This window comes from Grammomys surdaster, unplaced genomic scaffold (genome assembly GCF_004785775.1).
Source record: "Grammomys surdaster isolate TR1022 unplaced genomic scaffold, NIH_TR_1.0 313, whole genome shotgun sequence".
NCBI lineage: Eukaryota > Metazoa > Chordata > Mammalia > Rodentia > Muridae > Grammomys > Grammomys surdaster.
The window spans coordinates 2,236,525-2,308,613 of NW_021604732.1; the positions used below are offsets into that span (position 1 = coordinate 2,236,525).

Here is a 72,089-nt window from a genome sequence, read left to right on the forward strand (position 1 = left end):
ACGAGAGCTCTTGCTACATTTGATGTTTTGTTCTTCTGCCAGTATCACGGCTTTTTACTGTGACTGGACAAGACAGTGGAAGGTTCCTTAACCTTTCATTCTTGCTGAGGCCAGTTCAGATATAACTTTGAATCTGATCACCTTGATGGAGAATCCCATGGAAAACTACCCAATTCTATTCTAGGAAAGAAAGGTCAGGATATCCTAGCTCACTTATCTTTGCTTTTGTTAAAACTGCATATTTTTGTGGAACTCCCTTCAGTTAACTTCGTATCTTAGCTCCTGTTAAAACTGCTTGCTTTAAAATGCCTACTCTGCAAAGTCCCCTACTGACTCCCTGAAGCTGCCAGGTGAGATATCTGGATAAGATCTCTGCCTTTGGGCTACACTCAGGACTCCTGAACACTTGGGCATGATCCAGCAACTGGAAAAAAGATTGTCAGTTGGCTATACACTGTCTCTGACTGGTCTTCTGTGGTGAACTCTGGGAAAGCCAGTTGTGTTTTAAGTAGTAATTACTGTGCCTAATTGATCCATACAACAAAAATGCCTCTAACTGATAAGCCCCTTGCCCAAGGACAGATACTTCCTGAAATGTCAGAGTATATTGTTTATGGGAGATAACAGGCCACATGTTTCTGCTCCCCTAAACAAGTTTGTTTGACCCAACTGAACCAGATGTGCTTGATCTCATATAGACAGGTGGTACATAGGCAGGAAATACATCAGTATGTATGTTCCCCCAGATTGGACCTGGTGGGAAATACATAGCCTCATGGGTTTGCTTTCATACACCTCTAAAAACATAACTCATCACCATTTTCTGGGAAGCCTGGAATGGACCTACAAGAGTCCATCATCCTGCCCCTGACCAGTATTTAATTAAAGTTTGCTTCAAACTTGGCTCAAAACCGTGATAGTAGTCTTACTCTCACCTAGTGGGATTAACACTCCCTGTAACATTTTAATGTTTTGTTCCAAACTTATATTTTTAATTTTTTAAAAGATTTACTTTTATTTAATGTGTATAAGTGGTTTTTTTGCCTCATGTAGGTCTGACTATCATGTGTGCGGTGCACTCAGAGTCCAGAAGAGGGCGTTAGATCCTCTTGAAGTAGCATTACAGATGGTTGTGAGCCACAGTCTGGTTGCTGGGAACCAAACGCACTCTTTTTTTTTTTTTTTTGTTAAACATTTATTTATTATTTTAGGTATGTGAGTACACTGTTGCTCTCTTCAGACACACCAGAAAAGGGCATCGGATCCCATTACACATGCTTGTGAGCTGCCATATGGTTGCTGGGAATTGAACTCAGGACTTCTGGAAGAATAGTCAGTGCTCTTAACCTCTGAGCCATTTCTCCAGCCCAGCAATAAGCACTCTTAACCACCAAGCTATCTCTCTAGCCCTAACACTTCTATTTTAAAATGATTTTGTCCTTTGTAATAAAAAGAAAAATGAGGAAAATGTATTTACAAAGGAAGTAGGATATTTCTTCCTCTAAAACAGAAAAAAAAAAGTGAACTAAAAAAGGCTTAAAAACAGAAAACTATGTATCAGGTTACATGAGAGACACCAGACAAGCCATCCCCCAACCCAGAGCTGAGAAATTTTAAACCTCAGAGAGGACACTTCACAGATGGAAATCCCTGTCGGTCATTATAAAGTCGGGATGAGCTAGGGAACAACCCTTTTCAAAAACACACAGACTTAGAATTGGGGAACTGAACGTTCAGAGCAAAAGGAAAATTGAGATTAGAAAGAGTTCAAAAAGAGCATGTTCTCCTCCTGCTTCTGTACTATGGATAGGCTGCACCAATGGATATCTGAGCTTCCTTCAGATTCAAGACTGAAAATAATCTTCATCAAAATGGAAAATGCCAAGATAGAAAAATAGGAAAGCATGGGTTGATGTCCACTCACAGTATTCCTCTCCTATCATTTCTGCAGACAAAGAGATACCAAGCCCATCCATTCTTTAAGAGAACCGAAAGGGTGTTATGGTTTGGATCTGAGATATCACTCAATGGCAAAGTGCCATTGAGTCTGGGTGATCAGCCTACTGGGAAGTGGTGAAGATTTTAGGAGATGGGCCAAACAGAAGGAAGTTACATAATTGAGGCCATTCTCTTGGATGGAATATTAGCTTCTGGTCCCTTCCTAACTCTCTGTTGCTTCCTAGGGATCACTGTAAATATCTCTCCTCCACCCTCCACTCCACTCTGTGAAGTTCTCTCTCACCACAGATATATGCCAAAGAGATAAAGCCAATCAACCATTGATGCAAGGGTGTTTCCAGCAGCTCAGTGCTGGTTGCTCCCAGGTCTTTAGCCACAGTGACAGACAGATACATGACTGAATTTTGGGTTACTAAACTGGCTCTTGTCATCATTTCAGGCTCCTCTCTAATACCGAAGCTCTTTGCAACTGGGTCTGTGCATGTTCAGTGTTTTCTCGCTTAGAAGGAGAAGAGAAGTGAAACCCCAGGGCCACGTTGCTAAAGGGATGTTCACTTCTTCAGACAGTTGACTGCCAAATTGTCATTCACAGTTGCTCCTTTGTAACAAATCGGGGCAGGGTGGGGGGAATTTCCACATTCAAATAAAACACATTTGAGTTTGAGCTGAAATTCACAACTTTCCAATTGAATATCTTTTGTAATGGGCATGGCTCCTTACCTAAATGTGTTCCATTCCCCCATCAACACAGCATGTCCAGACCTCTCACCAGCATCTCCAGAGAACGTAATAAACTCTGCTTATGTTTTAGAAGATTGGCAAATCTTAAGATCAAGTGATTTTCTCAAAATGTAAAACAGTATATTAAAATAGGTGGAAATACAAAAAAATTATACACACACACTATACAATACTGATATCAAAAAGTAGAAAGCAAGCCAGGCGGTGGTGGCACACACCTTCAATCCCAGCCCTTGGGAGGCAGAGGCAGGTGGATTTCTGAGTTTGAGGCCAGCCTGGTCAACAGAGTGAGTTCCAGGACAGCCAGGGCTACACAGAGGAACCCTGTCTCAAAAAACCAAAAAAAAAAAAAAAATGTAGAAAGCAGCCTAAATGCATGCACATTAATATGAAGAGTCACACAGAGGCTTCAAATAAAGATTCGGCAACCATTGAAAAGGATGTTGTATGTTAGGGATGAAACCCAACGGCAAAGCGCTTGGCTAACATGCAAGGGAGACTGAATTGATCTACAACAGCACACACATACACACACACACACACACACACACAACTTGCACATCTATTAATATAAAAAGATCTTCCTAATCCACTTACGTAAGAAGGACATGTATGCACAGACACAGGCCTAGGTGGATATTCCATGTAAGGTTGTCCAAATTAGTAGTGAGTACCGGCAGCCCCACCAGTAAGAAAGCTGAAGCGGGAAGATCACTTAGCATTGTTGTCTATCCTGGGCAACATAGCAAGACCCTGTCTTAAACAACCTTATGTAACAACTCACTTATATTCTTGCATGAAACAAAAGTTTTAAAGGAGAGAAAAATGACAACCCAAAAGGGAAGTGAGCACTGGAGATCTGTGTCCCAGTCTTGGCATGTCCAGAGGTTATTAGTAGAAAAGTCTGAGTCAATCATCACATTTTCCTCGTGCTCCAGCTTTTCCATAAAGTAGGAACAGCGCCTTAGTCTGGCACAGACTTTTTAACAAAACACCCTCTCACCGTTTAGCCCAGTGCTGAGCCATTGCACTGTTTGGTATTTCCTTGAGAGAAATGAAAGCAGGCCACTCAGGACTTATATCTTATGATCATAGCAACATTGTTATTCTAAACTAGTCTTTAACTGGAAACGACACAAGTATCCATAGGATAATATGTCATTGAGCAATAAAATAAAACAAAATTCTGCTTATATGCCACAGCAATATTTCACATGGGTACACGTATGTTAATATATGCACACGCTATACGATTTTAACCCGCAGCACTGTATTAGCTAGGCACAGTGGCACATATCTGTAATCCCAGTGCTCTGGAAGTGGGAGCAAGGGGGTCAAAAGTTCAAGGTCATTATCAGCTATGCGATAAATATAAGGCCAGTCTGAACTATAGGGGACTCTGTGTCAAAAAATTAAGTAAGTGAATACATAAATAAATGAAATTTAGAATTTAAGGATGCACACACACACACACACATACACGTACACACATACACTATTCTTCTCTTAATACTGAGATAAAAGAGGATTGTCCATGAAAATATGTATTATATTTAACTACAAAATTCCATGTTACTGCAAAGCACAGGCTATATTGTAACTCATTCGGAATAATTGTTCCCTGTCCCTTTAACTTCTTTTAGCTATACTAAATATGACATAATATTCTAGGCTTGAAAAATATACATCTTCTAAATTACTTTTATACCCTTTTCTGCTAAATATTTGGTTGAAAAATAGAATGAGGAGGAGCAAAATAATTTTTCCAGTTTTAGCCTCAAATCCTGGTGACACAGCCATCAAATATTTAGAAATCCCTCAGGTTTATCCTTCACAGGACCAAGGATATTTTGGATAAAATGAATCGTGGGACTGTGGATGATGTGCCGGAGAATGTGTTCTGCAGTTGGCAGGGCCAGACCCTCCCTCTGACTCAGAAAGTATCTGCACAAAGTGCTACAGTACAAAGCTCCAGTGGGACAGTGAGAGAGATTGGAGGGGAAGTGCTTTAGAAATAAGAAGTGGGAAAGGTGTGGTGGCCACATAAGAAGGAACCCTGAGAAATGACAAGGTGCCAGAAGCCAGGTCTTCCTTTCCCATCTGTTGCCCAGCTGGCTTCTGATACTCCTCACCACAAACTGGGGGAGGGTGGCCACATGACATAGTCTGGACTGTGTCTAGGGTGACAGCCCAGTGTGTCTGTCATGAGATAGAAAATCTGAATGCTGGGGGCTTCCTGAATCTGACTCGTGTTGGGTGGAGCAGCAAGCAGCCTTGCTTTTTTTTTTTTTTTCATGGTCTTCTGAAACAGGGTTTCTCTGCATAGCCCTAGCTGTCCTGGACTCTCTCTATAGACCAGACTGGCTTCAAACTCAAAGATCTGCCTGCCTCTGCCTCCCAAGTGCTGGGATTAAAAGCATGTACCACCTCTGTCCAGATCCATGTGCTATTTCTAATTCGAAAGATTTATTTATTATGTATTTTATGTGTGTGAGTGCTCTGTCTGCATATACGCCTGCATGCCAGAAATGGCAGTCAGATCCCACTGTAGATAGTTTGTGAGTCACCATGTGATTGCAGGAATTTAAACTCAGGACCTCTGAAAGAGCACTCAGTGCTCTTAACCACTGTGCCATCTCTCCCGCCCCCTTCTATTTCTAATTCCTATGAGAGAGAGCACTGGCTTGCACCATCTCTGACAGTATGACTACTTAATTAATTAGTATAGTTAAGATTAGACACATTCAAAATGAAATTAGGATATAGAAGATGAATGTAATCACAGTAGTTGTAGAGGGAGCTGTAAAGTAACACAGAAAACAAATAGATATGAAAGAGTATTTACTGTATTCCCAAAAGAGAAAATCCTTAAAGTGATCCTCTTTGGAATTTTTTTTTTTTTTAGTAAGTTAAGTGACTGTCATATCAGTTAAGTGACTATCATGGATGTCTGGGCATATTAGAAGTCCTTAAGACTCAAATTCACATCACCACTACTGGTCTAGATGAATTTTTCCACACCTAGTAAGAGAAGCTACTCTGAAAAGGCAGTTTATAGTATGATCCAAGAAAGTAACATTCTAGAAAAATACATGGGACGGTAAAGGAACGAGGGGTCTGCATGTAATGAATGTCATTAAAGTAGTCTCAGCTTTAGTCAGAGAAGCACCACCCAGCAGTAGGCAAATAAGGCTGTTACATGCTCAGTCCTAAACAGGACATCTTGATCAGAAAAGACTAGTGTTTTAATGGAGAGGAATATGCAAGACTAGCCAAGGATGGTCTTGATCTCCTGATCCTCCTGCCTCTACCCCTCAAATGCATGGATAGCATGTGTGAGCAGACACATCTGTCAACACATCTGCTTTTAATCAGATATTTTTCATTTCCTGTACAAGAACTATTTTGATAATCCTAGAGTTTTAATTTAAACTTTTTTTTCTACTGAACACTTGATTGTCTTTATAGTTGGTTACACACTCTACTGGTGTGTGATGCTCTATTTAAATAAGTATGCTCAACTAGATAGATTTCTCTTGCAATTTTTCTACTATTAGAAGTTGTACTTTAATAATACCATTTATGAAGAATTCTCTACCTAACCATTAAAAGAGAATCTTATCAGGCATTCAGTTCTAACTTCTAGTTTATAGGAAATGAAACCTTCCAAAAACTCCACAGTGGGGAGTCATTTTAAGGAACTCATCTGGTTTCTTCAACAAGCTAGTAGCATGGAAAAATAGGGGTGTCATTGTTATAAATAAGAAGAAACATTTTTTTAAAAAACACCCTAATGCAAACTGTAGGTCTTGCCTACATGCATCAAGGAATGAATTATGAAAAGATGTCTGATGGGAAAATGGAGAGGGGAGGGAACTTAGGAAATTTCCATAAGGATCTGTATTGTGGGCCAGGGAGATGACATAGTGGGTAGATGCAGTAGAATTCTACCTGAGTTTAATCCCCAGAGCAACTCCGAAGAGTTGTTCTCTGACTTTCACATGTACACCATGTAATGCATGTACTTACAGTCACACGTAAACACACGCCATTCACACACAGCATAATAATAGTAACTCATGTTAAAGAGTTATCAAAAGAGGTGTAGCTCAGTGGACATACACAAGGTCATGAGATCCATCCTCAGCACCAAACACAGAACAATATTATCATTTTATGACCACTTGTCTGTGAAATGTAATGACAGTGGTTATGTATGTTCTAATATTTTAGAGATACACAACAAAACACTTCAAAAAGAGTCTTCACCTTAAAAAGTGTCCTAGTCCCTAAAAAGCATCTATGGCTTGCTTTTTCAATAATGCAGAAAAAAATGGAATCAAATGTAGTAAACTTTTTATAGTCAACCAAAATTTAAATGACAAATCTAGACAAGTATAGTATCATTTCAATGCCCTCTACTCCCTGGCCTGAAAAGATGAGTTAGATTATTATTTTTAAGTATTTATTTATTTATTTATTTATTTTATGTACATGAGTACACTATAGCTGTCTTCAGACATACCAGAAGAGGCCATAAGATCCCATTGCAGATGGTTGTGAGCTACCATGAGGTTGCTGGGAACTGAACTCAGGACCTTTGGAAGAGCAGTCAGTGCTCTTAACCACTGAGCCATCTCTCTAGCCCTAGATATATTTTTTTAACTTTAACTTTATTTCATTGTATGTGTGTACATATTTTTCCTTCACGTATTTCTGTGCACTATTGGAGTTTCTGGTGCCAGCAGAGGGCAGAAGGTGTTAGATGTCTTGGGACTGGAGCTACAGACAGGTGTGAGCCACCATGTAAATACTGGAATTGGAACCTATGTCCTCTAGAAGAGCAGCCAGTGCTCTAACTGCTCAACTGTCTTGCTAGCCCTTAATCTTCATTTAAAACCTTTGTATGTCTGTTTATCTATGACATATGTGTGTACATGCCTATGTACAGGCACACACAAACCACGGCATGCATGTAGAGATCAGACGACAATTTCAGGAGTCAGTCCTCCTTTCCACCATGTTTGAGACAGGATCTCATAATTTGCTGCTGTGCACCTCAGGCTAGCTAGTCCTTGAGCTTCCAGGAATTCTCTTGTCTCTGCCTCCCACATCACCCAAGGAATGCTAGGAATGCAGAGGCATTCTACTGCATATGGCTTTTAGGTAAGTTCTCGGGATGAAAATTCAGGTCCTCATGCTTATACAGCAAGCAATTTAACCGTTGAGCCACCTCCTACTTTTACTGTCTTTCCATCTTTGCCAAACAGTTATCACTACTTTGTATAAATTGCTACCCACTTTGTTTCACAGACTATCAAAACATCAGTACTGATATATATATATATATAATGCATGGTTTAATTTTCTTAAAATAAAACAAAATTATTTTAAACTTAAAAAAAAAATGAACCCAAACCGGGCAGTGGTGGTGCACGCCTTTAATCCCAGCACTTAGGAGGCAGAGGCAGGCAGATTTCTGAGTTCGAGGCCAGCCTGGTCTACAGAGTGAGTTCCGGGACAGCCAGGGCTATACAGAGAAACCCTGTCTCAAAAAAAAAAAAAAAAAAAAAAAAAAAAGAACCCAAGAAAAAGCATGCATACATAAAGTGTCTACAAAAAACTTTAATCCCAGCAACTGGGAGGAAGAGGCAGGCAGATCTCTGTGAGTTTGAGTCTAGCTAGTGTGTGCATTGAATTCCTGGGCAGTCAGGGTCACATAGTGAAAACCTATCTCAAACAAACAAACAGACAAACAAAGAAGCAACAAGAACCAATATGACCAAGGACACTCTCATTTATGATTGCAATTATTTACCTGTCAACACATATCTAGAAAAATCAGTTAGCCAAACAAACATCGGGCAATGGCAGGTATATACACAGCAAATTATTTTTAATCTTTTTCTATACTTCTATATTGTACAAACTTTTGTGATGAGTGTATATTAGTAGTGTACTAGTCAAAATAGTAAATCAAGATAGCACTTAAGTAACTAATTAGTTGACTATTATTGGAACAAACATCCTTCTTTCTAAACATGTACATGTGGTAGTTATGATTTGTCTTAAGATTATGCTCAGAGAGAAACTCACTGGTTTAGTGTTCAGCAATTCTTCAGAAGTCATCTCAGGTCATCCTTTCGAAATCTTGTTGACGAGAAAGATTGCTTCCCAAACTCTCTTAGGCCATATTTCTTTGACTCAAAATCTATTTTAAAGTTAGAATACTAAATAATACTCAGTTGTGAAACTTTTAGACACACCAACATGGTATAGACTCAATCCTACCAGAGCTTCTCCTGAAGCTAAAGACCTTAGTAGAGGTATTAGTTTGATATCCCACCACCACCACATTATCCTGTAGAATCAGGTGATATACCCAATACCCAGCAGAAGCACATGGTGGAAATTAGTGTCCTGATGAAGACATAGTCAAGCTGACCATCCATTCTCTACCCACTAGAAGCAGGAAGAGTTCCTGTTTTAGTTATTTTCTACTGCTGTGAAGAAACATAATGCCTTCACCAAGGCAACTTACTGAAAGGAGAGTTTATTGGAGCTTACAGTTTCAGAGGGTGAGTCCATGACCTTTCTGCCTGGGGACACGGTAGCAGGCAGACAGGCACGGCACTGACAAGGTAACTGAGAGCTTTCATCTGATCCACAGGCAGGAAACAGAAACAGGTAATTGAGATTAGCAAAGGGTTTTTTGAAACCTCCAAGATCACTGCTAATGACACACCTCCTCTAATGTAGGGTTAACTGGGGTCCCGCGTCCACTCTGTCACAGGGCTTGGCCTCTTGGGGAGGCAGGATGCAGGAAGTTGACTGTGCTTATCCCACGCTGTTGCTGGGCAGGTGTTGTGCCATGGGGCAGCCCCAGAACACAGCTGCAGAGGTGGAGAAGCACAGTCTGAGGTGCAGGACAGCTGAACCATCTGGTTCTCAGGCTCTCGGACACCCAGGTGTCACTAGATGCAGCAGAAGAGTTTAGAATGGAGTGGGGGCCCACAGGCTAGATCTAGCCCGGGCTGGTGGGAAAGATGGGTTGCTCCGTCTAGTGCCTGGGGGTGGGACTCTTGAGCTTGGCTTGGGCTTGGTGGCAGCCAGGGTTGGGAGCACAGAGAGGTCTTCTACAGGAGATTAGACAAAGGCTCTGTAGTGGAAGGCCTTCTTAGTGGCTTCCTATGGTAGGTCCGATGAAAAGAGGCAGTCCATGGTTTTAAGACATTTATCATCATGGCAGAAAGTGGATGAGTAAAACCACACCCCCACTTCTCAGGGTAGACCTGAGGTTAAATACCTTTTGCAGAGAGGAGTGTCTGGGAAAGAAAGCTTATTGGCTAAGTCCTCCAAGCCTTTAGGTATCTCGTTTAAAACGGAGATTTGTCTTGAGCCAGCTTGACTGCAAGTCGGCTATGGGGGGTGTGGGGGAGGGGGGCTGTAGCTATGTGACAGGGGCATGGTGCCCAGGAACAGGCAAAACACCTACTGTCCCTTCAGAGTCATGGGGTTTCTAGGCTTAGCTCAACAGGGAACCAAGATATCTTTCACAACCCACTGCCCCACACTCTAACAATGTCACAGATCCTCATTCTTCCCAAATAGTTCCACCAACTTAGGACAAAGGACTTAAATATATGAATCTATGGGGACCATTCTCCTTCAAACCATCGCAAATTCAATTGTCACTGGCATAAGGCTAGCAACCAGCAAACTCAAACCATCACAAAGCCCCAGTCAGGGAGGCTAGTTACCACTTATTTACATCACTTGCCCCCGTTCAGTGAAGCATAGAGAGTTCCTTAGCCTCTACCCTCATGGAGAACAAGGCAAGGGGAAGGAAGACTAGTCAGTAGTCACTATTCACCACCCCTCCCCCTCAAAGTTCCATGTGAACAGGGATAAGTGCCATTACAAGGCAGTGGAAGACATGACTATCAATGTACCCATTCTTCCTCCCCAATAACAACAAACCTCACAGCTTCTGAATATTCACTTATACGTACAGGATAGAGATGGTTAGACAAGATGTTAATTGGAACTTGCTTTTCGTCTCTCCTTATTCCCTGGTGCCTTGAAGGCCAGGCAGAGAGCTGACTCACACCCAAAAGGGCATAGAAATTATCCCACACCAATGCATGAAAAGAGCAGGGCAGCCGGGCAGTGGTGGCACACGCCTTTAATCCCAGCACTTGGGAGGCAGAGGCAGGCGGATTTCTGAGTTCGAGGTCACCCTGGACTACAGAGTGAGTTCCAGGACAGCTAGGGCTACACAGAGAAACCCTGTCTCGAAAAAAAAAAAACTAAGAAAGAAAGAAAGAAAGAAAGAAAGAAAGAAAGAAAGAAAGAAAGAAAGAAAGCAAGCAAAGAGCAGGGCACTGAGCTGACTTTACATCTATGCATTAAGGCAGAGGGGTAAGTAGCTGATTCTAGACCTATGAATGAAGGCAGAGGATCAGGAAGATGGTCTTATACTCATACATGACGTCATAGGAGCAGGGGGCTCTTCTAACACCTTTGTGTGAAGGAAGGCAAAGGGGGTAAGGAGCTGATCCGATAATCACACATGACGTCATAGGAATGGGGGGGGGCTCTTCCTAAACCCTTGCATGAAGGCCAAGGGGGGAACAGGGCTGATTCTATATTCACTCATTAAGTCATAGGAGCAGGGGGTTCTTCCTGTACCCTTGCATATAGTATGTCATCCCTGGAGACAGAGGAGAAGGGTTAGGTGGTAATGACACTCAACGTGGTCATTGTGGCTTATAGGAAAGCTAAACTTTTACCTTGCTGTCTCCAACATGGCAGAATGAGACACCGTGATCATCTGCACTTCCACCCTGTACTCTCTGCTTCACCAGAGACCTGTCATCCTGCTGGAAATCACTACGTAAATACAGAATCTCAGAATCTCAGATCCCATTTTTTTTTTCCTTTCAGGATTTACCACAACTCAGTCATCATAACAAAAATCAGGAGACTCACAATACAAGTTAAGGAGCATATGCAACAACTACTGATAAAGATGAATCAAATTCTGGAATCTTCTGGCAAAGATTTCACATCAGTCATCATTTAAAAGATAATGATTGAATAATTGCAAAATTAATAAAAAAAAAAGGTGTGCACCGATAACTTAAATTTCTCCTTCAGTTTCTTCAATGACTCAGTATTCACTCAAAAGCCTGTTGCTTACTTTCATGTATTTGTACAATTTGTAAGTTTAGTTTTATTGAAAAATTGCCAGAGGACACACATTCTGGGATTTTAGTTTTCTGTACATAGGGAAACTTGTTTTGTAACTTAATCCATGGACTATCCTGGAATCTGTTCCATTGGGGGATAGAAGAGTACACTGTTAGATACCAACTCCACTTGGTTGACAGTCAAGTTTGACTCTGATGTTCCTTTGTTGTTCCTTTGTTTTTTGTTTTGTTTTTGCAGGGGGCAGGGGCAGGTCTCAGGATGATGATATTTGTTCATTGATCAATGAATGCTGAAACCCCTCACAGCTGTATTGCAGCCTGTCTCTCTCAAAATTCTTCTCATTAAAATGGCTATCCTATCAAGGTGGTTCACAGATTTGATGTAATCTCATCAAAATTCTAATGTGCTCTTCTTGGAGCTATAAAAAGTCAAGTAGACAAACTTATAAGCTGTATGGAAGTACAAAGGATCTTGGGCAGACAAAGATGTCTTAATCAAAAAGGACAAAAGCTGGTTTTATCACTACACGTGATCACAAAGCATGCTACGGAGGTAACCAAGACTGTCAGTGTCAACCTAAAAACTAGTAAAAACCGAATGTAGTAGAGCTTCTAGAAATAAGTCCATGAACACACCTTGACAAAGGTGTCAAAAATCATATATGGAGAAAGACCACTGTCAGTACATTAGAACTGAGAAAATAGGATATCCATAAAAAGAAAAAGGAAAAAGGAAGACAGGGTCTCAAATAGACAAGGCTGGCCTCAGCTCCCTCTGCATCTGAAGATGAGCTCCTCCAACTGAATCTCCACTTCTGCAGTGCTGTGATTACCCATGAGGACCAGGACACCTTGCCTGAAAAACAAAACAAAAAACAAACAAACAAACACTTGTTCCTTGTGGTGTATTTAAAAACAGAAAGGAAAACAAACACCCTGAAAATGGATTCAACACCTCAATGTACATCATTAAACTACAAGAAGGCAGGAGAAACATTTCAACGTATTGGTATGTCTTGATATTTTTATTTAAATGAAAGAAGCATTCTTATATGGCACAGCAGTCACTCCTATTCACACTTCTACATGGCTCAGTAGTCACCCCTATTCACACTTCTGCTTGGTACAGTAGTCACCCCTATTCACAGTCCTGCATGGCACAGCAGTCACCCCTATTCACACTCCTGCATGGCACAGCAGTCACCCCTATTCACAGTCCTGCATGGCACAGCAGTCACCCCTTTTCACTCTCCTGCATGGCACAGCAGTCATCCCTATTCACAGTCCTGCATGGCACAGCAGTCACCCCTATTCACACTCCTGCATGGCACAGTAGTCACGCCTATTCAGTCTTACATGACAAAACAGTCACCCCTATTCTCAGGTCCCCTTTAATGGGTTCAATTTTTTAAAGTCAAACACAATTGAAAAACAAATGAAGGAGTCCATGATCAAAAGTTCATTAGCTTTTGCTTGTAAGCTGCTCTGAGTAGGGTGCCAGCATGTCATCCTATTCTGTACCTTCTCGTTGGAATGTGAGCCACCCCACTGCCCAGCATCATCATGATGTATGTGCTATATGGGATTTAAAAGGGACTACTGCAGCATTGTAGAACTTGTATGCACCAAGCAACATGACCCTGCATGTCAAGTGTCCACCAGCATTTCTAGAGGGTACACTCTCCAGAGGGAGGCTTCTGTATATTATTCATAAACGTGTTCATCCATTCAGTGTCTCTTTTCATTTTATTTACTTATTTGTTTGTTTATTCATTCATTTTTGTTCCTCTTTTAACATACTATTTCTTGTATTTCAAGTGATATATCTTTTAAATTTGTTCTTTGGTTATTTCATACATGAATACAATATATTTAGATCCTCTTTGCTTCCCTTCTTCCACCTTCTCTAAAACATCTCCCAAGTTCACATCTTTTGTTTGTTTGGTTTGGTTAGTTTTGGTTTTGTTTAGTTTGATCTTTTTCCTGTAACTGTTCCATAGATCAGGCCTCAAACTCAGATTCACACAATTTCTGGAACTAAAGCATGTGTCACCATACCATCTTCATGTATTTTTTTAATAATGCAGAGCCTAATTATTGTTGTCTATATGCACATGCATACAGAGCCATTCACCTGAGAATGGGCAACCTACTAGAAGCTACTTCACTGAAGAAAATTGACCTTCCCTCTCTAACAATCCCTCAAATGCTGGAAAACCCCTCCACTAGGCGTGGGCTTCAGGAGTCTCTCTCTAGCCATGCTGGCTTGATCTTATTCAGGTCTTGTCAGGAAACTACAGTTGCTATGAGTACATTAGTGAAACCCCTCTGTCATATTTAGAAGACACTGTTTTGCAGGAGTTTGCCCTAACCTCTGGTTCATACAGTTTTTCCGCCCCTTATTCCTTGGTGTTTCCCGAGTCTCAAGAAGAAGAAATGTGACGCAGATGTCTCTGTTGAGCCTGAGCACCCCAAGGACACTTGTTCACTCCACTTTAACCAGTTGTGGGTTTCTGTATCAACCACCACGCACTGCTTAAAAATTATTCTGTGATGGGGAGAAGGCTGCAGTAATCTACAGGTATAAGGAAAAATGTTTAGAAGACATCTTAATGCTAAGCCCCTTTGAAAGAATACTTGTAGATTCTCCCCAAGCACTGATGACCTCCCCAGCCATGGGTTCTTGGCAAGGTTTACAGTTTACAGGACCACCCTTTCCACTTTTTTTTTTTAAAAACTTTTTACTGACTCTTTGTGAGTTACATATCATACACCCCAGTGCTTCTCATCTCCCTGTTCCTTCATATCGGCCCTTCACCTTGCAACCTCCCCCACAAAATAAAACACACAAGTAAACAAACAACAACAACAAAAATCAAAGCAAAGAAAGCATTTTTCTTCATGGAAGTTGTAGTACGTCACAGTGTGTTCCACAGTATATACCTCTGTCCTCACATCTTCACTTGCAAATATTTATTGCAATAAGTCATTGGTCTGCTTCAAGATCTCTGGCTTCTGTGACATCATCAATATTGGATCCTCACCGGGACTCCTCCTATTGCTGCCCTGTGTCATAGAGAGTCTGAAGCGTTGGAACAACAGGACTGGCCTTTGATACATCCCAATCATTTGAAAATGATATAGATTTTCAGGTGGGCCAATTCAAAGTCCTGCATCTGGGCCTGGGTGGAAGTTGAGTTGGTCAGCCTGACAGCTCTCCCTTATCCTCATCACCAGCATGAGCTAAAAAGGACTGCTCTGGTTAGGCCACTCGATACTGCCATTGGCAAGAGGCAGAGTCAGCTCTTCTGTTCTCATGCCCTTAGAGTAAGCTCACTTGCACCTACACCTCCAGGGCCAGTTCTATTGTATAATAATATTATATGAAATTGTACAAATATGGATGAATTATTAAATTTAATCTTAAATGAAACATTTTATAGCCATAAGCTTATATTGGTAGAAATCTTTATATTTTGACATAGAAAAAAAAGTTACATTTTCTTACATGGGACTAGAATTTATATATGGATGCAGATTTAGGGTTTTCAATTGTATAAATTTTTGTATGTTGATACAAAATTTAAAATTAATTTTGTTACTCTTAGATAAGCTTTGTGCCTATGTAACTCATTTAAGAATACAAGGCTATGGCAGGAATCTGACATTGGCCAAGGACAAGGAAATGGACTGCAGGCAGGAATCTGACATTAGGCTAAAACAAAGAAGTAATTTCAGGCAGGAATCTAAGTCTTAGCCTAGAACAAAGAAGTAACTACAGGCAGGAATCTAAATTTTAAGCTAGAACAAAGAAGTAGGCTTCAGACATGAAATGACTTTGGGCTAGGACAGGGAAGAAGGCTCAGATATTTTGGTCATCCTGATAAGCCCTTAGAAACAGTGATCAAGGGACTTTGTTTATTGTCCTGCTTATTCTTTGACTATCTTGGTTTATTGTCTTGCTTGTTGCTTGACTATTTGTATCTATTGTATTTCTATTTCCTCAACCTAGAACTGACCTTAATACTTACACATAATTTAAATGGCATAGAAGCAAAAAAAAAAAAAAAAAAAAAGAGAAGGAAGAATGGGATAGGGGGTTAATGGGAGAGGAGAAAGGGGATAACATCTGAAGTGTAAATAAATAAAATATCAAATTAAAAAAAAAGAATACAAGGCTCAGACCTAATACTTTTAATAGATGTTATTACAAACTGTTTAGAATAATTAGGTAATACAAGTTATTAATCAGACAGTCAAACTCATGGTCATTTTAGATTCTAGTTTAGTTAATTATAATAAAATGTTTTCAAAGTTATTCAAATAGTAAATAACTAAAAATAATCAATGTTTAACAATTCACTTATGCTATATAAAGACAGATGGTCTTCAAAGGCATCACAGAATATGGTATTTAATGTTTTTTCATTATTAAAAGATCTTTTGACTATAAGACATGTCTGTTACTGACAATACCCACATTCTACTTCAAGGAAGGTGGTGATCATCAGTACCTCCACGTGGAGTTGCTTCAATTGTGGCAAGTTAGCCACTGAGCAAGAAATGCCCTAACTTGATCTGCAGATAGAAGGTTGTCCAAAGAACAAACAGAGGCAGGACAGTCAACTGCTAATCTCTGCCAAGACAGAATAAGCTAGTCCTTTATAATTCCTGCTTCACTTAAGGTCTGTTAAATGTTCTGAACCAGAAAGCTGAAGATAGATACTCCACCATTCTACGTAATGTTGATGACTGTCCAGGCAGTCCGCTGTCTCTACCAATTGTTTAAATTTTGGAAGCTATGTTCCTGCATACTCAAATATATATTTCTTCTTAAATCTCTGATGGGATTGAAGACTAGTTATAGTCTCAGAATTGAACTTAAGTTGTTTAGCTTTAAAGAAAGTGTTCTAGATTTAAAAGTAAATTCTAATAGCATAGAGGGTAGGCAGCTGTCCAACTCGTGTGCTGTGTGCTGTTTAAGGCTTATTGTAAATATAAAGGTTGTGTGTGTTTCATCCAGAAAGTAAACAGTCAAAGGTGGGGTAGAAACCTCATGCCAGAATTAAATTAATAATTTCTATAAAACCACTGTGCTGCCCCGTCAAAGCACAGCTCATTCTCCCAAAGTGCTGCAGCCTGTGAAGGACTGGGTCAGCGTTCTCTCTCACACTCGGGACTGGCTCACCCATGCCTTCTCCATCAGGGCCCACTCCACTGTATTGGCCAGTTGAGGTTCAGGGCCCCTTAATGCTATTGCAAGTGAGGGGGCATGGCAAGCTCTCCTGCACTCATGACCCCAGGGTCAGATCAACCGACTCCCTCAGGTAGTGAGGGTTGAGGGGGCAGAGGAAATGCCCAAGCCTCATGGCAGAAGAGTGGAGAGGCCAGCTCTTCAGCACTCTTGCCCTCAGGGCTGTCTTGCCTGTGCCTCTCCACCAGGGCCAGCTCTACTGTGCTGTCCAGGCAAAGCGTAGGGCCATCTCACCCACTGTCATGACCCTAGAGCCAGTTCACCCAAAGGCTGACGGTGGTGAGGGGCAGTGTGGGGAGGGCATCAAACATGCAGGCACCCGGACTACCTCACAGCAGATGAGTGTTGGGCCAGCTCTCCCTCTCTCTTTCCTCAGGTCTAATTAACCTGCACCCTGTAACTCTCCCCATATCCCCATCTGTCCACTACTTATCACTGCTACCCTGCCCCCACATTAGCTCTGTTGTGCTGTCATGACTAAGTACAGGGCCTGAGCTCCTGAGTGCTGCAGTTCATAAGGGATGAGATAGAGCTCTCCCAAACTCATGACCCTGTGGGCAGCTTTCCCAAAGGCTGAAGGTGGTAAGAGGTGTGGGGGTATCAGCCTGTGCCACCCCATGGCAAACAAGTAACAAAGTCAGCTCTCCCTCACTCAAGCCCTCAAGGCTAGCTCACCCACACCCCACACCCCCAGAACAAGCTCCACTCTGCTACCTGGGCAAGGTGCAGGGCCTTCTCTTCTGAATGCTGCAGCCAGTGAGAAATGGAGCCAGCTCTTACAAGCACAGCATTCAGTGAGTGGCAAGGTCAGTTATGCACAGGCCCTGGAAATCCACATTGTCACCTGTGGCTGCCCTGACCAGGGATATCCTCATGTTCTCTAGTGACAATATGAGCCACAGACATCAACACCAGCTCCTGTCTCAGCATAGCAAATGACTCGTACATGGCCCTCAGTGGCAACTTGGACTGGGACATCACCATGGCCCAAGGTAGTCACCATGGGGCTAACCACTCAAGGCTACTCCCCTCCACCCTCGAGTCTCCCGTTCCATCTCTCTTCATGATGCTCAAGCTGCTCCACTCTCTTTCTCTCCCGTCTGACCGCCACACCCTCACACATTGTGGTGGCTCTCACTGCAGGCTGGGCACATAGCTGATAGGCCCCTGGGCGACATCCTCTATCCATGCTGTGTGGAATGATGGCAAGCAGCTATCTGTGACCTACCTGTGCCATGCACTGTAGGGCAGGTCTGTGGATGGCATTGCAGTTGGCAAGTCTCTGTCTTCCTCCTGTACTGTGCTGCTGGATTTGATTTGATTTGATTTGATTTGATTTGATTTGATTTGATTTGATTTTTATGAGTCCTAGGAATAAGATAGCTTTGGCCATTAAGCAAGGCATCAAGCTAGGATGAACAAAGGACCGCCAACTGCTCTGTCCTTGACTGATACAAGAACAACAACAACAAGGTGCCTCATTGCCCAACTGTATTCTTGATAGCATCTTTTGACACAATAAGGTTTACATTTTGATAAAGTCTAACTATTATTTCAATTGCTCATGCTTCTAGTATTATAGTCAAGAACGACTTCCCAATGCAAGTTTTGAAATACATACTTAAGTTTGATCTTACTTAAAAATCTAAACTCTTCCTCGCCTGGCAAATAGAAAATAAATATCAAGAGAAAGCTGTAATAAATGCCATGCAAATATCAATCAGTGATGGCACAAAATAAATATTATTTTTTTTCTTAAAAAGCAGGAGTCTATGAAGGCCAGAAAGACCCTCAGTGTGGATATCATGTGAATCCCCAGAAGTTCCAAATTCCCAGACTTTACCACAATGAACAATAAATACCTCTAGGATTTGTTCCTCTTACTGGCTCAGGCTCAGAGACACAAACTCCAGTGATATTGATAGTTGATGAGGTCTGTCCTGACTCTGAAGGCAAGGCGAGGCTCTCTCCTCTACAGCCTCGTTCATCCCACAGCTCTATCTCTGGGCCTTCCCTCAGTGTAGACTGGAAAGCTAAACTGAGGCCTTGTTTCAAAATGGCTTCTGGGTGAAGCCTTTGAGTTGCAAGTAGGAAAATGGGACTCTTCTCTCACGCTGATCCATCTTCCAGAGGAATCAGCCCAATCCAAACACACACTGTGGATCTGTCCTGCGGTACGACTGCCCTTCCCTGCTCCTGCTCACCTTTGGGAGCCCTTTCTCCTCCCTCTGCTTCCTGGGAAACTGCAGGGAGGAGACTCAGGCTTCTGCTCACTTCTCTGATCACATGCCCTCTCTCCCCCTCCCAGGGATCTTTTCATTTCCTGCTGCACTTCTGAAGCTCTGTAATTCCTTCCTTCCAGCCTGTTTGTCTTATTCTAATCAACTCCTTCCCTGGCTCACAAGGAGGCAGACTCTGGTCTGCCATCTCACCTGGAAGTCCCTCCAGCCGGCTTGGTCTATGGAGTGAATTCCTGGACAGCCAGGACTACACAGAGAAATCATGACTTTAAAAATAAGAAGGAAGATGAAGAGGAGGAGGGGGAGAAGAAGGGGAATGGGAGGAGGAAGAGGAAGAGGAGGAGGAAGAGTAAGAGGAGGAAAAAAAAGAAAAAAGGAGGAGGAGGAGGAAGAGGAGGAAGAGGAGGAAGAGGAGGAAAAAAAGAAAAAAGAAGGAGGAGGAGGAGCAAATATAAAGCTACAAAGATGTCAAGATGACAGGGTTTAAGAGAGGGTAATGTCTGTATGGAACACACTATCTCCTGGCCTGTCACACACTATTCTCCACTAAGCAATAGTGGTGGATCCTTGTCATAATACATTTGTCAAAACTCAGAATGCACAAGAGCAAGAAAAATAGACTATGGACTTCAGTTGATAATTGTGCCAACATTGGTTCATCAGTCTTGACATCTGTGCTACAATGATGGGGAATGCTGATGCTGGCAAGGCTTCTCCCTCTTCCCTTCCTCTCCCCTCCTTGCTCTTCTTCTCTCCCTCCTCCCAGCTTCCCCCTCCTCCCCCTCTTCCTCTTCCTCTTCTTCTTCTTCCTCTTCCTCCTCCTCTTCATCCTTCTCCTTCTCCTCCTCCATCTCTCTCCCATTCTCCCTCTTGGTCTCTCTCATTCTCTCTCTCAATCAGAATGTGTATATGTCTGCATATGCGTTGAATACGGAAGGTGATTTTGCAGAAAATCTCTGTACTTTCCACTTAGTTTTGCTGTGAGCATTAAACTATTCTTGAAAAACAAAATCTGCTAAAAATGTGACTGGGTCATCATCAAAGTATTTTTAGGCTCCTGCAGGTGCAGAACTAGTACAGACAGACAGCCCATATCAGCATTCTACAGTGTGGAACAGGGGTCACCTTCGAGCATCTCCCACAGAGCAGTGGGGATTTTCTTTTTGCTTTTTTTGCTTTTTATAATTTTTTTTTTGTGTGTGATGAAACACTGAGTCCTGTGAAGGCCCAGGGACAGAGTCAGCTAACAGCTATGCACCAGCTTCCTGGGGAGCCTCACAGATGCATGGGAGCACTCAGACTTCTTGTTCCCAACACTACCTCCTGGAAGCCAGGCCTGGGGCAGACCTGCCCTTACTGACCTCACGCCCTGTCCATGACTTGGTTGTGTACCTGCCCTTGCCCATTGGTGGTATTGTCCTGTTCCATTTTGAGCATTTTATGTTCTGCCAGAGAATTTAACTTACACATCATAAAGGCATTCTGTCCTGTCCTCTCTCTTCCTAGTCTCCCTAGGTCTGTGGTTTTTAGTCTAAGCCACACACATAAATTGACCAGAGAAACTGAACACTCCAGACACCACCAGCAATTAATGGGCCAGTGGACAGTTTTTAGCTCTCCAGATGACTCAGCTGAGTGTCCAAAGTGACAAACTACAGGTCTTGATGAGCCTTTGACATTTCCCCAAACTTCAACACTCCCCTCCAGCTAATCACAAAGACAAAGTAAGATGACCATATCAAAGAGAGTCATAAGTATAAATGCATAAAAAAGTTAAACTTCAATACCATATTTAAAACCAAGCTGTAGATCATAACTCCTGTAATGTCTCCATCCCAAATCCAGAAGCTCCTGTTCAACCCAGAGTACTTAGGAGGAAGTTTCCAATCCTGCATGCCTTCTTCAGGCCTTTTCTTTTCTTTTTCTTTTCTTTCTTTTTTTTTTTTTGTTTTTTTTGTTTTGTTTTGTTTTTCGGGACAGGGTTTCTCTGTGTAGCCCTGGCTGTCCTGGAACTCACTCTGTAGACCAGGTTAGCCTCAAACTCTCGAACTCAGAAATCCACCTGCCTCTGCCTCCCAAGTGCTGGGATTAAAGGCGTGTGCCACCATCGCCCGGCTCTTCAGGCTTTTTCTTAGGCTTAGATGACCACAGACTCTGTAGATTACCCTTTCTCTACCTTCCTGTCTGAAAACCTGTTATAATCTCTAATACAAGAAGCTATGTAAATAATCTACCTTTCCCCTACTACCCTATTATCCACACCAAGCCAGCTAACTTAGAAACAGGCTGCTAAAGCAAATGCCTATATTCTAAAACAATACATACTAAGTAGTAGATATATCTTTAATATATTAAAATGTTGTGGTTCCTAAAAGGGAAGCTCCTCTTAAACAGATGTGCTCCTAGGTCCCTTGTTGTGGTGGCTACTCCCAGGCAACAACTTGATTATATCTGCAATGAACTACAATTCAGAAATGGGGGCACATTAGTGATTTCTATCATACTTGTCATCCAGCCCCTGTGAGACTCTGCTCACCTCGCCACTCCCACTCCTTCACATACTCCTCCCTCCCTTGATGGCAGCCAGACAGAAACTTTCATTCTGGGGACAGTTTCCTGCAATCCAGGGGCCTCTGTACTTAGTCAATGCATTTCAGGAGACATTCACTTTGCTACACATGTCTTTGGATTCATCTGGAATATTACTGTTTCTTAGAGACAGGCTATGTTCCTGCTGACAGAGAGGTTCTCTACAGCACTGTCACTCAGTAGACCTTCCCAGCAGCCACAACCACAGGGTATGGCTGGTTCACAGTGGGCAGACTAAAGATGCTCCTAAGTTCTCAATCCATCATCCATCATCCATGCCAGTTTCCTAGTTCCACGTGTCATGATTAGGAAGCCAAGTGCCATCAGAACATCTTCTTTTTTATTGGAATTAATCAGCAAACTAATGGGTCCCAAATGATGTCCTTTTAATTCCCTCCTAACCTGCAGCTTCTCAGGAGCTTATAGCTCAGAAATAGACTCTGTTCTGTCCCCAGCCCTGAAACAGGCACTTAGCACCTGCTTTAATCATGACAAATTTTAACCCAATTAATTTGCCCATGTCCTGTGAGCCTACACATAGTAAGGTGAAGATATCTGGTCCAAGTAAACTGGCAAACTTGTAAAAATAAATGACAAGTCAGTTTCCTGCATCCCAGCAATTGGGATGCAGAGGCAACAGGCAAAACCATGAAGGCAAGCCTGGTCTACAGAGGGAGGTTCAGGGAACCCGGTGCTACACAGGGAGACCCTGTCTAAGAAAACAAAAAGTATAATTGTTAAGTATTATAATGCACTATTCCACTGCCTATTATAGGTAACAGAATCAATGGTGTCTTGAAAGCTCAAGATTCAAAGAAAATTCAATACAATCAACAAGCCTGATGTATCTATGGGGATATTAACAAACTTCATCTACGATCTTTCTATCAATTATCTCAGTGGATGATTTTTTTTCCATAGTCTAACAAAATTACAAACACTAACTATATCAGAGGGAAACATGGTTATTTTAAAAACAGATCAGACAACATACAAAAACAGATTTGTGGTTGTAATAATATCAAAATCATTGACTCAGCTCCAAATCATCATCAGCTACCACTAGTAAATCTTCTAGAATGAGGACTTGCATTCTGGAATGTTTACCACTGCTCAAAGACTCCTCACAAGTAACCTTTTATTGCAATGACCACTATCTGCCAAGGTGAGGATGGAAATGATAACAGCAAACAAATGGGAAGCAGACGTAGAGAAGTTACTCTGTTGTTACTACTCACAGTATTGGAGCCCAATAGAAGACTTGCTTTCCACTGAGTCCCCTGCACTTTGTTTCACAAAATATCACTAGTCGCCATGTTCTTGAGTTCAAGCAAGTTTTGGAAATGCTATGTGGGACAGCCAGAGAGATTCCCAGGCCCTTTCACATCTATCATGCATCTCTAGGAAGCCTGAAGAACAGAGCAGATATCACAACCTCAGGCGGCAATGAGAAAGGAGGCAGGAAGGAGAGTGTGGGAGAGGATGGCGCCATCTAGTGGCCTCACCGATGTAGAACTCAGGCTGATCTTAACAATGTGTAGGAAAAGCTACAAATCAGGGATGTCATTGCTGAAGACTTGCTTTGATATATAATCGCTACAAATTAAGAAAAAAATACTGTAGTTTAAACACAAAACATTTTTTAGAGCAGATGAAAGAAGGTCCATTCGGCAAACCCAGAATGTAACTTTCTCTTGTCTGACTTTCCAAAAAAACAAAACAAAAACAAAAGAAAACCCACCCACCAACCAAACAACCAAACAAATAACCAAACAAAACCAAATCATACACATATTTATTTTTTGAGAACTCTATAGCACTGGGAATGTGCCAAGACCCAGAACCCTGCTCAGAATACCATGGCCTGAATGTCTCTGATCTGGTGTCAGGGATCACTCAGATTGAAATAGACATTAAAACATTCTAGCCAATCCGCTCTTTTCAACAACCAAATTGCAATGAAGATATCAATACAACAGTCTTTGCTAAATCTTAGCAAAACCAAATATTTTATTGATTGTGACAAACTGATTCATTATTAAATATATGCAGTCTTTCTGAAATAATTTTAAATATAAACATGGCCTGAAGATAACTTAGAAATTTAGACATCTAAAGAAAACCCGTGATAGTCCCAAACTCTGTCACAACTGGAATAGGACTTCTCTCAGCAGAGAGCCTGTGTCCTGTTCTCTCTCCTTTCTTTTCCCCTTCATTTCTGCATTGTTCCACCTAGCACCTAATTCAGAGCTCAGTGGGTCAGTATAGGATCAGTGAGCATCAAGACAGAAGTGGAGTAGAAATAGCACTAATGAACTGAATCCCTTGGCTCATTATTTTCTTCCCCTGATGTGAGCCTGGTCCATATTCACCATGGTAACCTCCCCTGACATGAAACACCCATTCTTATCCTAAGATGAACTGCATAATAAATGTGTCATATTTTCAGAGCTATGAGAAGTATAATCACCTATATTGGCGCCATTAGACTCTCTTCTATTTATCTATGAGGGTAATTAAAACCTCCATGTTCCCATGATTTTACCCCTTGGGAAGGGTAGAAATAACACTTCAAATTACAATAAAATGGATAAAACACAATCATGAAGTACTTCTAAATTCAGGAGGCCCCTCCCACAAAGCTTTTAATTCCTATTCCTCTCTTGTTAATGGTTTTAATAACCAAGATAGAATTTTTGTATTACCAATGATTACATTGACTAAAGGAAACACAAACTTCTAAAACGTTCACATTTGAGAGAATCGCTGCAGTGAGTGGAGACACTGAGGTGATGTTGATACAAGAGTTAGGAAGATGTTAACCTGAGTTTTGAGTATACACAGTAAAGGGTTACCCTCTCCACTACAGCCAAAAGAAACAACCCAGAAAATTGCCTTGGAGCTGTAATGGGTGTTTGACTCTGTGAAATCAGTGAGACTCCCCATAATCTCAGGCAGAAAGCCCCTCAGAGGGCCACTGGGGACTCATTCTGCACCTCAAGGTCTATCTTCAATAATATAGATGTTGTCTTCACCTCGGGGATGTACAACCACTGCGTTCTGCAAAGCTCCAATCTTAGAGAATCGGAAGGCAACCAAGCTGCAAAGAGAGAGAGAGAGATTGAAAGAACAAGAAGTCATCTTTAACATCTGAGTAGAACATTTATGATACATACTCAGGACTCCAGGAGCCCCAACAGCAAATACTATAACAACAAACAGTACCATGCAAGGCCTTGGTAGTAAGTCATAGAAGAGTTAAGTATCAGACTAACTAAGAATTATTTTTTAAATAAGCTCATATTGGACTTCTTCAAATTATTTATGTAATAGAACATGAAAGTGGAAGGTCTAAAAAGACAGGTAATCAATATATCTCATACTCTGAGACTGGGCTAAGAATCGGACTGTCACCCTTTAGTAAGGGTTAGGAGGGCTTGATGACCTAATAACTCTGAAGCTCATGAAAAGGTAGAAGGAAAGAACCAGCTTCATAGTGTTATTCTCTGACCTCCTCAGGTGACATGACATATAAGTACACACACACACACACACACACACACACACACACACACACATCATGCATAAAACAACACAAGGTTGATTTTTTTAAAGAAAGGGTTTGGAAACCCTGCATTGAGTCTAAATCTTCTGATATTAAGTATAAAGTAGGAACACATTTAAAACCACAAAACAGTCACTTTTCATGGGAGCTGGTGTCTGTGCCATAATTACAAAGACTACTTGTATGACACATATCTGTCTACATCATGTGAGCAAAAACATCACATATGGAACTGAAGGAAATTAATTTGGGGAGAGGACTGCTGGCTGACAGCTATGGGAGGTGCTTCACTTGGAGAGCTCATTCTCTATCCCTGTTAATCAGGGTAGTCTCAGTGGTCTGATACCTGAGCATCTAGAACTCCTGGAAGAGCAAATCAGAAAAGACAAGAGACTAGCTTTAACTGTCAGTGATGTCATGACCTAGTGGAGTTTTGTCATTTGTACACAATAGCCATCTCTTCTACAGAAATGTAGACCCAAAATGAAGATCTCTAGTCGGTCATGTAATGAACATCTGTACTGAGAATTACAAGGAAAAGGAGCAATCCAGCTTCGCTCTGCCAGGGACAGTCAGTCACACATGTGTGTGTGACTGTGTAGGGTCAAGACATTCAGGAGTCAGTGTGATAGATACAACTGAGGAAGCCTCCGAACGTCTTAAGTAGTGCTTAGTGTGGCTTCCTGGGTTTCTTTCTTGCTATTTATTTATTTATTTATTTATTATTCATTCATTCATCCATTCATTTGCTTGGTTTTGTCAGGGTCTTTCTAGGCTGCCCTGGCTATCCTGTAATTTCCTATAAAGAATAGGCTGGTCTCAAACTCACAGAGACCCACCTGCCTCAACCATCTGAGTGTTGGAATTAAAGGTGTTAGTCACCACTCCTGGTTTTATTTGTTTATTTTTACATAGGGTGTTTCTAGAAGTCTAGGCTGGCCTTAAACTTAAGAGTCCTCTTGCCTTAGCTTATTGAGTTCTGAGATAATAGGTGTGTGCCACCTCACCCATGTTATAACCCCTTTTTTCTAGTTATATTTTTCCCCAATATTTTCTTATAAATGAAGTGATTAACGTTGGGTCTGAACTGATGAATCAGCAGTTTAGCATTCTCGTTGCACAAACAGGACAAGCAGAGGCTGCTCACTGCCTTCCTCTGGTCTCCATGCATGTGTACCTGCACACCCTCATGCCTGCCCTCTCCCTGTCCTTGTCTCTCTCCCTGCCCCACCTCTACCTCCCTGCCTATCTCTACCCCATCTTTCTCTCTCACATACACAAATAATATAATTAAATTGAATATTTTTGAAAGATACCTTACCAACACAGGAACAAAAACTATGCACTAAACTGATGTTTTCTTTCAACTATGAGATTTATTTCCTGTCCATTTTCAGAAGCAATTAGTTCGATTTATATTATATTTCATTTAGCACTTAGACTTCTAAGCATGGGCTCTTGAGATTGAGACTTTGGATGCTTTTTTTCTGTTTGTGAACCTGTTTTCTAATCTGTAAGATGAGACCTTAAAGGTTTATTACTGTGAAGGGAAGGTATGACTGGAACTTAACAAGAGCTGACTGTATGAGCCACTGAGGATGGGCTGACACTGTTCAAGACACAGTCTATAAATGCGTCCTGTGATTGACAGAGACACAGGTGAAGCTATGGATGGCAGCCTGAAGGACATGGATTTTGACTGAAAGAAATGGCTGAAAGTACAGCCAATATTTAACCCAGTGAAAGAAACTAGATGGCTTTATACCAAGGAGGGAAGCCACGTGACACAGAGGAGGCACAGGGGACTTACACTAGAGATGACTAAAAGATTGTCTCAAGTACAGTAAACTGAAGAGTCTAGAAGGCAGACACTAGTGTAGTGAGTGAAGGGGCCTGGTGTGAGCTGTGGAAACACTGGCCATACCACAACACTCCTTACAGCCTCAGGCATTATCTTCCTCTAAATCTTCTGCTCCCTTTGGGCTCCCTCGAACAGTGGACCACTTAACCCTGTCATCCCCTACTTACTTGTCTGAAAGGACCTATCTTCTAGTTTCTATGCTCTGTGATATACTTCATCAGTTTTTAATCGAGTAGGTCTCAGTCGTGCCCTTCCCAGACTTGAGCAGTCTGAACAGACATTGCTTCCCACACAGGACCTTAACATCTAGGTGAATCCAGCTGCTTTGTTTACACTTGCAACTTCCTGTAAGAACTTTGAAGAGACTGCCTGCTGAGCCTGCTTTGCAGCTGAAGCAAAGGATGGGTTCTGTGGGCTTTCCCTGTATATACAAGTGCTGAAACTTCGAGCCTTGATCAGAAACTTTGTCTTGGCTCCTTGTTTCTCTCACTCTTCTTGTCTCCTTTTCATTCCCAGCCCCCCCTTTCAGATAAACCCAGTTCATCCATGGCCTCTGACGGCTACATTCAGTGAAAGAAAACACTGAATAAAGCAGGAGTGGATCAAAGCTACTCATTCAATATCAGCACCATGAGGCAAACCCTACAATGCGACATCTGCCTGTAAGAGATTTGAATTCTAATTCTAATCTCGAGGAGCTTTCTGTTTCTGTCCCACCATAAAGATAAACAAATACAAATGCAGAAAAATATCTCTGAGAAGTGAGAATAACAAGAAAGGGACCCATTAAACTACATTTTGGGATTGAAGGTGCAGGATAGGAGCTAAGCATTGGGAAACACCGATGCAATCTCAGTTTTAAAGAGACAGGAGGATTGTGAGTTCCAGCTTCTCCTAGGCTACATAGAAAGTTCCAGGCCAGTCTGAGCCACATAGTAAGACCCTGTCTCAAATCAACCAACAAAGCAAGCAATCAATCAGTGAAGAATAACTTGAGACTCTCAAAAATGCACAATCCATGCCAGCTTACCTTAGAGATGCCGACTTCCTTTTCATAAGTGTGTATCCTATATTGGGGTGGGACGTGATAAGAAAAGTTGAAAGGAGAATTGAACATGTCATCAGACACTCTCATGGTATTTTCTTCCAATCAAAGATATTGTTTCTGTTTTTAACTGATCCACCCCCTGGTAACTTTGGGTAATTCCTTCCTATGCTGCACAGGAAGGATCTTCTTATTCGCTGTGTGGTGTATTCACCCACGTAGCCTAAGTTGCTAGAACAACATTGTAAAGTATTGTTCACAGAAAGAAATCAAGAAGTGTAGGTTTTTCTAATGGGCTATTAGAGAACAAGTCCTTGTGGGAAGAATAAACAACTATGGACTGAGGATGGGAACACATTTGTGTTTGCTCAATTCTAAGTAATTCTCCCTACTAGATGCCATCTGATACATATCCCAGGCTACCTTCAGACTTGCAGAATATTGGAATTATACGTACATGCCACCTTAAATAATCATTTTGGATAAACATGTTTTAAATAATTAGAAAGATACATCTTGAAATCTGACAGGGATATTCTTATTTCTCATTGTTGCCAGTCATCTGAAATAACTCATTAATGAGCTCACGTGTGGTACCTCGTAAACTCAATGAAGTTCTTACATGGTAAATGAACTATGCAGTCAGGAGCACCTCATGCAATTCCACAAACCCTCCTGGAAAGGGCTATGCGGGCCTGGGTGTCACCTTCAAATAGTCTGTCCCAGTGTTAGTCAGGCGCCTTTCCCACCAACACTGATACTTTCTCTTCTACTAAATATGTTCAAAAACATTCAGCAGTATCATCATGGGAAAGAAAGTAGATCCCAAGGGTAAGAAGGGAGAGAACTCTTCGTAGGTCTTACAATAGCCTTAAAATCTCAAGCCTATACAAAATTTCTTGTGTAATAGTATTTGATTTCTTTTATAGAAAATGTAAATAATATTTCCCTTTTGATGGCATTAACTGAAAGACAAAGGACGGGGTGAAGAAACAGCAGTGTTGCCTAGCACTGCAGCTTATTCCTCTGAGCCCAAAACTAGGAAGGTGGAGACAGGCACATTCAGATGAAGGCCGCCATCCTTGACATTTCAGTGTCAGTCTGGCCTACATGAGGTCAAGTTGTATAATAACTAAAAACAAAACAAAAGAAAAGCATTAAAAAATTAAAAACAAACAAAACAAAAAAGTGGAATTAACTGAAAAAAAATCACTGATATTTCAACTCTGTGAGTTTTATAGACGAGGGTTCTTTGGAGACACAGTAGCAATATTTCAAGATACTGAGCATTCACCAAGTACCAGAAATTACCTACAGTGATTGTAGGTACTGACACATCCCTGGGGGAGTGGATGGCTTACTGAGTGTCTTGGATCTGGGCATATGGAAGTCATGGGACCTCAAAACCCCCGTGGCATATACACTTGTGTAAAGGCAGAAAGACTGAGGACTCTGGCTTCCCTTCCCTGGGGACAGTCATGAAATTACTTACTGGTGATAACCACAGTGCTCACAAGCAGCAGCAGCAGCAGCAGGGCTGCGATGCAGATGCTGACATAGAAGCCCTTAGTCAAGGTTTTCTGTGGCTTCCATGAAGGGATTACTTCCTAAGGAAACAATAAATAAAATAACAGTAGTGATAAATAAGCAATACAAACCAAAGGGGCACCAAGGGAGAGGAACAGAAAACACAAGTTAGACCTTCATCTTCACTGGCCTAAGGCTAGCCTGGAAAATGCAGCAAGACCCAAAGATCTGAGGCTGTAATGGTCAGTGGAACTTGAAGGCGTGCGAATTCAAAGTGTCTATGAAGATGATGGAAAGGTGCTCTGCAGCTCAAGTTGATGATGTGTTTATACCTCAGTCAAAGTTCTAACTTCATGCTTAATATGTGATGATATATCAGGTATTCAATTATGTCTGCTGCCCGACAGTGGTGGCGCACGCCTTTAATCCCAGCACTTGGGAGGCAGAGGCAGGCAGATTTCTAAGTTCAAGGCCAACCTGGTCTACAGAGTGAGTTCCAGGACAGCCAGGGCTACACAGGGAAACCCTGTCTCAAAAAACAAAACAAAAAATAAAAACAAAAAAAAAAACCTTAAAAAATTTATGTCTGCTTTATAGTCAGTAGTGTACTCCATAAATGAATCATCTTATGATAATAAAAGAGAAAAACATAACCCATCTCCAACTCTTCTTGTTCTCAGTGTACTCGGCTGCTGGTCCTGGTTTTTATCCCAGATCTTACTTATGAATGTGATTCAAGATTATACATCTTTATAAAATTCCAATTCCAAATGGTAGTTATGAAAACATATACACGGAAATAACAATATTCAGAATGGGCAGCTTATAGTTATGATTTTATATTATATTTTAAATATATGTAGTATATAATTTATATATAATACTATGTGTATATATGAACATATATCAATTAAAGAACTATAGACCATGAATCAAAAAGAAAGTAAGGGTGGTATATGGAAAGGTTTGAACCAGGAGAAGAAAGGGGGAAATGATGGAATTATAAAAATAAAACACTAAACACTATTTACTCATAGCTGCAGCCTGATTAACACCATGTGATCAGACACGTATGCAGAATCTCTTTCAGTGCCCTGGTAACCAGGTGCAGGTAACCAGGGACCACTACCTACTGGAATAAGCATGAGACTGGCTGGGCATCAGCTTAGGCCCATTCATAGCTCAGCACTGACCTGCTAGCCCTAAACAGAGCCTGAGAGATACAGGTTTAACTGCAGGAAGCAGACCAGGAGATCAGGTCTTTGCCCTTATATGAGCATCATCTCTGGATCACAACCCCAGCTCCTCTGCTTAGTCAGTGAGACCATGGGCACATTAGCTCAGCTCTGTGAGCTCTGTCTTTACAAATGACATGCTAAGTGGGGTTCTTGGATAAGGTACTCTCAGATGCTTCTTAACAAACACCCTGGAGCCAGTCGATGGTGGCGCACTCCTTTAATCCCAGCACTTGGGAGGCAGAGGCAGGCGGATTTCTCAGTTCGAGAGTTCGAGGCTAGCCTGGTCTACAGAGTGAGTTCCAGGACAGCCAGGGCTACACAGAGAAACCCTGTCTCGAAAAAAACCAACCAACCAAACAAACAAACACCCTGGAGAATATAAAAGAAAACAAGGTTTGTTTGTTATTCTGATAGAGTCTTCTGTATCTTAGGCTGGTCTGGAACTCACTAGTTGACAATGGTGTTGAACCTCTGATTCTTGTGCCTACACCTTCTGGGTGATCACAGCCCTGTCACCATGCCCACATGAACATCTAGTTCATAACATTTTCCTGATTATGAATGACAGCAAAGCATATCCTTTCTTATTCATCTTCACAAATTTCCTTTGATGTTTTCATGAGATAGAGGCCAGGACATTGATCTACTGAGTCCAGACCTATGCTGCTGTTGCTAGGCATGGGGGAGCACACCTTGTTCCCAGAACCTGAGAGGTGGAAGCAGGAGGGTTGGGAGGTAAAGATCCTTTCCAGGTACAGAGCAATTTCACAGCCAGCTTGAGCTACATGGGATTCTGTCTCAGATACCTAAACAAACACAGAAAACAATGCTGTGTGCTGCTGTGCATTGTTTTCAATGCACCAAGTGATAGTTTTACATCTTCAGAGTCCAGGTTCTTCTTCTTCTTTTTTTTTTTTTTTAAAGATTTATTTATTTATTTTATTTATGAGTACACTGTAGCTGTCTTCAGACACACCAGAAGAAGGCATCCAATCTCATTACGGATGGTTGTGAGCCACCATGTGGTTGCTGGGATTTGAACTCAGGACCTTTGGAAGAACTGTCAGTGCTCTTAACCGCTGAGCCATCTCTCCAGCCCCGAGTCCAGGTTCTTCTACTACTTGTTTTGAATATAACTCTACATTATTCCCACTCACTACTAACCATGACTGTTTCACAAGTGATTGAGGGAAAAAACAACTTCTGTATGCAGGTCTGTTTTGGTTTATACCTAACCATAGTCTGATCTCTTAGCAACATTGGCAAAATGGTTTCTGATATTTAATCAGAATATACAGATTATTCTTCTGTCTGCCAGACCACTGAGGACTAATATTAAATAAGTCATTACATTTTATTTTCTGTATCTGGCTGGGCCAGAAGGCACAGGCCTGTCATCTCAGTACTCAGTAGGCTGAGGCAGGAAGACTATGAGCTCCAGGTCAGCCTGAGCTACTAAATAAGGGGGGGGGGGCAGCTATGGTGGCATCCACAACTATCTATAATCTCAGTACTTGGAAGATAGAGGCAGCAGGATCAGGAGTTCAAAGCTATCATCAGCTCTGTAGCTCAGTGGGACTACATGAGACCCTGTCTCAAAAACCAAACAAAAGCATCTTACTATCAGTGTCCACTTATTATGTTCTCATTGTCCATAGGCAAGGCATATGGCCATTTGGTCCTGAATATATGTTTCTACCTCATCTTGAATGGTTTTTGTTGTTCTTTTCATTACTGTTATGTAGGTTCTGGCAGCTCAAACCCAAGGCCTTACACATCCCAGCAAGGGCTCTGCCATTTTCAATACTCAAATCATCCTCACACCTCAATATCTGGCTCTTTTCTTACCTCTATCCCCATTTCTCCTGCACTCCATATACACACTAAAACAAACCTTGTTTCTTCCTGGAGCTAAGAGAAAAACACTCCACTGGTAAATTTCTCTACACTTTCGGTAGAGATAGAACTCTGGCAAGAACTGGAGTGCCTTAGATTGTTCTCAAGCTTGGTATAGAGAGAGTCTAGAGAAAGTCATGCATATCTGAGAATCTAAGACCTTAATACTTTATGTGGAGATTTGTTTGTGGGAAAACAAAATCATCAGAGGACTCTATGGAGAGTGGTCAGTGAGTAGAAAAATATTAGGGGTTTCTAATAAACTTCGTGAATTCAAACATTTTTTGTAAGCGTCAACCTCATTTTAATTTCTTTATTCTTTATATATTTATTAATATATTTATCTACAATTTTTGAGACAGGTCTCACTATGTAGCACAAGTTGCCTACTGGTCCAGGTTGGCCTTAAACCTCTGATCTTGCCTTAATTTCCTGAGTCTTATTTATAAAAAATATACCATTATATCTGACTCTTTCTCTTCTTCTTCTTTTCTCATTCAAATGCCTGTGAACTAATTTGAAAGACAAAAATCTTTAAATACAAATTGATTCCTGAAAAATACACAAATAAACATGGCTAATAACTTAGGGAGGAATATACTTACAGTGTGATTATTCCAGACGTCCTCTGAGGATGTCACAGTATCATTCCAGTCTGCTCAAGAAAAAGGAAAATCAACTACAAATACAAAATATGGGTTTGTTTGTTGTTTTTACTATATCTGTAAATACTATCCACAAGGCCAATGTGTCTTACACCTTGTGTGGATTAAGATTTAATACTGCAGGAGAGTCAATGAGCATCAAGTTTTGAACATTTAGATAGATATTCAAATTATTTTTTGAAATGTCTATTTTGCAACAAGGAATACTGCGTTCCTTGTTTCTATGTGTCTATGAATGAAATACAGAATCCTGTTTCCACTGAGTATCTGGCAAATATAAGGATTATAACATTCTAACAAGAACTCCCTTAACTGTATTTACATATGAAGAAACAGACATCAGATGATTATATATTTCTAATTTTTACAAATGACAGACAACTCTGTTGGCAATACCCTCCCCTCGACACACACACTGTACCCATACAATGAGTGGAAATACTGCAGCTCTATGGAAGTTCCTAACAACTGCCAAAGCTGGCATTGCCCTTTGTATGACTCATAGCCCTCCTCCATTCACACATCCCAGTATTTACATTCTACTCCTTGGGAGAGCCCTTTCAAGGAGCCAAAGGCACTGACTAGGTTTAGGCAACATCTACAGTCTAGGCTTTGTTTGGCACTTAGGCCCTTAAGTAAGACCTTCCAAAAATCAGAGTAAGTGACTCAGTAGGGTGAAGTTGAATCAGACAAAATTTAAATTCAATGATGATCATGTTCTTTAGCAAAGTGACCTTCATCCTCAAGGTCCTGACAGAAGCACTTAAGAATATATGCTTAAGCCGGGCAGTGGTGGTGCACGCCTTTAATCCCAACACTTGGGAGGCAGAGGCAGGCGGATTTCTGAGTTCGAGGCCAGCCTGGTCTACAGAGTGAGTTCCAGAACAGCCAGGGTTGCACAGAGAAACCCTGTCTCGAAAAACAAACAAACAAACAAAAAAGAATGCATGCTTAAGCATTCAACACTGGCTGGGTTGGAAAACACAGATGATGTCATTTCATTATTGTTATGGGAAGAAAGAGCATCCAGGCAGTAGGTGAATACTGTGGAGTTTGCTTTAACAACATCATATGTGTAATGAAAAATGTTCAACAACTTGTCGAAAGAAAGGTATGTAGTATTGGTGGATAAATTAAAAGGTTTGTGTCTCCGAAGAAGAATTATAGAGTTTCCCCAGTTTGGCAATGACATAAATTACCATGAAATAATCCAATGAGGTGATGTATAGATTCCTGGCAGGCACAGCTATAAAGGCAGGTGGTGGGCCATGTCATTACCCAAATCCCTTTGAATCCTAATATTTCTTGGTTTTGGAAAATGAATACCATGAAATGAAGGGCTGACATTGGCACAGCATGGACTTAGGCCAGGAGCCTCAAGCAACAAACCACACTGCCAAAAGTCTCAACAACACCAGGAACATAATTGTTCCAAATGTCTGCTCCACTCTGGAAACTGCTTCTCTGAACAGGGTAAGGGAGTACATAGATTGTTTCCCACCCCCTACCCTCTTCCTTCTTCATCATTCAAGTATCAGAAAGCTGTTCCTGCACCCTTGTTTTTTTGTTTTAACTATTTTCATTTTGTTTTTGTCTGTCTGAAAACTGTCCACACTAAGGATTTTCCTTTTAAAAGCCAAGGTCGCTATTATCTAATCTTCCAGACTTTATGAGTTGACTGCATGTAACTAAATTAACAGGTGAGCAGAAAAGAAATGCTTAGGAAAAAGGTAGGTCACACTGGGTTGTGGAAACCACAGATAATCATCTCCTGAGAATATTGAGTTACAAATGTGCACATGCAGACACTTGGAAGGCCTGATCTTGTTTGGATGCTCCTCAAGGGCACATTACCCAGCTCTGAAACACAAAGATCAGCGAGGGACACTCTGTAAACTTATAACTATTGCTGGCTTAGAGCTAGCTGGGAAAGATGGGAGAGTTCAGCATTACCTTTGTTGACCAAGCAAAGTCATACCACCACTATAGGTTCAAAGAGAGGAGATAGTATAGGATCCACCCAGAGTGTGGACAATGAGACTAATGGTCAGAGTGAGAGTTAGGATCTCGGACTGCAAGTTTCTTTGGGTGCTGCTGTTGGTGTATTCCACCCACCTTAGTCCATTCAGGTTGCTATAACAAAATAGCTTAGAGTGAGTAAATTATAAAAAAGAAATGCATTGGTCATAGTTCTAAAGGCTTGGAGTCCCAGATCCAGATACAAGTTGACTGCATAGCTGGTGAATGTTCTTTCTTCGTAGCTGGTACTTTTTGTATAGCCTCAAGTGAAGGGAAAGGCAAACCAGCACCTTTAGCCCTCTTACAAAGGATCTAATACCATGCAAGAACATCTTCCTCCTAACCTAACGGTCTTCTAAATGCCTCCAGTTTGCTTGTTTGTTTGTTTGTTTTGGGGTTTTTTGTTTTTGTTTGTTTGTTTTGTTTTTTGTTTTATTTTGGTTTTTCGAGACAGGGTTTCTCTGTCTAGTCCTGGCTGTCCTGGAACTCACTCTGTAGACTAGCCTGGCCTCGAACTCGGAAATCCTCCTGCCTCTGCCTCCCAAGTGCTGGTATTCAATGCATGAGCCACCACTGCCCGGCATGCCTCCAGTTCTTAATCTACTGCACTGAGTATATCATTAACAAAGGAATTCATGGTAATACAAAAATATAAACCACAATGCAAGACCACAGATTTCCCATGCAAACACAGGATTGACAAAGCAGAGACAGAGATTCTTGGCTATATTAAAGGAAGTATTAGTGATAGCAAGGTTAGTATAGACACCAGAAGTTTGGGCTCACTGTTTTAAGGCCTAAAGGATCAAGCACAGTAATGCTCTTGGATGATTTGTTTGTAAAACAGGCATATGAACATAGATGTTCCTAAATCCTGTGTCAGTCGTCCAGAGCCCAGGCACTCTGAGTAATAGTGGTGGTTGTCATCATCTCTATTGATCAAACTCTTTGCAAACATGATTCAAGTACTTTATCACAGTTCATAGCCATTGTATTCTGTAAAATGTATTATAGTAAAGTAACTTTATATTTAAGAAAAAAAAAAAAAACCAGTGATGGCCGGGCAATGGTGGCACATGCCTTTAATCCCAGCACTTGGGAGGCAGAGGCAGGCAGATTTCTGAGTTCGAGGCCAGCCTGGTCTACAGAGTGAGTTCCAGGACAGCCAGGGCTATACAGAGAAACCCTGTCTCAAAAAAACAAAACAAAACAAAACAAAAAACCAAGCAAACAAACAAACAAACCAGTGACATTGTTAATTGGACAAACAATGGAACCCATTCAAGAGACTGACATTTCTATAAGTCACACAACACTTAGCCAAGACAGAGATCAATCAAGATAGAAAGACAGGAGTAATTAACGGGCCACTAGTAGTAGCCTGAGGTATGGAGAAGGAAAATTGGTTAAAAAAAATGGGAGGGTGGCTCCATTGCTTATTCTTTTGACAAAGGTGAGAAATTTCAAGAAACACTGATAGAAGGCAGACTTTCCTACTGAGGCAATCTATGCTATTGATAGACATCTAAACCAAGTTGGTGTAAGTAATAAACAAGTCACGCTTGATGTCAAATGATGTAGAACCTCCCATTTCTAGACCCTGTCGCCTATTCATGAATGTAATGAAATATCCCTCAGAAGTCTATATGACAACGTGATTTATGGAATAAAATTATTTAAATATATCATTGTTATAAAACTAACTCTTGGAGCTTTGTTTCTAAACAAATAGAAGTGGGAGGGTTGGGGTTGGGGGTTACTTCTTAGCACTTCAGAATTCAACTTGAGAGCCACAAACATTATATGTACTTAATGTAAAGAAACCTAATGTCTCCTTTAAGAAGATGTCCATATGTATTCCCCAGTATGTCCTATGCCTTTGCTAAACATCTCTCTTCCTAATAAACACCGTGCTTAGGAAATACGGTAAATATCCACTGATAAATCCTTAATTCTCCATCACATTTACTCTCCCTGACATCCTCTCCCTAAAAGAAGCCACACAGCCGAGTTTGACAGAAGGCAGATTCATTGTAGGGAAGGAGATTCTTCAGTCTGCTATTGGAAATAGAATAGAACTGTGCCTCTGTTACTGCCAGCACAAACAATGTCAGATTTGCTTTGTGTCAGAGGGTGTGGGTTATTCAAAATCAGCTTTATCAGTACTTGGCCCTTCCAAGAGGTTCAAGAAGGCAAATACAGTTACCTGCAGGAGTATAGGATGGGGTTTCTGTCACCTCAGCTGTTGTCTCATGGGGACAAAATGTAGTGGATTCTGGAAGAAGAACAATGCAAGAACTATTTCAGCTGTGAAGGAGGTTGTCACCAACCAAGGAAAATGAAAACTGAATTTAAGCCCAAACTTACCACCACCCTCCCACAGTGTCTCCCCAACCTTCTGAAGCAGGAAGGGCTCCTTCCTACCCACTTCTGCATCTGCTGACTCCTCTTAGAAATATATCCAAAGATGGCTACTGTCTGTAGTTGTTTCACTATCCTGAACAAGTGAGATCTAATAGTCTAGAAAACTTTATTAGTATTCAGAGTTATCTCACACTTTCCATTCTAGATGCATGAATACCTGTGGAACCTACAGTAAACACTAACACAAGGAGAATAGGACACTCAGTTAAGATCAGGATTAAGACAAACAGTGTTTCACTCTCTAGGAAAGGGCCTGAAGTTTCTCACTACCCTCTTCACTAAAGGCCTTACTCCAGGTCAAGATTATTCCTACTTCTTTGCAGGGACACATGCTCACTGAACTATGTGGAGTAGTTACACTGATCTGTCTCAGAGTCCTTCTCAAGGTAGCTGTTTCACTCTGATGATGATTCCTGTCCTGCAACCTGCCTTGACTTCTGGAATTCTCCTTTATCCTCTCTTTGTAAAAACAAACACGTCTTTACTGACTAGTTGGTTGAGTGAATGAGTGAGTGAGTGCTGACTGACTGAAGCACGCTCTCTGACCCTCCTCCCATTCCTTTTCTAAGAATACTTTCCCATTATCTGATTCATCATCCGTTTCTCCAAGGCTTTGGAGAGAGTTCCAAAGGCTTCCACATGGAACTCTCTAGTGCAGCCTGTATTTCCCTTTCTCTTCCTGGAGTCCCTACATTTATTTTCCCAACAATGACACAATTCGCATGAAGAGCAGAGCACTTGTCTCTCTGTAAGTCCAATAAATCTTCCCTTCTCAGAATGACTGAGGGTCTTAGAAGAAGTTGTACGAAGTCACACAGGAATTCCTACAGCTGAGCTTCTTCAGAAACCCTCAGTGGTCTTTCTGTACACCCTACCTCACTACAACCTGGTGCTCACATGTGAGCAACGCCCCCTGCTCTGTTCTCTTGTCTTGTTTTAACCTAACACTCAAGCATCAAAAAGGATGTGGCCATCCTTCTGAATTAAAAACGGGACAACACAGATGTTAGATGGTCACACACCAGCCATTTAGTTCTTGGTAAAAGGCATCGCGAGCTTAGCTTGTTTCCCCAGCCATGGTCACTTTTTCCACTTCTCTTACAACCTCACATCGCATATTCCATGAACAGAATTTAGTGTAGCTAGGATGAGCACAAGAAGTGGGTTTGAAGATGTTTGTCCTTTTCTTACAATAACCTGAATGTTTGCCTTCTCTCTGGGCTGCACAATTCAACCCGTGACTGCAATTCTTTAGGAAACTAACAATACAAAAACAAGATTACACTAATTCCACTCCCAAGAGGTCCTATGGACAGATGAGCCAACATTTCTCTTCTAAATCTCAGGTTTCAATAAAGTCAGAAACTTATCCATGTTCTCCAAATTCAGCCCAGGAGCTCATCCTCCAAAGCACCAAAAGCTAAGAACTGAAAAGTTCTGTCAATCCTGAGAGAGTCTCAGAGTTCTTAGTGTGTGCAGCTGCCTGGAACAAAGTGAGTTTTCCCACAAATCCTGTGCTCTAAAATCCTAGGTAAAGCCTAGGGGCCTCTGCAAGCTCGGCCTGTTGCCCAGTCCTTCAGAGCTCTGCTGCTTGGTATATGCAGGCCAAGAGAGGTGAGGGGAATCAGTACCTCCCATCAGTTTCCTCTATCACAAAGCTCTGAGGCTTCTCCTGCTGGTCAGAATGGAGACACACTTATGGGATGAACAGGTTTTAGGAATCTTTGAGAACCTCTCAAATAGTGATCATTTCACTCCTAGATGTAGAAGGTTTGTCCTAACCTTACCTTCAGGATGACAGGCTTTTTTCCCCATTCTAAGTCACATCACTACCCATTAATATTGAATCTGAACTAGGCAATTTGAAATATGAACTTCATAGCCTCACCCAAAAGTATGAGCAGGTTAAGGGATTTCCCAAAGCCTTCAATTTTGATGTGAGATTTTTCACCCCTACCAAGGATATATTTTACAATCTTCTTGCTACATGAATGAAAGAAAAGATCCGTAAAATCAATCCTTACAAGCCATCCACTACCTCTTTTTAAAGGGAGGTGTTCTGAAGCCATTTCCTGTAAGCATGTGAAAACAGAACAAAGTCTCCAAGTATCTGTGTCCACAGCAGGAGGCCTGGCCCTGGAGTTAGAAGAACCAGTTTCCAATTCAAGTGAACAGGGACAGAGTCTCAGCCACTTTCTAGCTTCATGACCTCCCCCAACTTTCTGACTCTGTGTCACTTCCTGTCACTATGCAATAGGGACAGACCACAGCTATATCAGACAGTTGTCTGAGAATGATACACTGATTCATAAAGCATAGAGTCTCCTGCCCAGTGCTCAGGAAACACTAACCATTAGCTTCACTGAACTATGGTCTTAGCTGGATGGGACAAGTTCAGAACGGACATAAAGGATCCAAAGTGACTCTAGTTCTTCTCCACCATTCCCTGTTTCTTCATCAGAAAGTTATACCCATCTGGACCAGATTCCCACCATCCTCATCACCTGTCCTAGATCAATGATCTACCTATATCTGGCTACTAGTGAATCCCCTGGGACTCTGATAAAGAGAGACCAGTGTACTCCGTCTTCAAGCCTGGAAAACTCATAAGTCTTGTGACTGTCATTTGGGAGAACTCTTCACCAATAATATGGCTCTTACTTGAGTCAACATCTGTGTGTCCTACTGTCCCTTATAAGAAGGACTCTAAGCCCTGATACACATTGGGTTTTACCTGGTTTGTGCGACTCTGTGTGTGCTGGTGTTGGAGGGGTAGAGGTAGAGATTCTGGTTGATGTTGGCACATGTGTGGATCTTGTTGAAATAGTTGTGGGTCTTCCTGTAGTTGTGGGTCTTGTTGGAGGACTTGTGGGAATTTCTGGATTTGAAAATCAAGATGAAAGCAAAGATCACTCAACCAAGAAGAGACACGAGCTTCTGTTGTAGCACCAGTGAGAAGCTCTCTCCAGGCAATAGCTCCTCTCTTGAACTTCTTATCAACTAGGATGTGGCAGGGTGTGGCAGTGGAGACAGGCTCACCAATAGGAGGCAGCTGCATGACAACATGGATGAGAACAGAGCCCATGTTCCCATGAAAACTATTTATGAATGACAGGTGTCAGATCCTCAGATTTCTAATTATCTCTGAACTGAGAAGATAGGAGGGCTGGGACTCTTTTCAGTGATGACTGACTTCACTCACAGTTTGCAGGCCCAACATGCTCATTTCAGTCAGTCCTTAGAGGACACACCATACAGCCCTGCATCTTAGCATGCAGATTCCACACAAGGCCCATCAAAAAGGGATTTGCACATTTGATAGAGAGTGACATTGTCTTAAACAGTTTCTTCCAATCTAAAGGAGACACATCGAATATCCCTTATCCTCCCCCCACAAAAAATGCTTGGGGTCAGGAGTGTTTCAAAATTAAAATCGTTCTTAACAATTTGGAATATTTGCATAAAGATATTACCTTATGGGTGGGGCACAAGTGTAAATGTGGATTGAGCTAGAATCCACATGCCTATGCTTTACATACATAGCTTAAGGTAAGGTTATAATCTGTGGGTAATTCTTAAGGTAAGGTTATAATCCGTGGATAACTCTGCACAGGATAAATCATGGTGTCGAATTTTGCAGGCACATTATCAACCCATGCTCAAAAAGTGTCAGATTTTGGAGCAGTGCAGACTGGGAGCTTTAGATTAGGCATGTTCAACCTGCAGCTCACAAACCAACAGCATCAGACTCGATGGTAGCATCCAAACAGCTACTGGTGGTCTCAGTGTGCAGAGATGGAGGAGAGGCAAAATGGTGCTGAAAGGAAACAGTCAGGGAAACACTCAGGCTCCTTTATGTCAGTAGACATGTGGTCTCTGTAAGTAACCTGCCTGTGTTCACTGCCCTACCTACAAACTAAAACCTCAGGAACAAGCAACAGTTGCTTTGAAACTCTTCTTTGTGGGGAATACACTGAAATCCCTTAATCCAGTGTGTTTTTACCTTGAAATAAAGAAAAAAACTATAGTGTTTCTACCATGTGTAGGGAAGTAGTGAGATTAGAGCCCTCCTCTTAATTTTAATGCATTTATTTAATGCACATATTTGTGTCTTTGTGTGATGGCAGATATATGGATTATCAGCAGATAAGTTTTCAGACTCTGTTCTCCTATCCCAGCATGTGGGCTCAGGGATTGAACTCAGGTCACCAAACTCAGCAGTGTGCACCAAGGAGACATCTCATCCTCAGGCCACTTTTCTGTAGAGGGTCCAATGGTGTTTTGGCTTCAGAAACCTAAATATAGGTATTCAGGGCAAGTACTGATTAAGCAGTTTGAAAGTCACTGCTGACAAAATAGCCAGCAGTGGGCGTGGCTGTGTGGCTATACATCTATTCATGGGTCTGTTAATAACCTGATCTGGTCCTAGGCTATTAGTCTATAAATTGTGTTCTCCTGACCCATTCCAATGTATGGACTGAAGCTTGAGAATAATACAAACCCTCCCTGGACAGTATAAATTTATAAAGAGGAGTAAAGGGAAGCCTGAAGAAAATCTAGTCAGATGATCACCATGAGAACAAAATGCAGGAAAGAAGCAACCAACACAGGAGCTTTTCTTTTCTTGCTCTGGGGCATTTTATCTCCCAGGTAGACGGGAAAGTACAGAGGAGCGGATGGGGGTCCTAGGAAAGCGGAGGAGGAAGCTCGGTGTGGTTAAACCATGAAAAAGTGTAGACTTGGTTGCTAAGATGAATCAGCTGCTGGCTCACTAATGGACTCACTGAGTGGTCAAGCAATGGTTTTGTAAGCACTGACATGTTAGGGAATTTTTAAGCTTTATCACACCGTCAATTAATTAACTGAAATTAATAATTGTATGCTATTAAGCATGATTGCAAGCCTGACCACCTGACGTAGAACCCTAGAACTCACATAAAGGCATAAAGAGATAGATACCAACTGCTCAATTTGCCCTCTGAAAAACTCATCATGATATACATACCAACCACAACACACATTATTCACATATATCGATACAATTTTAAAAATAAAATTAAACAGAAAAAGAAATGAATAGGATGATTGAATACCAAAGTCTAGAAGCTGAGAAACTACTGATTAATGATTTAATTAAAAAATACATAGAAAAGTTATTATTGGTGTCTATTGTAAACCCTTAGTAAACACAGATTAGGAACAGCACCAGAATCCAGAAATTCCACATGAATCCACTGTTTTAGTCAATGCAAGAAAACCAGGATATCCACAACAAAAAGCAAAATGTAAAGCTAGGAGGTAGTGTCTCCTGCCTTTAAGCTCCGCACTCAAGAGGTAGAGACAGGCAGATCTCTGTGAGTGTGAAGCCAGAGAGAACCCAATAATGTAATTAGTTCAGATTCAGGGTTTTCATGAACTTCTTATTGTTAGAGCATAGCTTGCACCTTTAGACCACATCCCAATCTGAAAAGATCAAGTCACACTTTTCTGTCGCTCTCTGAGACAGTTAAGAAGCTTTCTGTTATGTGTCCTAACTAACCGCAGCCCCTTACTTATGGACCTAACCAAGATCTGTACTCTGTCCCTTGTGCTATGGTGAACAAATCACATGACAGGACTCACTTCCATGACTAAATGGTTGTTTTGGGGTTTTTTTATTATTTATTTATTTATTTATTTATTTATTTAATGGTTGAATTCATTGTCACTGCTCTCAGACACACCAGAAGAGGGCATTAGATCCCATTATTGATGGTTGTGAGCCACCATGTGGTTGCTCGGAATTGAACTCAGGACCTCTGGAAGAGCAGTCAGTCAGTGCTCTTAACCGCTGAGCCATCTCTCCAACCCCAGAGAAAATATTTTTTTTTTAATTTATTTTATTTTTTTGTGTTTTTTCGAGACGGAGTTTCTCTGTGTAGCCCTGGCTGTCCCGGAACTCACTCTGTAGACCAGGCTGGCCTCAAACTCAGAAATCCACCTGTCTCTGCCTCCCAAGTGCTGGGATTAAAGGCATGAGCCACCACCGCCCGGCTGACTAAATGGTTATTAAACTCAGACTTGCCCTGCGCTCTGGGGACTGGGCTCAGATCCTCAGGAGGGCTGCTGAGAAGATCATTTTGAAGGCTGTTGTCTCAAGAGGATGCTCTGTCTGCCCTGCCTTTCCAGCCCTGGCAATGGTCACTCTCTCTTCCTCCCTGGTGCTCTCTCATTCTTGCTCTTAATGAAGCTTCTCTCCAGGGTTTGCAGAGAAGCCGCCCCTTCCCCCTCAGCCTCTTCATACCCCTTCGAGATATGAACTCATACAGTGTGTTGTTTCTGTCTAATGTTCTCCCTCCCAGCTCCAGCTCTGATCGTGGCCTTGAGGCTTCCTCGTTCTAATAAAGCTCATCAGAAACACAGTCCTGTCAGGACATTTCCATTTCTCAAAGAACTGTTTTGCAATACGATGTGAGACCTACTTCAAAAACCTAAAGCAAGACAGGGAGGAGAGCAGAACTCTCCACCTACACCTGTGGCCTGTGCTCAGAAGGTCAGCTGACCACAGTTGAAGGCAGCACATCTGCACAGCAACACCCTGCATTGACTGCTTTTCAGGGTAGAGCAGTCACAGTCTTACAGTGTTGAGAACGGGCATTTTAATGTCCTAAGGTATAATTACAGGATAGGGCAGTTCTTAAGGTCAAATACATTCAGCTTAAATAAAGCTCCCAATTGTGTTTCATGATGGAGGGTGGGTGCAGTTTCATGAACAAACAAGATGGCCCCAAGTACAGTTAGGAGATGGATGATGGTCTTAAATTAAGATTGATCTTAGAACCTTATCCAAGCAAATAAAGTTGTTCTGTTACTCAAGAGAGTATGTGTGGCTGGGTTTGTTGGCACATGCCTGTATTCTCAGGCCATGAGATACATGAGATTATGTCTTTTAAAAAAATCAAAAGCGCCGGGCGGTGGTGGCACAGGCCTTTAATCCCAGCACTTGGGAGGCAGAGGCAGGCGGATTTCTGAGTTCGAGGCCAGCCTGGTCTACAGAGTGAGTTCCAGGACAGCCAGGACTATACAGAGAAACCCTGTCTCAAAAAACCAAAAAAAAGAAAAAAATCAAAAGCAAGTGATTAATCACCATGTTTATAAGACCTTCAGTGCCCTTGCTATAGGAAAAGATCAAATTATTTATTAGCAAACAAAAGACCCCACTCACTTCCAAAATATAAACAAAGGAAACATAGAAGCTTACCTGGTTTAACTTGCAATGAAAAGGTCACTTTCTGGTCGTTAAACCAACCAGGAATCTCCGTTCGACAACAATACAGACCACTGTCACTCTCCACAGAGTTCTCTATTGTCAAGGACACGTCTCCTTCTGAGATACGCCCTTTTAGGTTGTATCGACTGTTCTTCTGATAGGTGACCCTGTATCCATTGGTCCAAATAAGTGTATTTTGACAACTAGAATACGGGCATTGCCCTCGGCCCCAACATGTCGTTGTGACGCCACGATGTGCTGGGTAAGTACACGGAAGTGTGACAGGGTGACCCATCACCCCCTTCACGTTTACGTAAGAATCCACAGCACCTGCGATTGTTAAAGGAAGAGGAAAATAAAAGAGAATTAGTAGTCAACATTTTCCTACAATTTTGTTTTTATTTCTTTTCAGAAAAATTAAAGGGAGTGCGACTCAAGTGGAATTAAACTTGTATTATGAAAGAGAGGCAAGTGCTGAACTGTTCTAGCCTTTCTTTCTTTTTTTTTTTTTTTTTTTAGGTTTTTCGAGACAGGGTTTCTCTGTGTAGCTCCGGCTGTCCTGGGACTCACTCTGTACACCAGGCTGCTAGCCTTTCTTTATCATTGGCATTTTCTCTGAGACCAGCCTGGACTAACCAAGACCTTGTTTCAAAGAAAATTATGTTATTCCTTCTTTCCCCTCATCCATAGAACTCCTTAAATTAGAAAGATTTTATATTACATAAATGAAAGCAGTTGAAATAATCTAATAGGTACAAAGAAGTGGAATGACTTTGACTAGCCATCATTGATGGAAAGCATTGTTTCTGATTTTTTTTTATTAACTTTGACTATCACACACATGCCTGTACACTCAACTGTTGATTGGTGTTGATCATAGGTGCTGCAGTAGAGAAAGAAGCTCACTGAGATGCTAAGCCTTCATTATTCAGAGGAGCAGAGGGTTCATCCTTCTGGAAAAGACTGACTCCAACTAGCTCACTCCAGTTACTTTATTCAAATATTATGCAAGGTTAATTGGAACTGAGAAAGATTCCAACTACCAACACTGTCTTGCCCTTGCTTCCAGTAACAGCAGACAACTCATACAAATCTCAGCGTCCCTTTCGACTATGGCTAGCCATATCCAAAGTAAAAATACCGGGTTTGCCAGGAGTGTCTTAGGAACAAGGTTAGTGCTTCTCTGTGTTCTCACACAGGACCAAGTGTAGATTCTCCAGATAGACAACATTTCTACAACGTCCAAACGGTCTCAAAACAATTTCAGAACAATTTCTCAGCATCTAATGATTGATCCAAACATAGCAAAGGCTTTGCTGAAAGCCAAATGTAAAGGATTTACTACACATTTCACTTAAACCAGACATAAAGGCTTTACAATACATGTCACTATACTCAGTCATATCTGTTCATCATATGCAGGCTTGAGTACAAATCCTTGCTTGTCATTCACATGCATGCACAGGTCTCATCCTTTGCCTCACATATTCTTTAGGATCATGTTTATTTAGCCATCAGTTTCGAAATTCATAAATGGTAAGGGAGTTAGTTCTTTGAACCTAAAATTTATCTTGATTCTCCACTCACTACATAACCCATGATCAAACAAGACCGAGGCTTGTCATCTCTTCTGCCACCTCTAGCCTTCTCAGCATCCCCAGCCATCACCTTACTTACCTGGGAGAAGCAGTATGAGCCCCAAAATGAAGACTTGAAGCTGACCCATGGTACTGACCTGAAGGACAATGACAAGACACTCTGGTTAGCTGTGGCACTCAGCACACAATGTCTGATCAGGTCTTCATCCCAACGGTGTGAATCCCACAGGCCTCTCTGCTAGAGTACCCTGTCCTCCAAAACACACTCTTCTTTCCTGATCCTTCCTCACAGAGCCATCCATATGACTTCTGGCCAGGACACAAATAAGACAGAAAACAGAGAAAACTGAGGGCAGACATTAGAGTGTGTGCTCTGGGTAGAACTCTAAGCCAGGACCAGTCTTCTAATGGCAAAGATGCACTTGCCCTCTGATGGACACAGTACTGTTTCTACTCATAGCCATACTGTTTGGTCCCTAAACTTCAACTATCTTAAACACAACAAGATGGACTGAGCTAGAATGCAGCCACACATAGTGACTGAGACCACCTCTTCCCAGGGGATGTCTAGAGATACCTAGAAAAGCACTGGATACAGACCCAAACCTTCCATCCACAGAGCTCTCTACAACTACATTTCCTCCTAAGTAAAATAGCAGGAAAGTTTACTCAGCTTCCTGGAGCATCTGCTGTGAAGGAGACCCTGAGCTATTTACTCACAGGCACCGAATACTCAAGGAACCCCTAGGGCAGCTACTTTTAAGCCCATTTATGGAGGATGTTACATGTCCTCAGAGTCCAAGTTCTAGATTTCAGCTTGTGCTTCTTAATTACTAAACCATAAAAACATGAGTAAGCCTGACTAGTACATCATTAATTTCCTTTCTGGTTAGGAGATTCTCTGACTTCCTGTCAGAGAGGAAAGAAGGCTGTTACCAGTCTTAAAGATAGTACTAGCTTTCATGAAGCCACCATAAGCTCAAGCATTCAGGCCTGGGATCCCACAATAATCACAGGGAACAGCCTCTGTACTTAGGAGATCAGAAAACTAATGCTGCAAACTGGTGACCAACACTGAGAATTTTAATGGACACTAGACAACTTTAGAACATATAAAACCCACATGAGACACAACTATTTTACTTTCAAATATAAAAATACTGGTCAGAAAAATGGTACCAACCATTCTGTCCCTTGAGAGTTCTATTGAGATACTGTCATTTACATGAGTATTCACTGGGTCACACAGTGGGCTTCCATTTTGGCACAAGGTCACTGTCATTGATCCATCTTACAGCATGTCCTATGGACTACTATCTCATAAAATGAAGGGAACAAACGTTGATGGTTAATGGCTTTTTAGGTTACTGAAGTAACCTTCTCACCTTCTGGAATTCAACTGAGTGACTAGGTGAGATCTACCATGAAGTAAGCATCTTGCTGGTTGATTGGGATCCTTTTACTTTTGTATTTACATGTTTGAAAAGAAAAACTTGAGTCCACCCCAAACATCAGAGTTTGAGATGTGTTTCCCTGTTGAAGCCACCCCCGTGTAGATCCTACAGGGAGACTGTGCAGGGATAGAACTCTGTGTTTGAAGAGCCACAACAAGCATCAATTCTCCCTGTCCCCTCAGTAGCCTTTTGCTACCAACCCCTGCATCTCAGCTAACATTCTTGTGAGAATCAGAACAACTTCTGACATGCATGATTACATTTGCACACAGCTAGCTTCCACCAACCCTGAAGCTAAGACTTTTAGAAGATCTGAAATCTGTAGAAGAGATTTCGGGTGGAGTGGTGGTGGCACATGACGTTAATCTCAGATCTATGGAGGCAGAGGCAGGCAGATCTCTGTAAATTTCAGGCCAGCATGGACCACAGAGTGAGTTGTAGGACAGCCAGGGATACAAAGGGAAACCCTGTATCAAAAAACCTAGACACACAGAGTGGGTAGGGGGTGGGGAGAGATTCTGCGTTCCATTGTGATTTATCTGCCTGATTTTTCTACCCGGATACTTGGAAAATGCACTGATTTATGGCTTTCTCTTTTTCTAGAACTCTAACAATTCACATAACCTCTTCCACAGTGGAACCCAGTATTCATTCCTGATAAACTAGCCTATATCATGTTAGTGAACCCAATAACTCCAAGTTGGGTCACAGTAATCCCTTATTCCCTTTGGAATAAAAACTATTTATATAGTTTTGTGTCATGCAATGCATGGACATACTAGGGCACACATATGGTCAGTGGACAGCTATATGAAAGAGGTTCTGGCCTTCTATTTACAGGCCTTGGGGGTTGAATTGAGGATTGGTTGCAAGTGACTTTATCTGCTGAGCCATGTCATGGACTCAAGGGCTGGCTCTGTTTTGAATTGTCAAAAGTTAAGAGAACAAATGCTAAAGTGTCTCACACAGAATTGAAACGTGTTTATTCATTTGGACACAAAAATGTTTCCATCCTAGTGGTATTATAGCCTTAGGCCAGGCAAATATGAATGTCAATCAGAAGGAGTTTTGAACAGATTTCTTTTCAATGCAGTTATTACTAATAATCTGAGGATGGAGGAGTATGAGTCACACTAAAGAGGATGTAAAATATCCAGAATTGTGCAAGCAGCTTACACGGATGGGTAAGTGAACAACTAACAAATTCACAAGCAATGCGACAGATGGTAAATGTATAATCAGACCATGGCGTGTCCCACTGACAACCCAGCTCATAGCTCTCTCGAGGAGCAGGTGCCAAATTTCTTGTCCAGAGCTTTTGTAAAGCCCCTGTTATCTGGTCCCTGCCTAGGGCTCAGATTCGCTGTCCTGACCACCTGTCCCAAGGCCACATGGACTTCCTTCCCAATTCATCACCTCAGGTCTTTTCCAGGTTGTGTTCTGTCTTGTCTCTTCTTCCTTAACCCACAGCCATCACTTTTTCTCTTTTCTTATTGACCCCTGCTTAAATGTCTCAGACATTCTCCCTGCATCACCTTTGACTTAAAGCATGAGAGATTCAGGAATGATGGTGCCTATCTGCGAGCACAGCACTCATTAAGCTGAGGCAGAATGATTGCCATGAGCTTAAGGGCAGCCTGGACTACATACTAAGTACTAAGCAAGCCAATGTTATACAGCAAAGCGAAGTTCAATAAAGTGATGATCAAACTGTAAAACAGGTCTGATGTTAAACTTCTATATTCCTAGCATAGGGGAGGCTGAAATGAAAATTGTCAATGCTGAGCTAGCCTGGGCTACATACAAAAGAGGAAAAAAATAAAGATGTAAAACAAAGCACATGACAGCACAGGTTAATAGCTGAAAGAGAACAGGTGGAGGGTAGATTGCCTCAGCAATGAGGATGTGAAGAAGGTGGGAGCTGAGGAGCAGAGGCATCACATAACCAAATCCTCAGGGTTGAATTTCCCCACTCTACCCCGTGGGCTCCCACAAGACCAGATACTGAACCCTAACATCTGCAGAGGACACGGTACAGCGGAATGTCTTATTGTTTTGTTACCATTGTAATACACTGACTCCTCCTAGCTGGGAATGGATGTGTGTATGCAGTGGAACTCATGAGGAGGGGAGAAAGCCCCTCTCTGGAGTTGTTCCTCTCCTTCCACCTTTAGGAGGATTCCTCATCAAACTCAGCTGTTAGGCTGGCCTGACACTTTGCTCCCCTGAGCCTTCTCCCTGGGCGATGGAATTTTTCTTTGTTAACTTGAGCTTTGCAGTCTTCCTGAGTCACTGCATTTTAGGGTCAACTTTGGCATTCCCCTGAAGGTTACTCACCACCTGCAGGGGAGCACTGTGAGGTGACAGGACTCAGTGACCATCACTGAATTCCCAGCTCCTTACTAAAGAGCTCATTCTTGGGAGAGTAGGCATAAGATCCAGCCAGAGCACACTCTCTGTGCTTGCTCACTGAAGCCCTCTCTGAAATAGTCTACCTGCTTGAATTCACTTTATTTTCACTCAAGACAATGTCCTGTTGCTCCTGCTATACTATTAGGGGCTACTACTCCTGCAGAGGACTTGAATGTGGCTCCCAGCACCAACGTCAGGTGACTTGCAACCGTTCTTAGCTCCAGCTCCAGAGAACCTAGCAGTTGAAAAGGCATTTATATGCACATAAGTACACAGTCACACACACATATACCTAATTTAAAATAATTATGAAATCAGAAAGATAGAATTATAAGGTAACCATGTTTAGTATGGCAAACTCTACTATCATACTGAAACTTTCCTCATTTCATATTTATTACATAGCTACAGTATATTATACTTGATCACATATTAATATTGTATATACCAATGAATTAAAGACCAGTGGTCTCATGAAGGTTGTATCTATGTGGGAAATTAATACATTAAGAAAAATGTATAAACTGTTAACTTATGATATATATAAAAGAGGATAAAGAGTCCATGCCCAGTCACTCAGGGCATAGGTCTGTGCAGACTTCTAACCATGCTGGATGGACAAGTGAACAGAGTGGGGAGAAGACAAAGGAAGCATCCAGCAAGCTTCGGAAGCTTCGGTGGCAGTGCTGGAGGGGTGTGGGTGCAATCTTAGCCTGCTCTGTCAGGCTTAAGTGCGCTTTCTACTACTGTCACACAGAAGGTATTTGAGCAAAGCTGAAGAAGGGTGGGCCAGCCAGAAAGAGCTATGAGAGGAGGAGAGAGGGAGAGAGACAGACAGACAGAGAGAGAGACACAGAGAGAGAGACAGACAGAGAGAGAGAGACAGGGAGAGAGAGACAGAGTGAGACAGACAGACAGAGAGAGAGAGAGAGAGAGAGAGAGAGAGACAGAGACAGAGAGAGAGACAGAGAGAAAGAGAGACAGAGAGAGAGAGAGACAGAGAGAGAGAGAGCAAAGGTCCAGATGCAGGAGAGTGACTGTGGCAAGGGAGAGGGTAGAGCAGCAGGGACAGTGAGGAACAGCAATGGAGAAGAACAGGGACAGGGCAGGGACAGGGCAGGGACAGGGCTCAGGAGCCACTTTGTGGCTCTCCTTTTCTCAAGGACACAGAGAGTCATTGTTGGGGTGTGGGGGTCCCTCTGAGGACTGCTGTGACTGTTGGGCTGACAAGCAAGGACACCTGAGAGTGCTTGCAGGAGTTTCCTGTGGAAGAGACAACAGAGAGAACATGGTCTGAAGGAATCAAGACTCTGAGTCTGTGGGCTCAGAAGGCAGAGATAAGTGGGCTTCCTGTAGGCTGTCTGTCTGCAGGGGATGAGTTAGTTACTCAGCCTGAGTAGTGCATGAGGGGAGAGGCTATCAGCAGAGGAGGGAAGAGCCTCTCCCACCACAGGGTTTGGAAGATATATCCTGGGTTTTTTTGTCATGTTGATCGGAGATATCTTTGGGACCACATAAAGAAGGAAGGTCTACATTAAAGAGAGTTTGGGAAGAACTGGCTTAGAAATGGTCTTTGAAAGGCAGAAGCCTGTGTTAGGTATTCTGGAAGAAATTATGCTGAAGGGAATGCCTTTGCTGAGGCTTTCTTTGTGCTGAGGCAAGGCCCTGGGTCCTCCTGGGGACGGTCTTCCATGAAAAGGCAACAGAGAAGAGGTGCCCACACAACCATAAGCAGCCCAAGGAAGCAAGAGGCACATAAAGACAAGGGGGTCCTGAATGTCAGGGCAGACAAATTCACAGGCACGGGCAATGTTTCCAAGCCAGGGCTGCAAAAATAAGAGCTAATAAACACAAGGCATTGAATACAAGGAAAAAGAGAGCAAGGAATAGCTGGAAACCCAGAAGGCTTTTAAGGTGCTGTCAACTGAAGTGCTCTAAGCAGCTGACCACTAAGCAGAATCATGGGATCAAGATACCTAAGACCTTGATATGCTGATGGTGGAGTGATAGAATACTTTATCTCATGGTATCTTAGATCTTTGAATAGCCATTAGCTACTGAGATCAGCTTTTAACCATCTCTAAACTTTTAGATAACACTTGAAATGTAGCCTAGGTTGGCTTCAGCTAGCTTCAACTGCTCTGAGGCTGGGAAGGCAATAAACATCTCTTGACCAGAAATCCCTTTGCCTCACTGTAGCTTCTACCTCATGACCCACCCATGTGGTTGGTTGATTGGTTAATTTATTGTTTTATTCTGTTATTTTTGGTAGGGTCTCACTGTAGCCCAGGCTGACCTGGAACTCTTTCTCTCTCAGGTTAGTCTCTCACAAATAGAGATCCTTCTGCCTCAGAATGCTGGGATTATAGGCATGACCCAACACACTCAGTCCTACCTCTGTGCTTTGTACACACTCTGATCCTTGACTTTCATTTCTGGGATTGTCAAAGTTCATTTTGGGCCTGGAAGTACAGGCCTGTAACTCCAGTTTTTTAGGAGGCTGAGGCTGGGGGATCATGATCTTAATGCCTGTCTAGGCTAGCTGAGCAACTTCTTAAGACCCTGTCTCTAAATAAAACATGGGAAAATTAGTTTGGATGGCAGGAGTTAGAGTTTACTGGCAGAGAGACCCTGGTTTCGGTCATTTGCAAGCACAAATGAGGAAAAACAAATAGATAAGCAAACAGGAGTGAAGTGTGATGGAAAGCACATTTACTCCATGATCAAGAGTCACAGTCCGGCAGATCGCTATGAGTTTGAGGTCACTTTGGTCCACATAGCAACTTCCGTCCCAGCCAGAGGTACATAGTAAGAGCGTGTCTCAACAGGTACATGAATAAATAAATAAGATTGTAATGAAGAGCCGGGCGGTGGTGGCGCACGCCTTTAATCCCAGCACTTGAGAGGCAGAGGCAGGCGGATTTCTGAGTTCGAGGCCAGCCTGGTCTACAGAGTGAGTTCCAGGACAGCCAGGGCTACACAGAGAAACCTTGTCATGAAAAACAAAAAAACAAACAAACAAAAAGACTGTAAATGAAAAATAACTTCATGTAATTTTTTTTTCCCATTGTGGAATGTCATTTAGGGAGAATTGATGTCCCAAAGCCATCATCATTCAAATTTGTATCATAATAAACTATTTTATTACCATTTTAAAGATAAGTCCAAAGTTTTATATAGCCAGAGTTTGATAACACACAGACACAGAGATAGAGAAATAGTGGCAGAAGTGTACAAGGAACAAGAAGACAGGTAGGGTAGCATGATAAAGGCTCTTTTTCTTTTTAATTCAAATTCTCAAGTAGCAAGGCTAGCCTCTAACTGACCTTATAGCAATTAGAAGGCTTGGAATCAGTCCTACTGCCTCTGACTCCCAAGGGCTGAAATTGCCAGAGTTAGGATTTTAAGTGTGTGTCAACATGCTGGGACTTTGGTATTTTAATGATAAAATGAGCAGTACAGAAGCTGGGGTACAGCTTAGGTGGTAGACAACTTGCTAAGCAAGCCAGAGCCCTGAGTTCCATGTTCCTTGTCAGATAAACTGGGTCTGGAGGTATGTACCTGAATTTAAAGCAACTGGGAAAGGGAGGATCAGAAGTTCCAGTTCATCCTCAGAAAGGCTTCTATCCTGAGGAAATCCTGGCACACAAGAGGTCCTATCTCAAATAAAAGTGACAGTAAGACCAGTCACAGCGGTTTATGCAAGTAATCCCAGAACTCAGTGGAAGATGGCGGTGAGGTCTAGGTCAGTGAGACTTTATGATTTTGTTGTAAAAATCGAATGAGAGTTCATTATGATGTATTTCCTGCACTGTCTGACTCGTGGCTTATTTTAAAAACTTCACAGTTTAGGTGGGGGAAAGACTTGGAGGAGGGTTCTTTAGAGCGGGAAAGCACACCCTGAAGTATATGAAAGTAAGGGGAAGTACCGACCAGACAGGCAGCTGGCCAGAAGATGAAGCTGCAATCTGAGGGAGACTGCACCAATTCTGCTTGACACAAATACATACATTTAAAAATATCTTCTCAAGCTTTCCTCTAAATATCTCCCCCAACACAGAAAGAATTCACTGATGACTCAGTCACTAAAAATTAAACTCCGAACTCTAAAAAGTGCCCCCTTCCCCAGACTGGCTACACCCTTCCCCTCTCCAACACTCCAACTAAAGCAAAACTTTTCTACTTCCGGCCTTACCAAGTTCACAAACCTAACAGAAAACCTCAAATCCCAGCAGCTAATTTGAAGCTCTCAGTTTACACTCCAAACAAACATTCCTTACAAATGCTTTTTCTTTGCAAACAACAAAAGTCAATGAACAAGATTGCAAATATATCTATGCCTTCAATTTCCTGATCTCATTATCATATTAGACAAATTTTCATATTACCTATAGATGCAGGCCTAACTATATAGGGCTTAGTTTAACAGTACCAGACTATCGTCTTCTACAGTTTCCTTCTTATATCTCATGTTAACTTCATTTAAGAAGGCTTTGATAGCTCATCTATAAAAGTCCATTATTCCATTTAAGTTAGCGTCCATCCACCTTCCAAGAATCCGAAGATTTCTATTGGATATTAAGTTGTTCTAATGCCCCACACAGAATCCCACACCATCCCAAATGCAAAGCCTCGTGGTACAGAACCTCCAAGGAACACTTTCCCCATTGCTCCTCTCCAGCACAAGCCTGCAGAAGACGGTACTTACCAGTTAGGAAAGAGCCACAGCTTCTTGTTAGTGTCTCCTTCTAGTCCTCGGCTGCTGCTGGACTCTTCCAGAGCTGCTGATGGATAAAGAGGAATCTGTCCCAGAATTCCATCCTTATCTCCTGGCCACACCTTCAAGTGTTTGAAAATTGAGTCTGTCTAGTTCTACAGATAGTTTCCAGATAGTATCTGTTCAACTTAAAGGGATTATAACAAAATACTTAAACCAGAACTCAGGAAAGTAGAGGTAGGTGAATCTTTTGAGTTCAAAACCAACCTGGTCTACATAGTGAGACCTTGTCCCTACAACAAAGAAACAAAAGCTAACTTCCTGCTGGGCAATCTCCAAAGCTTCAGCAAAGGTCTTCACTTGAGTTCAGACTGCATGTCTGGAGATCATACAGGCTTTGAGAAGGTTCCTGTAGAAAGTGATTTTGATCCACTAGACCGGCTTTATTAATTGTAGATGAATAAACTGAAAGTCAGAAAGCGGAATAGAATATAGATAGAACCCAGCCAGGGTCCTGGTGCAGAAGTGAAAGCTGACTAATTATAAACGCTGGTCTGATGTTCAGCTAACATCATCCTCATAAATGTTTATTTGTAGTCCATGCTAATAGTGAACAGTATAAGCAAACAAGGCTAGAGTCTCTGGTTGCAGAAGTGTAGAGAGAGGTTGCCAGCTTTAAAACCAACATTTTCTGTGTCCTGATATTCCAGGCTTACGAACTCACCTATGGAAGCTTCCAGAGTTAGGCAGTTGTATAACACAGCAAATTGGATGAGACCATTTTCTGTTCTGGCAACTAGAAAGTGCTACATTGTTCCAAGCAAAATGTTTCCAGAAGGTATTGTCCATTTACAGGGCTTCTTCTAAGCCTGAAATCAAATAAATAATTAAATAAACCAAACGAGGTGTTCTTAAGGTTATTCTGTGCAATGTCACAAGCCAGTGGTGCTAAAACTTCTGGACCATAAACATCTGAGTGACCGTAAGATGTTGTTCCCACACCCACTCATGGGTCACGGAGATTTAATAACGTTAGGTTTTACCTAGTGGAGTTAGGATAATCATTTCAGTTTGGGTTTAGAATGTTGTTGTTTGGTTTTCTTTCTTGTTTTATTTTGACACAGGGTCTCAATATTTAATGCAGGCTAGCCTGAAACTCCTGTGTAGCCCAGGGTGACTGTAGACTTCCCATCCTCTTGCTTTTTCTTGTGCTGGGATCTCAGGTGTGTGGCACCACCCATGGGTTTCTGCTGTGCTGAGGATCCAACCCAGAACTTCATGCATGCTTGCCAAGTACACTAAAACCAAGCTACATCCCAGCCTGGATGGTCCTCTTACAAAGAACTGTCTACAGTCAAATCAAGACGTCCCACAGTCCCTGGACACCAAGCTGAACAGCCCTTGCCAGGAGCAGCTATCTAAAATGTGTGCTATGTTTTGCCAACTTCCTATCAGGGCTCCTGACTTCAAACAAAATTGACTCTGCTTATTAACAATGTGTGCTCATAGAAAATGTCAGCAGTTCACTGGAACTCTGTGACGTGAGAATATCTCCAAGAAATATAACTTTTTAAAAATTTAAATAGTTCCATAGGAACCTGGTTTTGCAAAAACAATGAGACAATAACAACAAGTTTACATGCGTTTGTCTAGAGGCAGAAATGTGATGAACCAAACCCTGCAGACTCTTCATCATATTCTCTCTGGTAGAGAAGCAGGCTGAAATGGGAGTGCCTTCACTTGAAGCCATATCTTTTTGTTATTTGTCATGTTGTCATCATTTGAGTATTTTAAAGGACTCATTAATATTTGTATGTTAAACAATTTTTTGTTTGGTTTTAAATTTGCTAATAGTTTTAGTTTGTGTGTGTGTGTGTGTGTGTGTGTGTGTGCGCGCGCGCGCGCGCATACACATGAATGTATATCATGGGTATGCATTCCCTTGGAAGCCAAAAGAGGGCATTGAATCCCCTGGAGCAAGTTACAAGCCACTGTAGCCCATCTACAGAGATGCTGAGAAATTAATCCAGATCCAACGGAAGAGCAACAAGCATTACTGACATGACTCTCCAGACACAAGTTAAACATTTTAAATAAAATTCGACAAGGGGGTAGCAAAAGTCCACAGCATTAGCCTTGAGCTGAATAAGAAGAGGAAGCCAGCTGAGCACAAACATTGATCACTTCTGCTTCCTGACTGTGCAATGCCACCAGATATCTCTCATTGCTGCCATCATGGAACCCACCATGAAGGACTGTATCCTCCAGCTGTGAGCCAAACTGTGATCCTTCCTTAGAAGAACTAACAGTAAATACATTTTTTTAAAGAAAAAAATTAAAGCAAAACAACACAGCAGGTCTCCAAATAACATACTGTTACAAAGGTGGAAATAATTTTATGACCATGACTTTATTTTTCTCAGCCTAATTATACCATTCTTTTTTCCTTCTGTCTTTCTTTCCTTCTTTCTTTTCTTTTCTTTTTTTCTTTTTTCAAGACAGGGTTTCTCTCTGTAGTCCTGGCTGTCCTGGAACTCACTCTGTAGACCAGGCTGGCCTTGAACTCAGAAATCCACCTGCCTCTGCCTCCCAAGTGCTGGGATTAAAGTCGTGCACCACCACTACCCAGCCTTTCTTTCTTTTCTTCCTTCTTCTTTTAGTAAGACAGATTGTCCTAGAAGGACATCACCAAGCATGTGGAGGCATAGGAGGCTACATGCACACAAATACTACATTAAGAAACTTTTTTTTTTCCTCTACCAAGTAACTCAACTCGTTAGTCACCATGGATCTAGGGGTGGAAATTAGATTCTGTCACTTGTGTCACTTGCGCTAGTTCATGAAGTCACCAATTCCTACTTATGAAACACCTGTTCCATTGGATCATCTCTATGCAGCAAGTCTCTTGAATTTTGGAGAACTAATTAAGCAAACAGCAGTAAAAATTTCTATTTCCAGAATGGGAGAAAAACCAAGACATGGTCAAGAACTTTTTCCCAGTGTCCTTCAGAAGGTAGTGGCAGGAGGTCTTCTCCATTGTATTGCTGAAATACTTTGCTTGGCTATGGAACTTTCCTACTGCATTCTGACTTCCTTGAAAGTAAAATTCATGAATAGTTTTTCCTTTCTTCTAAAAACAAATTTATTTTTGTGTGTGTAGATACCTTCCCCGCCTGGATGTATGTACACCACATGTATGCCTAGTGCCTGAGGAAGCTAGAAAAGAGAGTTAGTCATCCACAGAGACCAGAGCACAGTGTGGGCAGTAGTATTTGATTCTCTGGAAGAACAGAACTCCTAACGGTTTGGTTTTAGACCAGGGTTGAGCAACTAAGGGGCATATTTTACATATCAAAGCAGATCTGCCCTCCAGGTTCTCCCAACACCCTCAATCCAGTTCTGGCACACCCTGCCCTGAACTTTCCAGCCCAGGGACTGGGCTACCCTTGCCCCAGAGGCTCCTCCCTATATAAATCAAACTTTTTGGTCTGTCTCTCTTCTATTCTTCTCCCTCTATGCTCTGGGCCCATTCTCTTCCTCCTCCCCCTCCCCCAACTCTCCAGAGAGCAGCTCTCCAGGAAACCTGACTTTATAATCTAATCCAGTTTAAACTGGTTCATTTCACAGGAGGAGAAATAACCTATCAATAACCACTGAGCCAGCTCTCCCGCCCCATCCTTCACGGGATTGCAGTGTAGCAGAGCTGTGCTAGCCCTTCCCATCACAGTGCACATATTCATTCTGTGCCAACTCTGAGTCAAACATTGTGTGGGCTCTTAAGGCATGGCATACTAGAGTTCACTCTCTAGGTAAGAGTTTGATTGGGATAAACCACCCAAGAAATAAACTTAATACAAACAAGAAGGTTGTTTTCTGGACAATAAATGTAAGCCACACTGGAAGATATGAGGCAGCTCTGATGGCCACCAGAGACAACTGTCCTGAGAAAGAGACCAGGCATGGAATAGATGCAGGGACCAGGAGAACTCAGGCTATCCTAGAAGCAGAAAGGTAGCCAGTCTGATAGAAACAGAGGACAGTGAGGGGCTGGCAAAGGCAGGAGAGAGGCAGTCCCTCCAGGCAGTGGCTGAAAGGACCTGAGCAACACAGCAGGTGGATCCTTCTGATAATCCCAGAGAGTGGAACTCTTGGGCTGCCAAGTGAGGAGAATGGACTGTTCTGAGAGCAAGAGAGGAGGAGAGGCCCCAGGCAGGACACTGATTCCTGGAAGCGGGGAGTGGGGGAGGAAAGAGGAGAGGAGAATGGAGATGAAAATCACTGGGATTCCAACAGAAAACTGGTGGGAACTGCTTGGCCTCCATGGTGTGCTTCATCTGATTGGTCTTTGATTTGCTCAGTTGGTTTCCAGCTCTGCTGCTCAGGCCCCAGTCTCCTGACTGCTTGATTGTGGGTGTGTACCTCACACCAGTTTAACTGCATTCTTCAGCCAAATTAAACTACAAAACCCATACTGAAAGGCCTGTGCTGGAATAAAAATATAATTTTCTAGGGACTGAGGAGGTACCTCAGGAGAGTGTTTGCCTGGCCTGGACCAAGGCCTGGGTTCCACACCTAGTATGGTGGTGCACACCTGCAAAGCCAGCACTTGGAAGGTGGGGGTGAAGTAACAAGTTCAAGGGTCAGCACTGCCTATGTAGGGAGTTCAAGGCCAGTCTGAGCTACATGAGAGCCTGTCTCAAAAAAAAAAAAAGAGTTGTGGTTTGTTTGTCTGTTTGTTTGTTTGTTTGTTTGTTTGAGTAGTTGCCTTGAAATAGAGAATGCACACTTTTCTGTAATCCCAGCTTGCTTTCTGTTGCTAACAGATAAACACAGTGGTCAAAAGCAATCTGGGACTGAGTGGGTTTATTTGGCTTTCCTGAACATCCTGATGGCAGTCTATCATAGAGAGGAATGGGGCAGGAGCTCAGTCAGGGGCAGAGGTAAGACATGGAGGCAGGCTGCTTACTGGCTTGCTCAGCCTGCCTGTTTCTTCAACAGGAGACCACTTGCCCAGCCTGGCACCACCCACAGTGGACTGGGCCCTACCACATCAATGCCCAGAAACATGCCTACAGGCCACCCCTCAGTGCAGGCTTCCTCTTCCCAGGTGTCTGTAGTTGTGGTATTGACTAAACCAAATGAGTGCAACTGTACACTTACTGATATGATTTTTAAAATGTTATTGTTTTGTACTCTCAGTATCCTAAAATCATACTTTTTGACACATCTGCTGACTTTTGTTGACCTGTGTAGATCTTGTCTGCTGGACCTGGGATCCCAGGACCTGAAAGAATGGGGCAGCCTACAGTCTGATGCTATAGACAATCTTACTGCAGTTCCACTGTACTTTTATACAGGAATGTAACAACAAAAGCAATGATCCAAGGAATGTTGCTTGAGTTAAAAAAATCAGGATCAGAAAAAAAAATCAGGATCAGAAAAAAAAATCAGGATCAGAAAAACGGGTCAATAAATGTCAATAAGCACACACTAATTATTAACAGAGCAGCCCTTTCCCAGAAGTTTCTTAGGACAGACCAATCTAAACACAAGTATGTAGCATGTACCATAGGTTATATCAGGGAAAGCATGAAAGCAAGGCAGAAGGCCATGTCCAGATTCGGGTTATACTGACCAGAATGGGTTCTACAGCTATGTTCTGACATCCCATAAGAATGAACATGTCTTATACATTGAATGTAAATGTTATCACAGGAGGCATGAAATCACGTCCAAGAACAATCCAGGGAACAAATCGTGTCTGAGGTTAAAGGTCCGCACTCTGCCCTTTTTTCCAGAGCCTCTCTCATGGTTCCCCAAAGCGTTGTTCATCATTCATCATTCTTTTAACAGAGTTCTTCACATAGAACTCCATGCCTTTACAGCACAGTAATGCCCATAGGGTTTTTTAAAAAAGATATTTCTCGCACTCATATTTGAAATAAAGTAGAGCGAAAAATAACTGCTTGTCTATACAAGATGGTTTAACAGAACACATGCCTTTGTTCTACCTAACACTACAAATCCATCTCAATAAAGTGTGTTATCCAAGATAAAAAACAAACAAACAACTAAATAAATGAAAGTTAAAATATGCAATAGTTTAGGAGTTGGTAGAGAAGCAGTGCCTTATGGGATCTGTACTGTTGTCAGAGGAATTAACGCATACCCGCATGGCTGCTGAGTATCTTGATATGTATCACATGTAAAATGCACACTGAATTCCTAAGACTGACAAAGAAAGAGGACGAACCCTCCTTAGTGATTTTTCTCTCTATTCCACGTCAGGATGAAAGGACTTCCAGTTCATTGAGTTAAGTAAAGTGAATTCTTAAAAATCAATATACCTGGAGGTCAGGCCTCTATCCCCGCCTTCGAAAGATTAGAATTGCCACAGCCCTTCTATACTTAGAGAAGGGAGGAGATGTCAGGGGCAGCCCTGATTCCACTAGAAGGCCTAAAATCAGTCATAGGCCTAAAATCAGTAATAGGCCTGTCACACATGTATACTAACACCAAGTCTTGGGTCTCAGTGGAAAAACATTGAAACAGATGGCTATAAGCTATTGTAAACAGGCAGCTTTTGTGGACATTTACAAGCCTGAGAAGTCATAGACCTTGTAAATAGGTAGCCTTGGCAGACAATACCAACTTAGATAAGGACAAGCGAGTCATAGGCAGAGTCATAGTGACTTGTCCCCTGAACCTTCACCCAGCCGATATCCGGTTCTGAAGATATCTATATTCCCCCTGAACACCCACACTCCAGTGTCATCCCCTTCCCCACAACCTGCCTTTCTGTGTTTATAACCCCTGTGTGAATGAATTATGATTTGAGAAAAAATAAATTATTTTAAAAAATCAATATACCTATTTTTATTTTTAAAAATGCATGGGGAGGGGCGTGTGTTTATGAGAACCTGTATATGCGCATGATGTCCAGAAGAGGGCGCCTGGTGACTCTTCCATCACTGCCTATTCCTATGAGACATGGTCTGCTCTCCTCGGAATCTGATGTAAAAATTCGTCATTAAAACAAGCATGCAGAAAATTGCTCATTATACCTGGCCTCCTTTAATGAAAAGCTGTGTGAACAAGTTCAATGCAGAGCTGAGCTGCACTGAGCTGTGTAGGGGCTTGGCTGTGTTAGAGCTGATTCCAAGGAGGTAACCAAACATCTGAGTGTAAATTGCAGGTGTAGTAACAGTGAGTCACGGGGAGATGGATCTCTATGAGTTCAAGGCCAGCCTGGTCTACAAAGTGATTCTGAGGTCAGCCAGGGCTACATAGTGAGAACCTGCCTAAAAATAAAATAAAATAATTAACGGTAAAATATCCAAGTAATGTGTGTTTTCTCAGCTAGGCTGGAAGCGTGATGCTCCAGTGCTCCTTCTTCTGTCTCTGACCCTCTCTAAACCGGAGTTACAGGTGTGTACGTGGCATCTTGTTTGTTTGGGGAGTGCTGGGATTCACATTCTGGGTCTCAGGATTGTGCAGCAAATGCTTTGAGTTACTGAGTCATGTAGCAAGCTTGTCTTTTGCTTCTTTTAAATATGGACAATAGAAAATGAAAAACTGCCTATGTAGCTCTCATATATTAGCACTGGACAGCGCCAGTCTAGAAGTGCAAAGCCATTACACAGACGGCTCCTGAACTGTGGGACAGATAAATGGGAAGGACAGAGAATGTGGGGAGCGGGAAGGGGAAACCAGTGTAAACTTAAACTCTACTGCATTTTTGTTTGGCTGGCTGAAGTTTCTTGTTGTTGTTATTTGTTTCGAACGAAGTCTCATGTACCTTGGGCTAGCCTAGAACTCTCAATGTAGCCAAGGCTGACTTATACTATGACTTTTTCTGTCTCTGTGTACAAATTACTAGATTTTAAAATTTCAGCGCAATGCTTATCTTTTCTGCTGTATTTTAATTTTAATGGTTCAATATAGATTAGCACAGGGTTTTTTTTTATCTTATTTTTATTTGTGTATATATGTTTGAGTTCTCTCTCTCTCTCTCTCATGTGTGTGTTGTGAACCCACAGTCACATGATGTACAATCCTGAGATCCACATCCACAGAGACCAGAAAAAGATGGAATCCTTTCAAAGCTGGAGTTACAGGCAATTATCGGACAACTAACAGGGGTGCTGGGTACCAAGTTCAGATCCTCTGGAAGAGCATCAAGAGCTCTTAACTTCTGAGCCATCCATTCAGAACCTGTACTATATATTTTTCAATTTTATTTTTCTTTTTAGTACTGGAAATCAAAAAGAAGGCTTTGCACACACTAAACAAGCGTGCTACCACAAAGGAATGTTACCACCCTTGGTTTTCTGAAAGAAATTCTTGCTATGTAGACTAGGCTGATATTATGCTATCAATCTCCCTGCCTAGGGCTGGAGTCATACTCATGTGCTGGAATTATAGTCATGAACAACCACACCCAGCTAAAGCATTCAAACTGGAGGAATCTATCCCAGGACTCCCAATAAAGAACATGGCTCAGTTAACAGTGCCGTGCCACTCTCTTCGTTCTGCTCAAGATTCCATGGTGTGTTCACTGCCGACATTAGAGGAAACTGGGTGATTACAAGGACACCTGATTTTACTGACAGTGTAAATAATTTCAGGACAAAAAGTTGAACAATGACAACAAGGAAAATAAACAATCCAACAAGATCTGTATCTTCCCAAGCTACTGTAAAGCAATTAGCTTTAGGCTGGCTGCCCTGCCCAGAATGTCCTTGTGACACCTGACTGGAAAGAAGCAGCGAGAACAGCGTGAAATGTCAGATTTCATAGCCTTTCCCTGAAATCTAGGATGATGAGGCTGCTGCATGTGTATCAGGAATACTGAGCCTGAGGAGAGTGGGTGATGTCACTGTTGGAAGGAACAGTGAAAACTGCAGAGACCTTCACTGAGGCCTGGAGCAGACAGGCCTTAAAGCCCCTCACCATGAGCACTGGAGTCTTCCTGCTACCACAGCTCAGTCAACACCAGGTCCAGGGAGTTTGGCCAAGAACTAGTGGTCAACTTTGGCATGAGGAAAGTGAGAAGGCAGGAGGAGGCAGATCTTTGTGAGTTTGAAGCTAGCCTGGTCTGTATAATGAAGAAATTAACTTGGTCTACCTATGAAGTTTGATATAATAAGGCCCTATCAAGAAAAAGAGAGAGGGAGAGAGAGAGGGAGAGGGAGAGGGAGAGGGAGAGGGAGAGGGAGAGGGAGAGGGAGAGGGAGGAAAAGGAAGAAGGTAGAGAGGGAGGTAGGGAGAGAGGGAAGGAAAGAAGGAAGAGAAGAAAGAAGAAATTGTTGTTCCAGACCTGCAACGTGGTACACAATAGCTCAGCTCTGTATTGAACTTGCTCATACAATTCTTTAATAAAAGAGGCAAATAAAAAGCATTTGTACAATAAGACTGTTTTCTATATTTTTGTTGTAATGATGAATTTCCGCATCGCTTTATTTTGGTGAGGGATGGTTGTGGCAATGGAAGGAATTAGACAGGGTCTTATGTAACCTGTTTTTATTGTTGTTATTGGTGTTGTTCTGTTTTTCTTGGTTGGTTGGTTGGCTTTTTTTTTTTTTAAAGATTTGTTTTATATATGTGAGTACACTGTCATTGTCCTCAGACACACCAGAAGAGGGCACCAGATCCCATTACAGATGGTTGAGAGCCACCATGTGGTTGTTGGGAACTGAACTCAGGAACTTTGAAAGAGCAGTCAGTGCTCTTAACCACTGAGCTATCTCTCTAGCCTCGGTTGGTTGGTTTTCTTGAACTTCTAATGTGGGCAAAGATGATTTGGAACTCTGGTTCTTCCTGCCTTTCTTTCTTTCTTTCTTTCTCTCTCTCTCTCTCTCTCTCTCTCTCTCTCTCTCTTCCTCCCTCCCACCTTCTCTCTCTCTCTCTCTCTCTCTCTCTCTCTCTCTCTCTCTCTCTCTTTCTTTCTTACTCCAATGGGAGTCCCAGGTGAGGCAGGTGGTCTCCTGTTGAAGAAACAGGCAGGCTGAGCAAGCCAGTAAGCAGCCTGCCTCCATGTCTTACCTCTGCCCCTGACTGAGTTCCTGCCCCATTCCTCTCTATGATAGACTGCCATCAGGATGTTCAGGAAAGCCAAATAAACCCACTCAGTCCCAAACTGCTTTTGACCACTGTGTTTATCTGTTAGCAACAGAAAGCAAGCTGGGATTACAGAAAAGTGTGCATTCTCTATTTCAAGGCAACTACACAAACAAACAAACAAACAAACCACAACTCTTTTTTTGAGACAGGTTCTCATGTAGCTCAGGCTGGCCTTGAATTCCCTACATAGGCAGTGCTGACCCTTGAACTTGTTACTTCACCCCCACCTTCCAAGTGCTGGCTTTGCAGGTGTGCACCACCATACTAGGTGTGGAACCCAGGCCTTGGTCCAGGCCAGGCAAACACTCTCCTGAGGTACCTCCTCAGTCCCTAGAAAATTATATTTTTATTCCAGCACAGGCCTTTCAATATGGGTTTTGTAGTTTAATTTGGCTGAAGAATGCAGTTAAACTGGTGTGAGGTACACACCCACAGTCAAGCAGTCAGGAGACTGGGGCCTGAGCAGCAGAGCTGGAAACCAACTGAGCAAATCAAAGACCAATCAGATGAAGCACACCATGGAGGCCAAGCAGTTCCCACCAGTTTTTTGTTGGAATCCCAGTGATTTTCATCTCCATTCTCCTCTCCTCTTTCCTCCCCCACTCCCCGCTTCCAGGAATCAGTGTCCTGCCTGGGGCCTCTCCTCCTCTCTTGCTCTCAGAACAGTCCATTCTCCTCACTTGGCAGCCCAAGAGTTCCACTCTCTGGGATTATCAGAAGGATCCACCTGCTGTGTTGCTCAGGTCCTTTCAGCCACTGCCTGGAGGGACTGCCTCTTTCCTGCCTTTGCCAGCCCCTCTGTTCCAGCCAGACTGGCTACCTTTCTGCTTCTAGGATAGCCTGAGTTCTCCTGGTCCCTGCATCTATTCCATGCCTGGTCTCTTTCTCAGGACAGTTGTCTCTGGTGGCCATCGGAGCTGCCTCCTATCTTCCAGTGTCTGGCTTACATTTATTGTCCAGAAAACAATCTTCTTGTTTGTATTCAGTTTATTTCTTGGGTAGTTTATTCCAATCAAACTCTTACCTACAGGATATATTTTAATATGATATATAGTAGGAGCCTACACAGGATTTGACTCATGGTGCAACATGAGTTTGTCTCCTGTGATTGGAAAAATGAGCACATGCCTGCTGTATTGCAGTCCCATGAAGGAAGGGCTCCAGAGATAGATCAGTGGTTAGGAGTTCTGGCTGCTCTTCCAGAGGACCTGGGTTCAATTCCCAGTGCCCACATGGTGGCTCACAAGTGCCTATGGGTTCAGTGCCACTAGATCTGACTAACTCCCTTTTCTGGCCTCCTCCAGCCATAGATATGCATGTGGTACAGAGACATACATAGGTGTGCAAAATATCCATTCACAGAAAAAAAATATAAAAACATTTGAAATGAAAGAAAAAGACTCTTGTTGTTTTTCTTTCAAGGAAGTCAGAATGCAGTAGGAAAGTTCCATAGCCAAGCAAAGTATTTCAGCAAGGCACACAGCATGGAGAAGACCTCCTGCCACTACCTTCTGAAGGACACTGGGAAGGAGTTCTTGACCATGTCTTGGTTTTTCTCCCATTCTGGAAATAGAAATTTTTACTGCTATGTTTGCTTAATTAGTTCTACAAAATTCAAGTGACTCTTGCTTCATAGAGATAGCCCTGTGGAACAGGTGTTCGATAAGTAGGAATTGGTGACTTTATGAACTAGCACATGTGACAGAATCTAATTTCCACCCCTAGATCCATGGTGACTAACGAGTTACTTGGTAGAGGAAAATATGTTTCTTAATGTAGTATTTGTGTGCTTGTAACCTCCTATGCCTCCACATGCTTGGTGATGTCCTTTCAGGACAATCTGTCTTACTAAAAGAAGAAGGAAGGAAGGAAGGAAGGAAGGAAGGAAGGAAGGAAGGAAGGAAGGAGAGAGAGAGAGAGGGAGAGAGAGAGAGAGAAACAAAGGAAGGCAGAAGGAAAAAAGAATGTTGTAATTAGGCTGAGAAAAACAAAGTCATGGTAATAAAATTACTTCCACCTTTGTAAGGATACATTATTTGTAGACTTCCTATGTTGTTTTGTTTTTTTTTCCTTAATAATTTCATTTACTGTTAATTCTTCTAAGGAAAGTTCACAATTTGGCTCACAGCTGGAGGATACAGTCCTTCATGGTGGGTTCCATGATGGCAGCAATGTGAGATATCTGGTGGCATTGCACAGTCAGGAAGCAGAGAATGATCAATGTTGGTGCTCAGGGGCTTCCTCTTCTTACTCAGCTCATGGCTCAAGGCTGTGGACATTTGCTGTCCCCGTGTCTAATTTTTATTTACAACATTTAACTTGCGGCTGGAGATCAGCAGTTTAGAGTGTGTGTTGCTCTTCTATTGGACCTGATTTAATTTCCCAGCTCCGATGTGATGAAGCTACAGTGTCTTGTTACTCTAGCTCCAGGGCATTCAATACCCTCTCTGGCCTCCAAGAGAATGAACACATATAGAATACCTTTCATATGTATACATATGTACACATACATAAATAAAAGTAATAATAAATGATAAACAAGAATTAAACAAATGAGTCTCTTTTTAACAAGCATACATATACTAGTAAATCTTATAAAATACTCAAATTATAGATATGTATATGTATTACATTTACATTTTTATACCATCAAATTAAAGCCCTCCTATTTCAGCCTGATTCTCTACAGTCATAGGACGAATATTGTGGAGAGACTGATGGCTTTTGCTCATGACATTTCCACCTTGTCTTAGTTAAGATTTCTATTGCTGCAAAAAAAGAAAGAAAGAAAGAAAGAAAGAAAGAAAGAAAGAAAGAGAGAAAGAGAGAAAGAGAGAAAGAAAGAAAAGGAGAGAGAAAGGAAGGAAGGAAGGAAGGAAGGAAGGAAGGAAGGAAGGAAGGAAGGAAGAAGGAAAGAAAGAGAAGGAGAGAGGAAGGAAGGAAGGAAGGAAGGAAGGAAGGAAGGAAGGAAGGAAGAGAAAAGAAAACTTGACTAAAGAACAAATTTGCTTACACTTCCAGATCGTAATCCATCAGTGGAGGAAGTCAGGACAGGCACTGAATCAGGGCTGGAACTCTGTGGCAGAAGCTGACGCAGAAGCCACGGAGGGGTGCTGCTTATTGGTTTGCTTCACATGGCTTGCTTAGTCTGCTTTCTAATAGAACCCAGGACCACCAACCCAGGGATGACACCACCCACCATGGACTGGGCTTCTCCCAATTGATCACTAATTGACAAAATGCCTTACAGTTGGATCTCATGGAGGCATTTCCTCAACTGAGACTGTCTCTCCTTTCTCTAACTTGTATTAACTTGACACACAAAAGCAGCCAGTACACATCTCTAGACAAATGCAAATGTGTTGTAATTTTGTCATGTTTTTGCAAAAATGAGTTCCTGTGGGATAGATTGTTTTGCAGTATTTAAAAAAATTCATTGCTTGGGGATATTTTCAAGTCACAGAGCTTCAATAAAATGTTGACATGCTCAGCCCTACAGTGGTGGCACACACCTTTATTTATTTATTTTTATTTATTTATTTATTATATGTAAGTACACTGTAGCTGTCTCCAGACACCCATATGAGGGCATCAGATCTCATTACAGATGGTTTTGAGCCACCATGTGGTTGCTGGGATTTGAACTCATGACCTCTAGAAGAGCAGTCAGTACTCTTAACCACTGAGCCATCTCACCAGCCCAGGAATACATCTTTAATACCAGCATTCTGAAGGCAGAGACAGGCAGATCTCTTTGAGTTCAAGGCCAGCTGGTATACACAGTTAGTTCTAGGATAACCAGATCTACACAGGAAACTCTGCCTCAAAAACCAGCAAAAAGACTATTGACATTCTCTATGAATATAGAATGTATACATATATATATATATATATATATATATATATATATATATATATCTCAAAGTCAATATTATTCCAAGTCACAAGCCATAACTAGGAAGTTGGCAAAACATAGCATACATTTTATATAGCTGCTCCTGGCAAGGGCTGTTCAGCTTGGTGTCCAGGGACTGTGGGACATCTTGATTTGAGTGTGGACAGTTCTTTGTAAGAGGACCATCCAGGCTGGGATGTAGCTCGGTTTTAGTGTACTTGGCAAGCATGTATGAAGTTCTGGGTTCGATCCTCAGCACAGCAGAAACCCATGGGTGGTGCCACACACCTGAGATCCCAGCACAAGAAAAAGCAAGAGGATGGGAAGTCTAAAGTCACCCTGGGCTACACAGGAGCTTCAGGCTAGCCTGCATCAAATAGTGAGACCCTGTGTCAAAACAAAACAAGAAAGGAAAAACTAACAACAACATTCTAAATCCAAACTGAAATGATTATCCTAACTCCACTAAGTAAAACCTAATGTTATTAAATCTCTGTGACCCATCTGTCTTCCCCTGAATGGACGTAGGAACAACATCTTGTGCTCACTCATGTGGTCATGATCCAGGAGAAGTTTTAGCACCAATCTGACTTGTAACATTGTTTTCAATATCTTTAAGAAATCCACGCATGCTTACTTTATTTATTTGGTTGGGAGAGACATGGAAGCCCTTGAAAGTAACAATACCTTCTGGAAACATTTTCCTTTTAACAATGTAGCACCTTCCAGTTGCCAGAACAGAAAACGGTCATACCTAGCTTTCTGTTTTCACAGGGCTCCATCCCTTAGCAAGCCCTCAGACCTAAAAGCAACTGACTCAGTGACAGAAGTGCCATTTGGGCTGTAAACTCATCACATGGAGAGACACCACCTGCCAAACTAAAACAAAGACCCTACTCATCAAAGTTCATACAGTTCTGGGAAAGTGTCAAAATCTACCTTCCTTGCTGTTTGTCTTCTGTAGTTCTGCTTCTGGATAACTGTTCTTGTTAACTGAAGTATGTCAACCCAGAACATGGTTTTTGTGCTTAAAACCTCGTCCTGAGAAAGGCTTAGTGCTACTCTGGAATCCCAAGCAACCAGTGTCAAAGCTGGTTGGATAATAAAGATTGTCTATTGACTTAAACACATATTCAAGCAGTCTTCTCTGCTGAATACCCCACAACATTTCGGGAGTCCCCAGCAAGATCCCAGAGACTAGACCTCAAGACAGTGGAGGGTCTTGGAGCCTCTTGGAGTGTAGTGGTCAGGGAAGTCCTAAGGGGTGTGCAATCTGATTTATTTCAGGTCTCCAGAGTTCCCTTTGATCATTTGCTCCCTAATGCTTCTCCAGGGTTCTGACTTGTCCACTCCAAAAGGAAACAAATTAGAATGTCACCTGGTCTGTCACTTCTGCAGGTAGGTCTAGTTAGGGAGCCTTTTGTTTAAACACATAGGAGAGGGCAGACATGACTAATAATCCAGAGTCTGGGATCCATTTGAGACATTACTGGATCCTCCTGTCTGTTCAGAATGTATGGATGGTGAGTGTGAATTCATTCAGTCTGTATGAACGTGTATGGTGGCCACTTCTGGTTGTTTCGTGTGTGTGTGTGTGTGTGTGTGTGTGTGTGTGTGTGTCTTCCTGTATGTTTCTGTAAGTTTGATTCCCTATATTGACAAGTGGCTTTCTCTGGTGTGAGAACCTCCCATGACCCAGATTAAAACCTGTGCCCCCTCCTGTTGGTGATCTAAATCCTTCTGGCTCTGCCAGGTCAAGCAGAGGAACAAACAAACAAATAAAAAAACCAAAGCACTCCAGGAATGTGAGTGCTTGCTTGTTTTGTTGCTTGGCTCCTGCCTGCTCATAGAATTGATGCCAGTGTGGAGGTTGGGAGGTCAGCCTCTCATCCAGGGCCCACTGACATCTAAGTAGAATGCACACCGGAAGGGGGAAATAGTTCCCCCAGGTGAGCATTTCTTCTACTCCTGTCCTGTGCCTGCTCTAAGGGAAGGAGAAAAGTTCCTAAGGGCTGAGGCCAAACAGAAGAGGGAATTTCCATTCCTTTCTCTCTCACAATTTATGTATTTGTTTCAACCAATGATCTGTGAAACCCACCATTCTCCGAATAAGAGTTAGAAAAAAGAAAAACGAAAAATAAGACACCCCTGGGCTGGGCAGGTGGGGATCCCTGTCAGATAAAACAACCTGGACAGAACAGATTTTCCCTTCTGTCCAACACTTACCAAGGAACTTAAAACAATAAAACAATAACAACAACAACAACAAAACCTTTTGCTGAGTCCTTTTTTTAAAAAAGATTTATTTATTTATTTATTTATTTATTTATTTATTTATTCATTATGAATACACTGTAGTTGTCTTCAGACACACCCGGCTTTGCTGAGTCCTTTTTAAAAGATTAAA

At 42.1% G+C, this 72,089-nt stretch overlaps 1 protein-coding gene across 1 annotated transcript; it reads right to left on the bottom strand.

Moving 5' to 3' along the window:
* Window positions 1-23,976: 23,976 nt before the first annotated feature.
* LOC114629627 (hepatitis A virus cellular receptor 1 homolog) lies at window positions 23,977-56,107 on the bottom strand. Its single transcript, XM_028777693.1, has 10 exons — window positions 55,933-56,107; window positions 55,657-55,852; window positions 47,162-47,219; window positions 45,476-45,814; window positions 40,970-41,113; window positions 38,018-38,086; window positions 33,733-33,782; window positions 29,959-30,073; window positions 28,452-28,488; window positions 23,977-25,095 (listed from the first exon to the last, which is right to left on the bottom strand). Exons 3-10 carry the CDS (start codon window positions 47,208-47,210, stop codon window positions 24,993-24,995), a joined length of 906 nt encoding a protein of 301 aa, XP_028633526.1. The 5' UTR covers window positions 47,211-47,219; window positions 55,657-55,852; window positions 55,933-56,107; the 3' UTR covers window positions 23,977-24,992.
* Between the last annotated feature and the right edge of the window lie 15,982 nt (window positions 56,108-72,089).

What these genes read in the sequence shown, in the direction of transcription:
- LOC114629627 (XM_028777693.1), bottom strand. Translation starts at nt 47,210, where the DNA reads ATGGGTCAGCTTCAAGTCTTCATTTTGGGGCTCATACTGCTTCTCCCA. An exon ending in CACAGAGTCGCACAAACCAG is followed by an intron (nt 38,087 to 40,969) that starts GTAAAACCCAAT and finishes TTCTTCTTCCAG; the next exon opens with AATCCACTACATTTTGTCCC. An exon ending in GAGCACTGTGGTTATCACCA is followed by an intron (nt 28,489 to 29,958) that starts GTAAGTAATTTC and finishes ACCCCAATATAG; the next exon opens with GATACACACTTATGAAAAGG.